At 41.0% G+C, this 72,089-nt stretch overlaps 1 long non-coding RNA gene across 1 annotated transcript; it reads right to left on the minus strand.

Moving 5' to 3' along the window:
* Window positions 1-9,407: 9,407 nt before the first annotated feature.
* On the minus strand, window positions 9,408-11,146 carry LOC105507705. Its single transcript, XR_001001141.1, has 2 exons — window positions 11,026-11,146; window positions 9,408-9,851 (listed from the first exon to the last, which is right to left on the minus strand). It is a non-coding gene; the product is annotated as an uncharacterized LOC105507705 (long non-coding RNA).
* Window positions 11,147-72,089: the final 60,943 nt, after the last annotated feature.

A 72,089-nucleotide genomic window follows, 5' to 3' on the forward strand; every position in this document is an offset into this window, starting at 1 on the left:
GGCTTGGTCCACTCCTCATGTTAATAAATGAGATCTTGCTTTATTCATTCCCCCAAGAGCTGGTTTCTAAAAAAGATCCTGGCACCTCTCACGTCTCTCTCTTGCTTCCTTTCTCATCATATGATCTCTGCAGAGCCATCTTCGCTTCCCTTTCCTCCATGATTGAAAGCTCCCTGAAGCCCTCACCAGAAGCAGATGCTGGTGCCATGCTTCTTGTGCAGCCTGAAGAACCATAAGCCAAATAAACCTCTTTTCTTTATAAATTACCCAGCCTTGGGTATTCTTTGACAGCAATGCAAGCAGACTAAGATGGCAAGACAGATCATAGACAAAGGCTACCTAGCTCAGTCCTACCTAGCTCATTTCCAGGAAATGACATCTAAGATAAGGCGTGAAAGATAAGTGAAAATTGACCAGGCATAGAAGAAAAGAATATTGTTTTGTGTAGTAGGAATAGCAGGGAAAGAGAGAAGAAATGGATAGCTTCCATGAGTCAAGAGAATGGTTGAAATACAGGTTTAAGGAGATGGTGGTCAGATAAGAGATAAGAGAAGTAAACCAGAGTGGGTATAAAAGGCCTTGTGAGCTAAGTTTAAAATTCACTTGAGTTTACTATCCCTGAATGTCCATCACCTGATGACAAGGGGAAGCCATGGAAGGTCTACTCTAAACTAACACAGAGAGATACCAAACATAGGGCCAGGGCAGAATAGGGACACAATAAATACCTGTTGATTCTGAATTCAAGTTGGTGATTCGTATAATCAACGTGTGTGAAAAGTGCAATGAGAGCAAGGAGGAGGGATGGGTTAGCTCTACCTGCAAGGTATGGGAAGATTCACATGCAGGCAAAGTTGGCTTGGGCCTTAAAGGGTGAGTACCACAATGGGTGTGTTAAGTGACTTGTTATTTTTCTCTGCAGTCTTTAATGTGATGGACTTTGGAGTCCATCACATTCTCAAAGACCTTCGTGCCTTGAAAATCCTGCAAATTCACACCTCTATTTCTAGTTTTTTTATTTTGTACAAATCATGTGTTGTCATAGTATAATGTTGGACTAGCTTTCCAAAGGTATGTGGTAGAAACTGTCCCCATCCCCAACAACCTTCTTCCTTACCAACAAAACATTATTTTTATTCAAGACAGAAAAGTGCCAGCCCTGGGTTGGTGCAGGTTAAATCATGATTGACCTAAGTCAGTCATGACTATTTCATTAACATTTGCCAGACACTTTTCCAGGCTCCCTTGCATCTAAGGGCAGTCATGGGACCCAGTTCTGGTCAATAATATTCTGGTCATTTAGATATAAGAGTGAATCAGCTGGAAGGGCTTCTGGGATACTTTTGTTTCCTCAATGATAAAATGACATAGTCATTCCAAGAAAAGGATCTTTTCCCACGCCACACTCCCACTCCTTGTCACCTCTCTACTTTTGAATACTGTTGTGATATCTGGAGACATGGCAGCCATCTTGAAACCATGAGACAACAAGAATCAATTACTTACATAAATATGGAGATGAAAAAGTGTCTGTCAACTCAATAATACTGTGGAACTGCTGTTCTCACTTTAGACTACTTACCTCCAGACTTCCTGTTATGTGAGATAATCAAGCTGATATGGTGTGGGCCACTATCAGTCAGGGTTTTATTACTATAGCCAAATACATTTAAAATTATATAGTTGTTTCCAGAAAGAGGACTACCTTTCTTCTCACCAGCATTATGTAGCTCTAAGACTATTAATAAAGTGGCCAACTAGCCATATGAAGATGCAAGATATTGTTTTCCCAATCCAGAAAACAGAAAACTTTCTTCCTTTAATCTTCCCTTCCCAATAATGACTCTTCCTTGGCTAGGAGGAGATGTTTGCACTTCAGATTTCATACTTTCAAATATCACCTATTGCTTCATCGCCCTTTATATTTGGCCAGGCATTTATTCGTGGTGGTCATTCTGGAGACCCCAGCTGGCTAAGAAAATTGAACTTGTCAAAAATCAGAGTGAGATTCTCCTTGGCAACCGCAAAGGTAAGCTGTCACCAGCCCTGTCAACAGTCACAGCAGAAAGAGAGCTATTTATTCATCTAAGACCTTCATGAGTCACAGTCTAAACATTCTGCAAACCCTCCCCAGCAAGTCATACCCTGCCCTAGTCTCTGGGGAGAATGCTTCCCACCCAGAGCCACTTCAACACAACAGACTCTTGGCTTTTGGCTGTCTAATCTTTGGACTGCACAAGTGGTCGTGTTATTAATGACTCTGAGTCATCATATAGGGCATTTCATCTGGAGTGTGTGTAAAGAGGAGGAAGATGGAGGCCTACTGTAGCCCAGACGAGAAGTGAGGCTTCCCTTTGCTATGCCTCTGCCTCACTGTGTGCCCTTCAAAATGCAACCTATTTCCTGCATTATAAGGGTTCAAATCTCTCCACTTCTTTTTTTCTTTTTTTTTTTTTTTTTTGAGATGGGGTTTTGCTCTTGTCACTCAGGCTGGAGTGCAGTGGTGTGATCTTGGTTCACTGCAACCTCTACCTTCCAGGTTCAATTGATTCTCCTGTCTCAGCCTCCCAAGTAGCTGGGATTAAAAGCACCCACCACTAAGCCCGGCTAATTTTTGTATTTTTAGTAGAGACAGGGTTTTGCCATGTTGGTCAGGCTGGTCTTGAACTCCTGACCTCAGGTGATCCACACGCCTTGGCCTCCCAAAGTACTGGGATTACAGGCATCGGCCACAGTGCCCAGCCATGACCTCCCGTTTTAATGCCCTCTTGTTTGTCAGTGTCAATCAGCATTCAAAGAACTGAACAATACTCAAGTGGGTTCGCACAGTGCTGAGGTGAGAGAGATGGTAGACAAGGGCTCTGTTATATATATATATATATATATTTTTTTTTATTTTAAGCCTAGATTTTTAATTATGCTTTTTCATTTTTGTTTTAAATTTCTGCTCCATGCCAGTGTATACAGTGAATATGACCATCCCCTTTGAATCTGAAGCCTTGATGGCACCTTCCATGCAAAGCTTGACTCTGTGTATGTGGTTTAGTTGTTACTTCTTTCAGGAAGTCTCTTCTGATTTATTTAAGTGGTGCTCCATTTATGAGTCCCTATAACACCTTCTACTTCTTTAACAAAAGAGCTTATCATACTGGTAGTTTGGTCACTCTTATAATTGCAAGGTCTGCGAGAGTAGGGTCTATCTCGTCACCTATGTCAAGAACATTTTCTGGCACATAGTGGACACCTCAAGTAACATACAGTGAGTGAATGGGTAGAGGGGCCACCTTCTACAGCCTTCTACAACTGGGCAAATCCCAAAACTGGCCTTCAGGCCCCCAAATTTGCACTAAGCTCGCTGGAGAAGATGTGGAGAGGACTGATCAAAGGGATGTTTCTGACATTCTATCATTCTGTGGTGATGGCAACATCAATACCTTGTAGATATGGACCAAAGCTTATACTTTTTCGTCCAATAAAAGAGAATCTGGCTGGCCACAGTGGCTCAAGCCTGTAATCCCAACACTTTGGGAGGCCCAGGCAGGAGGATCACTTGAGCCCAGGAGCTTGAGATCGGCCCAGGTAACATAGTGAAACCTCATCTCTACTGAAAAGAATTAAAAGTTAGTCAGATATGTTGGCATGCTCCTGTAGTCCCAGATACTCGGGAGGCTGCAGCAGGAGGATCACTTGAGCCTAGGAGTTCGAGGCTATAGTGAGCTATGCTCGCACCACTGCACTCAGCCTGTTCAACAGAGTGAGACCTTGTCTCAAAGGAAAAAATATATGTAAGATGGAAAAAATTAGTCTTAATATCATAGGCTTGCTGCAGAGATTAAAGGAGATTGCATGCTCACAGTCTGTGGCACATAGTAAGTGTTCAATACATGCAACTGCTCTATTATAAGCTAAGAAGGGGCTAAAAATCAAAATCAATTTTTCTTCCTCTTATAACATATCCCTCCCACCTGAATGTCTGCCCCAATGTGGTGTTGCCGGGGAATGCTAGGTTTTATCTGGCTATCTTTCAATGCCTAATATGCCACCTAATTTGAAATCACCTGGCACTCACACACACTTTTCCATATGTATGTACCCTCTTTTCCATAAATTCAGATTGTACCTATTTACCTGGATTTATCAAGAACTTGCACTGTGACCTTTTCCAGATGCACTCCAGCTTTTAAGATTTTATGTGTAATCCCCATCTCTCCTGATCTTACTGGACTTTGTATCTGGACTCTCTGGAGTATGAGTCCAAGTAGCCCTCATAGACAATGGCATAGGTTTGTCTGCTGACTCTCCTGGCTCCCCATTTCCTCACCTGAGACCACAGCCAACTAGCCAGCTGGCTTCCTGGCTGAACAACCAAACCCCCTGGTTCCCACACAGAAATGCTACCCAGGAAAAGTGTATGGAATCCAGTGTCCTTGTGTTTCCTGTCCATTTCCAGCTCATGACTGGGATGGGGCTGAGACCCTGTCCTCAACAAGGCTAAAACCTCCTTGGAAATGGCTATATGTCCCACACCAAAGGACAAGAAAATTGTCCATTAGTAGACACATGTGAGTGTGGGAGTGAACCCCAAGAACCTATCAATTACCCTGACGTGAAAAAACACTATTAACTTAAAATGCAGCCCAGAGAATAAACATATCCCAAACCAGTTTCAAAGTGTGACCAAATACATTCCTTTTTGGGGTGGGGGGGCATGTTAAACAGGAGAAGGGGGAAACTCATTGAGCACCATATGCCTGACATATTCTCACATAATCCACACAACATCCTGTAACCTTGATAGCTCTGTGTTTAAGGTGAGCTGTGAAACTCAGATGGGATTAGTAATTTACCCTAAAAGTTACATATTAAGTGGCCAAACATGGATTCAAGCCCATATCTGTCTCCAAGCCCAAGGTCTAAGCACTCTCATTCTCCCATACTAGACATAAAAAGGTAAAGCTCACCTTCTGGAGATGATTACCAAAGAGACATAACGCCTCCCCTTGGTAGACACTCTACCCTTCTCCTTTCCCCTGCAGACTCTCTGTTGAGATCTTGCCCAGCCAACCAGCCAGCAGGCCTTATTCTTCATAAGGCCTTTAAGAAGGCCCTCTCTACTTAGAAAGGCAGTAGCATAGAGTACAGTCATTAAATCTGGTTCCAGAGCCAGGTAGCCTAGGTTCAAATCCCGGTGCCACTACTTATTAGCTATGTGACGTTGGACAAGGTGTTTAGAGTGTCTGTGCCTCAGTTTTCTCTTCTGTAAAGTAGGGACAATACTAGTAATCTAATCTATCTCATGGGTGGTTGTGAAGATTGACAGAGTTCATATGGGGCTGACACATATTAAGTGTTCAATGAGTTTTAGCTACCAGTATTACAAGTTAATTTTATAAAAATTTGACAAGATGTTTTCAATCTCATTGGGCACATGAGGGAACTGAGGCAGAGAACAGTTAATATCTTGTCCATGGTCACACTGCTTGTCACAGGGAAAGCCAGGATCAGTTAAAAAGAAAAGGGGGGGTCTCCCGATTCCTTACCCAGGGCGCTCTGTCCTCCTGCTCACTTAACCAAGAGGCAGAAAAAGCAATTTACCTGTTAATACAAGACATAATCTCCCCTCCCTGAAGTTCTTCCTGTCACATGAACCACAAAGAAGTCACCACAAACATCCATTTATTTATAAACCTACAACATTAGCCTCTTCACTTAAAAGCCTCTTGGTAACTTGCTGGTTAAAAGCGTTTCAGATTCTGTCAGAGAAACAAGCTCACACTGACATCTTGTCTCCATATGCCTTTGAAAACCTGCTGAGAGTCCCTTAATCCCTCGCCGAGGAACGTTCCTCTGCACTCTGTTCTAAGGTTTCCACCATTGGGTGTGGGTATTTTCTGAAAGCTCTCTCTTCTGAAAAATTCCCATGCTTTGAGTCATGCCAAAATCAGAGGGAAATGAATGCTGCCAAAAGTCCCAACATTTACATAAGCTCTTAATCAGCCCTCTAGTTCATTACAGTGTGACATATCAGTTACACTGCTGTTCAGGCAAAGAAATGGGGTCTCGGAATCTGCAGAGGGCCCTGGAAAATTGTGTTCTCTGAGTGGAAGTAGAGCCAGTTCCAGCTTCTCCCTTTATAAAAGTTCGATCTTGGCTGCATTTGTGTTTACGTATTTAGTAAATATGTATTGGTTTCTTAATGTGGGGACCATAATAGTGGATGGAGAGACAATAATAAGAAAAAAAGATGTGACCCCGACTTCATGGAACTTATAGTCTAGATGGACAACAGACACTAATCAAAGTAAGGAATACTGTGAGCGTGTGTAGCGGGGGACATAAACTTGACCCCATCTGGGGTTCAAGAAAAGCTTCAGCTAGTGAACGATGCTTCACCTGGAATCTGTAGATTTGGACAGCAGGAATGTCTAGGCAGCATAGTACAAAGCTGGGTAGACAAGGTAGAGAGAGCAGAGAAAATGAAGATAGATGAAGCCAGTGAGCTAAATATGTCTTTATTTTAGAGCTATGGGAAACTGCTGAGAGCCTGTAGCCACCGTGTCTAAGGGCGTCACCATCCTGATTATAATAAAATATTCTCACTGTATTATGGTTATTTCCCTGTCATCTCCTACCCTGATTGGCATAATAGCTACTATTTTGCTAGCACTATGTTTATATACACACATATATATATTTACATATGTGTTTTTATATACATAGAGACTATATATACATACACACACATACACAAACACATGGTCTCACCAATCCTCGCCCCAACTCTATAAAGAATATACTATCATTATGCCCATTTTACAGATGAAAAGAAGAAGGCTCAAAGAGGATAAATAATCTGCCTATGACTACACAGATTAGACAGGTTGGAAGGCAGATCTCTCTGATTCCAAGGTCCAAGATTTTAACAAGTCAATACTGCAAGTTCCCTGAAGTCAGGAGCTGGGTTTTTCTGATTCTGCTTGGTTCGCTAATGCCTGGCCCACAGGTATTACAGGTGTATGGAATTAACTTCGTTGCTTGTCCAAGCCTCCTGTCCCCTACTCCTCACCTAATCATAGGTGACACTTCTAAAGCCCTTACTTTCTGCATGCCAGCTATGGTTCTAGTACTTCATGCATATTTTCTCGTTTTCATCTTTGCCACAACCTATGAGGTAGGTACTATTATTTTCATCCTCTCCATTTTTCAGACAAGAGAACTGAGTTACAGAAGCATTAATAGCTTCACTAAGGATACACAGTAATAGGTGGCCCAACAAAGATTCTAACTGAGGCAGACTGGATCCAGAGCTTGAACTGCTAACAACTAGAGATTATTGTTCCTCTCGCAATCCAGCCACATGAATCTCCTCTATGTCTGGTGCAAAAAATGCATTGTTTTTCACCTCCAGCCTTCACAAATGTCAATGTCTCTTCCTATGCATTCTCCTACCCCACCTAACCTCACTTTCCCTTGGGCTCCCTCCTATCCATCCTCCAGGACTCTTGGTCAGTGTCAGGTGCCCCTCCTGTGTGTGCCCCCACATCACCCTGTGCTTCCCCTTCCCAGCACTCAGCACATAACTGGGTACTTCAACTACAGGTTCACTTGTCCACCTCCCATCCTTGGCTTGAAGCTGCACAGGACAGGGTCCCAAGCTGCCCAGGCATTTCTATGTCTACAAAGCCTGCAGCTTGGCAGGGGCTCTAGCATTACTGTGAAATGACCAGATACATTTATAAATAAGTGAGTAAATATTGAATAGTTTTTTGTACCCCAAAGTGGTTAGCACATAGCAGGCCTCATTCAGTGTTGCTGAATGAAGAATCAAGTGTATAATGTTATTTCAGAATTACATTTTTACTTGTGGTTTTCTTTTTCTTCCTCTTTGTTTTCAAAGCCCAAAGAAAGACCACAGAAGAACAAAGACGAAGGATGAGGCCGCTGGTTTACAGGAAGGGTAAAGGAAAACGACCATCCAGATTTTTCTTCCAACTTTAAGAAAAAAAAAAACCTGAGGTCCTCCTAAACCCTAGGCATTTGAGCAGTCTGAGCGGTGGCCTCCTGGACTCCTTGTCTACCTGTGTCTCCTGAAGCTTGGAGCCTGCAACAGCAGGCACAGGACCTCCACTGACAGTGCTGGAGGCTCTGAAATGGAGCGCGGAAGCTGCCGTGAGCTGTGATTGTTCCTGAGCCGCAAGGACAGTGGCTGTTCTGAGCACTTCAGGAAGTACTTGCTCCAAGGGGCCCTTCCAGCTATTGTTGTTAGGACTGAGCATGCTTGGCTGGCACCGGGACAGGCTGCCCTCTCCAGGCCAAGGGTTGGTCCAGGGCACTAGGGGCAGGAAGGTGAAGTGGGGAGGTAGTGGGGGAGGGAGGGATACACAAACTAGCAAGGAGTCTTTGGCCTGGGCTTCTCTTTTCTTCAGGCCATTAATGCCAGGAGCCACCTGCCTCTAGGTTTATTTCTGTCTCCTCTGGCCATATACTGCACAGATTCATGATAAACCAGATGCTGCCAGTGATATCTTGACTGGGTCCATAAGAACTATCGAGTGCCGTGGGACATGGGTTTTAGAGTCCAGCACTCTGGACTTGCATGCTGGCTCTGCCCCCATGTGCGCCCTTGGGCACTTCTGAATCTCCTCTTCCTCTTCCTTTTCCTCTTCCATAAAAAAGAAATGATAACCAGCTTGAGAGGTCATGAGGATGAGATAAGCTAAGATTAATGAACTTGTCAGGTATACAATGGCAGTGGGAAAATGCTAGCTTCCTCTCTTCTCCTGAGCAGCTGGACAAGGAAGGGGTGGGTGTCAGGGGGAGCTTGGGCAGCAGATGTCATATTTTGATGTGTTCCTCCCTAGCTCAGGCTGCAAGGCCTGGGCACTGAGCCCATTCCAGCCTGAATTCTCCCAACAGCTGGTCAGCTTCTCTGCTTGTCCTTGCTCGTGACTCCTGACTGAACCAAGAAAAGCCTCTGCTTTGCTCCAGTGACAAAAAAATAAATAACAAGAATGATGTAACACGTGTCTCTCAAGGCCACCAGCCACAGAGAAAGTCCAGGCATCCGGATCTGTACCCCAAATCCATACCAGGATTCCAAACCAATCCCCTGCTGTCCCTCGATTCTGGTAACTCCTGTGTTAACCCTCTACCTGCGGGCAGCTCTGCCTTCCCATTTTCTCGTGACCAAGGCCGCCAACCCTGTCACTGAGGCACAAAGTTGGCTGGAGGCAGGAAATGAGTCCCTAAGCACTAAGTCTTTGCAACCTGATCTTTAGTAATAATTTATTACTATATTATACTAGTTTAATTAGTAATAGCTAATTATTAATACTAAGTAAATTACTGGTTTATTCAGCTATAAATAAAGATTTACTGAGCACAATATGCCAGACGCTCTTCTAAACTCTTTATGTTAACTTACTTAATCTTCACAAACACATTTTGAAGTAGGTACTGTTCATAACTCCATTTTACAAAAGAAAAAACTGAGTTTTAGGGAGTTTAATTGCTGGACCGAGCAATTCAGAACTGGTAAGTTGCAGGTAAAATTTGAACCCATTTCTTCAGATGCCAAGTTGTGTTTTTTTGTCTTTCCATCATGCTACTGACTCCCAAACCAAATGAAACTGGCAGCCCGGATTCTTTCAGAGAGATGCTGTAAAAGAGTTCCCCCAGCAACCTCATCTGTTAAACCCCCAAACTAAGTCTGAAGAGCAAAGCAGGAGTCTGACTGCTCTTCAAAGGGAGAGATGTCAGGAAGCACGAGGTAGTGAATCCTCTTTCTTCTAGGTGCTAAGAGTGTAATCCTGGACCTGTCAGTGGCCCTCTCTGGTATTCAGGATCCTCATCTGTAAAAGGAGAAGATAAAAGTAATTTGGCTTCAGACAAGATTCCTTCCAACCCTGACATTCCATAATCCTATGAAACAGCTACCATTAATTATTTCCTCTGTGCCAGATACCGTGCCGAGTATTTCACATAATCACAAAATCATTGCAGCCAACAAATAGCTGTGATGGAGCTGCAACTGATGGAGCACTGGTGATGGAGCCAGGCTCTGCTGTATGTACTTCCCCCTGTATTATCTCATTTAATCCTCAGAGCAACACTAAGAGGAAGGTATTATTATCCCCACCGCCTTCAAGGATCTAAGGCTCAGAAGAATGATACAAATCTACTCAAAGTCTCCCAATCATTAACTGCTGCTCTTGGAGTTTGAACTCAGATTTTTCTGACTCCATAACCCGTGCTTTTAATCACTGTACTACTTCAAGTGCCCCCTCAACATCAGGCAAGGACAGACACCAGGAACAGGCTGTGTTAGTTTTGATTGTCCCACTGACTCTCCATCTGCAGTTGTTTTCCTTCCATTCTGATCATCAATCATAGTGTGACTTAAATGGGTCAGAGAAGGAGTCCCCAGCTGCCATGCACAGCCACAGCAGCCACTGCCCACAGTCCTTTCTGTGGGCTTTCTGGGCAGCATTAGTGGAAAGTCCAATCTGTAAAAATAAACTAACAAGGTTGGGGGTGGGGTCCCCTTATTTATTTAGTCATCGCTCCCCAAGGCTAAACTGGTGGCCTGGCAACAGTGAGTATTGTCTCTGAGCTCAAAAGCCAACTCCAAGTGCTCAGGGTGAACAGGTTGGGAAACTTGAGAACCACACAGACTTCAGGAAAAATTCCATGAGTGGTTGTCTGTGGTCAAAGGATGATATGGCCCTTGCTCTCCCCAGGAGAACTTGGAAGCTGTCCCCTTTTCCACCTCCTGCCTCACTTGGAACTAAGTTACCCAAGAAATTCTGGGAAGCAGCCCAACCTGAAAGAGTTGGCTTCTCCAGGAAAGGAGACGGGAGGGTGAAGAGGCCCAGGGTCTGTCCGTCTCAAGGGGATGGTGGGTCACAGAAGTCACTGACCAGCACTCCAGGCCAGATCTTGCTGGTCTGGCCATGGATTTTTCTAATCCTGTGGGCTGAACTGTACCCAGATGACTGCAGATGGGATGAGAGATGGAGGTCTCACCAGTCAGGGGAAAAGTATCCAAGTATCAGGAGAGATGTTGAGGCATAGTTCCAGGAGGAGCCATCTAAAAGCAGGCAGAGTTTGAATTGAAAGAAACTTCCAACTTAAAAAAAAAAAACGCTTTTCTGTGCGGTCACTCCCTATGAGGCAGGAGAGTAGGGTCTGGAGGCAGGGAACATAAGGCCGATTCATGCTGACTTCCTAGAACTAAATCAAATGGAAACACTTCAGCTATGACAGGAAATATCCTCTCCATTTACATAGAACATACACTGAGTAAATGACTTTGTAACTTTTTTGTAACTTTACTTCTTCCTCTTCATTTACATAGGTTGTACACCAAGTAACCAATGGAAACCTCTAGAGCATATTTACACCCCAGAAAATTCTGTAACGGGGGTTTTGAGCCCCTATGCTTGGCCTGCTCCCACCCTGTGACGTGTACTTTCATTTTAAATAAATCTCTGCTTTGGTTGCTTTACTCTTTCCTTGCTTTGTTTGTGTGTTTTGTCCGATTACTTGTCCAAGATGCCAAGAACCTGGACACCCTCCATGGTAACAACTGCAACCAAGGTCACCACATCGCACTACCTTACTTTGCTCCCCAAAAACAGTTGCTAGCATTTATTCAGAATCTTCTCTGCTCTATCAATTAAAAAAAAAAACTAATAATTTCTGGAACAAAATCACAAATATACTCACTTTCACAAACAGTGTAGACATGTCAAGAATTCCATTTCTTATCCACAGGAGGACTAGCCTTGACCCTTTACTCTGTGTTTTTGATTGCACTGGTCACTAAGTTTTTTCTCAGTGAAACAGCACCGTATCAATACATCACTGGTATAGGTTTGTTAGCTTTCAATCAGAGTGGTGTAATTTTATTCCTGGGCCCCAAGGGAATTTGGGGTCACAAGGATCTGATTTCAAACTTCAGCTCAGCCATTTTATTTCTTTAAGATCCTAAACAAATAATCTATGCTTTCTCAGCCTCTGTTTTCCCATCTACAAAAATGGAGCTAGTCCTAGTACTACCTACCTCAAGAAATTATTATAAAGCTCAAAAGAGATAATGCATACGGAAAGCATCTGGAAGCATAGTAGGGGCTCTATACATTTAATTATTTTCCCCCAACTCCTCACACTGGGCACAGGAAATATTGCAGTAATTAAAAAAAACAAAAAACCTTGCATCCCAAACCCCACTCCTCTACCTCTGCTTCCTAATCCCACCACCTATACCCCAAATCCCCACATTCTGGTCCTCTGTGCTAACAAAATATCTGAAAGTCTTCTCCTTGCCAGTGTTCATCAGGGTAGCTCCCTAGGTATATTCAAGCACAAGGCTAGGGGACCCACATTGTCGAGACCCTGTGAATGCATCCGCCCATAGGTCGATGCTTTGCTCCATCCGATGTCTCAGACTCCAGACCCTGCAATGATGCCCCTTCCCCCAGATGCCACAGTAGTCCTTATCAATGACGCCAGAGCAGTCATACCACTTTGGATGACCATTTGATAATCTCTCAAAGAAGATCTTATCTATTTCTGCCCAACTTCACTCCTTACCCCTGGAAAGGCATTAATACCACGAATAATGATATTTTTTAGCAAAAGTGATTAAGAGTTCAGGCTCTGAAATGAAGCAACCTCAGTCTGAATCTTGGCTTTGTCTCTCCCCTGCTTGACCTTGGCAGTGTTACCTAACCACACCAGGAAGAATCATGTCTTCCATGGGATGAGGGTAATACAGTGCATACTCACAAGGCTACCATGAGGATTGGTAAAAATCATTCACTTAAAATATTTAGCACAGTACCTGAAACACAGTAAATTCATAGTATATGTATTAGTCTGTTTTTGTATTGCTGACATCCCAGAGACTGGGAAGAAAAACAGGTTTAATGTACTCACAGTTCCTCGTGGCTGGGAAGGCCTCACAATCATGGCAGAAGGCAAAAGGCACTTCTTACATGACAGTGGCAAGAGAGAAGTGAGAAAGAAGTGAAAGCAGAACCTCTTATAAAACCACCAGATTGGCCAGGCACGGTGGCTCACGCCTGTAATCCCAGCACTTTGGGAGGCCGAGGTGGGCGGATCACGAGGTCAAGAGATTGAGACCATCCTGGCCAACATGGTAAAACCCCGTCTCTACTAAAAAATACAAAAAACTAGCCGGGCGAGGTGGTGGGCGCCTGTAGTCCCAGCTACTCGGGAGGCTGAGGCAGGAGAATGGCGTAAACCCGGAAGTCAGAGGTTGCAGTGAGCCGAGATTGTGCCACTGCACTCCAGCCTGGTGACAGAGCAAGACACTGTCTCAAAAAAAAAAAAAAAAAACCAACCATCGGATCTCGTGAGACTTATTCACTACCAAAAGAACAGTATGGGGCAAACTGCCCCCATGATTCAATTATCTCTCACCGGGTCCCTCCCACAACATAGGAGAATCATGGGAGTACAATTCAAGATGAGATTTGGGTGGGGACACAGAGTCAAACCGTATCAGTATACAATTGTGTTATTGTGACCTGACCATTGAAAATGTGTAGACTATTAGCATTTGAAAACCCTATCTCAAAAAAAAAAAAAAAAAGGGACAAGGATGATAAAATTTAGAAAGAAAGAAAAATATTTTGAACAATTTTTTTAAAGAAAAGTGAAGCACATAAATTGGTTAGGTTCTGCTGTACATACGACACATAAATTCTCATTCAACCTTTATTATACCCTTCAGAGGAAATACTTCCCTCAACAGAGGGCCAAATAGAGGCATGGTTGGTAACATACCACCTGAGCGTGAATGTCAGTTGTGTTACCTGGGGTAAGTGGCTTAATCTCTCTGGGCCAATTTCTTTGTCAAGTAAACTGAGAATAATGATACCTATAAGGTAGTAGTGAGGATTAAATAAGTTAATATATATAAAGCAGTAAGAAGAGTATTATGCACATAGTAAACACTCAACACATAATGTGTGCTCTTATCTTTTACAGAAGCTGAAACTGTGGTTCAATGAGGTAAATTGATTCATCCAAGCTCACAGGCTCGTAAGCAGCAAGAGTAGAATTTAAATACAAGTCAGTTTGACTCCAAAGTCAATGGAAAGTTTCTTCCACTACTCTTTATTACCTCGTAAGAAAATATCCAGACCTTTTTCAAGGCAGAAAAGATGGGACCAGAGAATGTGGATCCTGGGCATTAGAGAGAATGATGGGGTTTCTGGCAAAAGAAGGAAAGATCAGGAAAAGAGAACTAGTTTGGGGAGAAAGGTGATCGATGACATTATGGCATCAGAAACTAACTCTGCAAATCAAACAACAAAATTTTAGGTGATATTGCTGCCTGTGAGTACAGCTGGCATCCACACCAATTTGAAACACTTTTTGGGGGAGAGTTCAAGTCACAATGTTTAAATTTTAATGAGGGGAGGGGCAGGGGGAGTCATGGTGGCTGTATGTTTCTGTGGAGCTGGTTTTCCTGTGCACAGATCCTCCCTGGGGTCCAGCCCTTGGGGAGACATCTTTCCAAAGCACTAAAGCAAATATACTGGTGCCTCTCTGCCGGGCCCATTGCCTTCAGTTCACGGAACGTGAAATCCTGGAGCATGGGAACGACAAAAACACGAGGAAAGGCAGTAAGCTGGGAGGCCATAGCGGGGTGGGGTATTTATTCAAAGACTTCATGTGACTATCATTGGCTGTAGGATTCGCTGTGATTAATTTTTCCTCTTCAGTGTTTACTTGAGCATTGGGCCTATATTGCTTTGGTGATTAGAAAAGAAGTTGTTGAAATAAAACAATTAAAAAACGACAAGTGGTCATCTCTCGGTTGTGAACTTACAGGATGATTTGTGTTGCTTTGTGTGTGTGTTTTTTGTTTTTCTTTTTTGCTTTACTATATTTTCTTATAGTAAAGCTATAGGCTTATGCTTTGAACACATAATGCATTCGGGTTTAAAAGAAAAAAGAACAAGCGTTATTGAAACCCAAACAAGAATGATTTCACATGAATGTGGTAACTACCTAGGCCTCGCTGGCTCCTGTCACAACACGTTGAAGGCGAAGTTAGGTAATATCCTCCCTCCCTCAGTGAAAAGGAAAACCTGCCAAGACGTGGTGGCTGCTGTCCCTGGAGTGCCGGACACAGGTAATTTATTCCACCAGCACCACTAAATTAAGGCACCAGCACAGTTTTTAAATTGTTGTTGCAGTTTAACTGACTAGCCTGATTATTTTTTAGCAAATGAAAAAAAAATGTGTTTCCACCTGACACAAAGCTATGTTGTGTCAATTAGCTCCATTCTTCAAACTGGGAAGGAAACGTTCACATTCCCTAGAGAAACCTTTGAGGGCTGTTGATTCAAATGCAAACATATATGAGATCTTCAGGAGTATAATTTCTGCCAGGAAAGAATAGACTGGCCCAAAGTCAATGCTGTCATTTTTTGTGTGTGTTTATTTTCTGGAAAGAGAGTGAGAGAAACAGGCAAGGAACAAGCTATGAAAATCAAGAAAAGTAGTGTCAACAATTAAAATGCAATGATAATACCTAGGACAAAGGGGCCTAAAAATGGCTTTTTCCACCCCCTTCATTTTCCAAATGAGAAAGTCAGGCACAGAGAAATTAGGTAATTTGCCCATTTCAAATAGATATATGATGATAGAAGAAGGAATAGAAGCCAAATTTCCCAATTCCGGGACTGGCCCACTTTCAACTCTATACACTCTGCCTTCAGGTGCAGGGAGGTGTGTGTAACCTACCCCACTCATTACAAAAGCCTTGACATTTAAAGGATTAAACATTTGGATGAGGCCTTGGGAATATTTCTTCAAAGACAATTCTCTCAAAAGAGATGGATCAAAGAAGGCTGGTAACAAGAGGGGTCTGTATCATTTAGGGTGCTTTCACGTACCAGCAACAGGGAATCCAATTCAAACTGGTTTAAGTCATAAAGGAAATTTTGTTGAAAATGCACCAGTATGATCACCTTCAGGGGATGCTTGTTCCCTTGGCTAAATCAATGATGATCCAGTTTGTCTCCATCTCCTTGCCGTGCCTTGGGCAGTGGGATCTTCCTACAGATACTTTGTGGCCTTAACTCAATAACTCTTGGGACAAATTACTTCCCTTCCCTGGACCTCAATTCCTTAATCTGTAAAATGCAGGGGTTGGTCACTAAAGGAGTCTAAGAGCCCTTCCACCTGTAATAGCATTTCTTAAAAGGTAGACTACAGACCACTTGCATGAGAACAGTTACTTAGAATGTTTGTTCAAACATGCATTCCTACACCCTAGCCCAACCCCATGAAATCACAATCTTCTGAGAGCACAGGAATCTGGGGTTTAAGATCCTTGTGCTTCTTGAAGTTTCATAAACATTTGTTTCCAAGGCAAGAGAGCCTAGAATGGGAGCAAATCACAGCTGGTAAGCCAAATCTTGCATGAGCATTAAGAATGGCTTTTACATTTTTAGTTGTCTAAAAAAAAAACTCATACACAGAATATGGAACAGAGGCCCTACATGGCTCATAACGCCTAAAATATTTACTATCTGGCTCTTCACAGAAAAAAGTTTGCCAACTTCTTGTCTAGAATAATGAGGTCATTGGATGGTGGAAAGAAAGGCAGGGGGTGGATCTGAAGAAGTTATAGGGCTGATGAGGCCAAGAATTCCTGGGAGCAGGAGTTTTCAATGTTCCATCAGCTCCATGGAGAATCAAGCAAATAAAAAAAAAAACATGCTCAAGTTCTGGCATTTAGCTTAGAAAAATCCTTCCCAGGGTATCTCCTGGGGTCTCTGGCTGGTCCATCCAATGTTTAATATTGACATAAAGGGCACCAGGAACACAGTAAAGGCTAAGGAAGAAGTGAGTCAACCTGCACTCTCTTTGCCCTGAAAGCCACCAGTCAGCTGTCATTCATATAATGGGGAACATTTTGAGGGCAGTCTGCTGTGGCTTTTTTCTATGCCTTCCCTCCAACCATACTGATCAGCTAAGGAAGAGGGTTCTCAGAGAGCCATTCTGATTCTATGAAGTAATTTCATAGGGACTTGGCCAGAAAGGGATCCCAGCTCTTTTCAGACAATGGACAAGAATGGCTCTACATTAGGAGTAATAGTAGAAAAGACCATAGCTCATGAGTCAGACAGACCTAAGGTGAAGTCCTGCCCTTGAACCTACTTGTTCTATGAATTTAGACTTGCCCTGCACATGGCTATTTATACTTAAATTCATTAAAATTAAATAAAATTTAATATTCAGCTCCTCCATCACACTAGCCAGACTAGTCAACTCACTATCTGCATACGGCTAGTGGCCGTCACATCAGACTATACAGATACAGGACATTTCCACCATTATAGAAAGTTCTACCAGGCAGGGTGCCATGGCTCATGCCTGTAATCCCAGCACTTGGGGAGGCTGAGGTGGGCAGATCACTTGAGCTCAGGAGTTTGAGACCAGTCTGGGCAACATGGCAAGATCTCGTCTCTACCAGAAATACAAAAATTAGCCAGGCATGGTGGTACATCCCTGTGGTCCCAGTTACTTGGAGGGCTGTGGTGGCAGGATCGCTTGAGCCCAGGAGGCAAAGAAGGCAGTGAGCCGAGGTCATGTCACTGCACTCCAGCCTGGGTGACAGAGCAACACTGTGTCTCAAAGAAATAAAAAAAAGAAAGTTCTACCAGACAAAGCTGCTGTAGACAATATTCCAACAGTCTGTTCCAGTCTGTCCTCTGCCTTTCTTTCTACCACCTAATTGTCTCATTACTCTAGGCTCCATTGCCTTGGGAACAAATGGTTATTAAAGTTCAACATAAGCCTCAATTTTCTCAGTTGTAAAATGGGCATAATAATGTATCTCTCAGGATTGTTGTGAGGATTACAGAAGCTAGGTCAGGTAAAATAATAAGCACAATTGCCGGTGCATAGAAAGTGCTCAGTAAACGTCTCTTACGGTTACTGGGCACAAAATCTCAAGCTCAGTTCCTGTTGATACTCTCCCAACCTTCTCTAGGCCGTGGTTCTCAAACTCTGACATGCGTTAGAATCACATGGGGGCTTATCAAATTCCAGATTGCTGGAATCTTCCTCCAGAGTCTCTGATTAAGTCAGTCTGGGGATAAAGCCTGACAATTTGCATTTCTAACAGGTTGCCAGGTCTTGATGAGGTAGCTCTCTGAACCACCCTTGGAGAACCGCTTCTCTAGGCAGCTCTTCATAAGCCATTACTGTCTCTTTGTTGGGGCGAGTTATTTCTTTGTGAATGTTGCTCTTTCTTAACCTTACCATTGTTAACTCATCCCGCTCACCGTCAGCTATTTCCTCTAATCCCCAAGAACCCCCTTTGTCTGCCAATTTTCCAGCCCTAACTCAGACTCTGATCAACCTGGCCAACAGCCAACAGCTTCCTCCTCACTCTCCACCCCCGAGTTTGTTGCTGGTTTTTTCTCTGTGCGGCCTCTTCCACCTTGCTTATTGTTTGTTTGCTGTAGTGTAACCATTGTTTCCCTGCATTTCTCAAAAGGACGTGCTCCCCTGTTGGACCCGAGGCAAGTTTTTGTGGAATATCAATAATTTTGGATGATAACAGAGAAACAAATGACACCAAAGCACGTGGTAAGGAAGTTATTATTTTCAGTTCTCTCCAGACTCTACTGATTACACTAGGAGAAAGCCTCAGTCTGGAGCTGATGTGTCTTTCTCCTCTAGCTAATAACACTCCAGCTCAGAGCCTGAGTCAGATAATTCCATCATCACCATCATCATCATGATCATAAAAAAATAATGTTACTTGGCTGGGTGCAGTGGCTCACACCTGTAATCCCAGCACTTGGGAGGCCAAGGTGGGCAGATTGCCTGGGGTCGGGAGTTTGAGACCAGACTGGCCAACATGGTGAAACCCCATCTCTGCTAAAAATACAAAAATTAGCCTGGTGTGATAGCTCACACCTGTAATCCCAGCTACTCGGGAGGCTGAGGCAGGAGAATCGCTTGAACTCGGGAGGCAGAGGTTGCAGTGAGTTGAGATCATGCCACTGCACTCCAACCTGGGTGACGGAGTAAGACTCTGTCTCAAAAAAAAAAAAAAAAAGGGTACTTGAATTCACACAGTGCTTTCTGTGTGCCTGGCAGTGTTATCAGCACTTTACATATATTTACACATATTAATTCACTTAGCCTCACAACTCTACGAAGTAGACAGACTCATTCCTAGTTTAAACATAAAGACCCTGAGGCACAGAAGAGTTATGTGACTTGCTTGTGGTCACTTGGCTGGAAAGCGGGAGAACCCAGGATTCAAACCTTGCCAGTGTATACAGAGCAGGTGCTCTTTAACCACAATGATGCTGTGCTGGGGTTTAGCAATACTGTTTTGTTTTCATGTGATTTGTTGTTACCCTCTTCTTATATTTTTGGCAAATGTCTTAGTCTGTTTGGGCTACTATCACAAAATATCATAAATTAGGTAGTTTATAGACAACAGAAATATATTTCCCACCATTCTGGAGGCTGAGGTATCCGAGATCAAGACACTGGCAGATTCACTGTCTGGGGAGGCCCCATCTCCTGTTTCATGAGTGGCACCTTCTCACTGCATCCTCATAGGGTGGAAGAGACAACCTAACTCTTGAGGTGTGTTTTATGAAGGCACTCATCCCACTCATTAGGGCTCCACTCTGATGACCTAATAACCTCCCTAAAGGCCTTACCTGCTGGGATTTCAACATACAAATTTTGGTAGGACATAAACATTCAGACCATGGCAGCAAGTATATTTATTTCCTGCTTAGTTGGTAAAAAAAGTCCTCTCTCTCTCTCTCCCTCCCTCTTTTTTTTTTTTTTTTTTTTTGAGATGGAGTTTTGCTCTTGTTGCCCAGGCTGGAGTGCAATGGCGCTATCTTGACTCACCGCAACCTCCGCCTCCCGGGTTCAAGTGATTTTCCTGTCTCAGCCTCCTGAGTAGCTGGGATTACAGGCGAATGCTACCACACCCAGCTAATTTTTGTACTTTTAGTAGAGATGAGGTTTCATCACATTGGTCAGGCTGGTCTCAAACTCCTGACCTCAGGTGATCCGCCTGCCTCCGCCTCCCAAAGTGATGGGATTACAGGCATGAGCTACCGTACCCAGCCCCTTCCTTTTTTAATCCGAATTAAATAGTGTATGGTTAAAAAGTTAACCAAGTTAAGCAGAAGTGTTAAGTGCATAATAATAGTAGAGCTGGTTCTTGGCTTTAACAGCTGTGAAGATGGTATGCATCTGACTAGTGCTTGGGATAACTAGTCTAAGTAGACCATAAATTTCCCAAGGCAGCTTTTTGTCTGTGTCAGTAGGGTCTGGCCAGGAAACAGATGGCACACTCAAAGGGTTAACTGGAAAGGATGTAACAAAGGCCATATTTATAGCGGTGTGGGCAGGCAGCACAAGGGAACAGCAGGGGTAGCAGCTTGCCAGGGACTAGCCACAGAGGGAGGCTCTCACCACCTTGAAAGGGACAAAGGGAGAAAATGTTATTACCAGATTGTGACAAGAGCTATAGCCTGCTGTAACAGTGGAAGAGGGGTCTCCCAACAGAAGTTTTAGCCAGAGCAGACCAGTTATACAATTAGTCAGGTGGCACCAACTTGTTTCTCCTATGACCCTCCAATCTCTTTCTTGCCAGTACTCGCCAGAGATGGACTCCAACTGGAGGCCAGAAAGCAGAAGAGCCTGGAAATGCCATCCATGAAGGTCAGCCTTTGAGTAGCCCAGAGAAAAGCAGAAATGAGACTGGGACAGCCAAGAGTGAATAACCAGCACAGTAGCTGACACAGTGTGGTACACAAAGAGCACGCTTTCAGGAAGACCTCGAGGCCCATGTGCTGCTTTGAATTCAACTGAACCAAATGGAGAAACTGGTTGCAAGTTAGGGGTGCTATGTGGTAAAGGCAACTGGACCCTGGACCGCTAGGGTTTCACTCCCAGCTTATCTAGACAAGTGAATCATCAGATTTCACTGCCCTCTTGGGGCTTGAATCACACATGTGCGGGAGGAGCTGCATTGCTGGTGCATGTGAAGTGTTTCAAGCTGTAATTATATCCTTCACCTCCTTAGAGTGTCTAGACTAGATTACGAAGGCTGGGGGAAAAAAATGACTGCAGCTTTCTGTGGTTCTCAAACAAGTGGGAATTCCTGGCTGGGGCCGTTTTCCCAGAGTACACAGGAGCAAATCCCCAGAAGCAGCAGCAGCAGCAGCTTTGGCTTGAAGGATGAAGATAAAAAGGGAAAAGAGGTAGCACCGCCTTTCAAAGTCTCTATAGGAAAGAGACTCCAGTCAAGCACTAGCAGTAGAAATATGAAGCAACCCTGTTGGTGCTCTGCAGGAAAAGTTTTTAAATAACTTTTTATTAGTAATATTAATATTAATGATAATACTGAATCTTCATAGCACATTTATTATCTACTGAACATTATGGTAAGCATTTTACATACTTTGCTGCATTTAATCTCCACAATCGCCCTGTGAAGTAACATTAGCCCTGTTTTTAAAAACAGAAAAATGATGCCTAGAAAAGCAAACAGAATATGGTCTTAGCTGCAGTTGATTGAACATTTATTATGTGCTTACTGTAGGGCTGGGTATCCCAGCAGTTCTCAAAGTGCAGTTTGTGGACCTCTCTGGGTTCCCAGCACCCTTACAGGAGATCTACAAGGTCAAAACAATATTCATAGAAACAATAAAACAGTGTTCGCCTTTTCCATTCTATTTACATTTGCACTGCTGATGGGAAAGCCGCCAGCACCATAGAACAAATCAAGGCAGTGCACCAAACTGCACTAGTAGTCATTGAATTCTTCAATGCCACCCACTTGCAGTAGAAAAATGTGGCCATTTATATAAGCATGTCTTTGATGAAGCAGAATCACTTTTAATTTTATTAAATTTTAACCCTTGAGCACGCAAACATCTTTTTAAGATTCTGCACAAGGAAACAGGAAGAACTAATAAGGCATGTCCAAGTACCATGGTTGTCTCAAAGAAAAGGCACCTGCACAGTTGTTGAGTTGCAATCTGAACTAAGCTCAGTCTTCACAGATCACCATTTCTACTTGAAAGAACAAAAGAGAAACTATGGGTGTTCAGACTCTGGTAGTTGGCAGACATGTTCTCAAAACTTAACTAAGTGAGCCTCTTACTTCCAAGAAAACAGCTTAGCCAGGTGCAGTGGCTCACGCCTGTAATCCCAGCACTTTTGGAGGCCGAGGCGGGTGGATCACGAGGTCAGGAGCTCAAGACCAGCCTGGCCAACATGATGAAACCCCGTCTCTACTAAAAATACAAAAATTAGTCGGGTGTGATGGTGCATCCTGTAGTCCCAGCTACTCGGGAGGCAGAGGCAGGAGAATCACTTGATTCTGGGAGGCGGAGGTTGCAGTGAGCTGAGATCACGCCATTGCCATCCAGCCTGGGTGACAGAGCGAAACTCTGTCGAGAGAGAGAGAGAAAGAAAGAAAAGAAAGAGAGAGAGAAAGAGAGGAAGGAAGGAAAGAAGGAAGGGAGGAAGGAAGGAAGGAAGGAAGGAAGGAAGGAAGGAAGGAAGGAGCTGACCATGTTTGTTGCCAATGGTAACACCCGAACTTTCATGTGAAAATTAGAATTTTAGAAAATATATATGTCACTGTTAACTCTCCAGCTTCCTAATATATTAAGACTTTTCTGATTAGATCTGTGTTGGCATTCAAGAATGTGATCCTTTGATAGTATACAAGGATCTGTATAATTCAGTGAACCAATACTTTTTAAATGTTCACTGTATCATATTGCAAAATCACACACAGGTAAACATTGATTCAAAGCATAACATGGCCAGTGGATTTTAAGGTAACATAGTATAAAAATTTCATTTGCAAAAAAAAAATTTCATTTGCATAGTTTCAGATTCTATATTACAACTAACTACCTTTAAGAAAACTGGCAGTCAAGTTTTGATGTAGTATAAAAAAAAAGGCTATTAAAACCCACCTCTTTTTTCCAAATACATATCTGCATGAAGCTAAATTTTTTTCCTATATTGCAACCAAAACAATCTATGGCAACGCATTGAATGCCAAAGAGATTATGAGAATCTATCTTCTGTTAAGTCACACATTAAAGAGATTTATAAAAATGTTGCTGTTCTCACTACAGTTTTGGGAGGAAAATACAGTTATTTATCATTAAAAAGTTAATTATGTAACATGCAGTCAGCTCACTAGTAAATAAGTGATTTTAAAATTTCTCAGTTATAATTTCTACTACAATAAATGCAGACAGATGTAACCCACATTTAAAAAAATTTTTTAATTAATCTTTGAAGTCCACAATAATTTTAAAATCTTCAGAATCCTCAATAATTTTAAAAGGGTCCTGAAGCCAAAATCTTTGAGAAGCACTGTTTCATCAAAATTTCATCAGTGCAATGTGATCCCAGAGCTAAGAGCTTTTCAGGGGCTTAGAAAATATATAAGCCTCAGGTAGAAAAGCAGTTGTTGGCTCCAGAACTACAAAAGAAAACAATAAAAATTAAAATGAATAAATGTTTAATTAAATGTCTACAAAAATGCACCAATAAGCCAACTTCATTAACTGTTAAAATTTAATATTCATAAAGATTTCATTATATCTAATAGAATTTATAGATTCAATTTTCTCACTTCACACATTCCGGTAAGTATACACAGTGATTGTTGGGAACTCATAGCCAATCATAAATTAAATGAAAGTTACATAGAGCCAAGTAATTTCTAAAGCACAAATATAAAGGCCCTTACAAAAAGAATTCGAAGCCAAAAAGTATATTTAATGTGGGATATGGGTGTCGTTAGCATGTTTGATATGTTGTATGGTAAGGCCTCCAAAAGTCAGAATATGTAGGGCTCATGGAGGCCCTGCTCTAAACACAGCATCTTATTGCCTTTAAATTACACCCCTCCTGAGAAAGATTCTGGTGAAAGCAGATATCTTCACTAGGCTAAGGAGATATCTTCACCAGGCAAAACACTTCACCCTCACCTTTGGCAGGCCTAGGGAAGAGAAACACATGAGGTAAATACCATAAACCCATCAGAAGAGCAACAACATCATGAAGGACAGGCAGGCCAGATGCTGTTCTTTTGGACCCAACAATGGCACGGCCAGCCAGGTTTCTGTCCCCTAGGCAGAAGGGGTTACCACAGCATCTCACACCCAGACTGTCATCCTTGAGCAAAGCAGGACTGATAGCTTAGCAGAGCCCAAGACATCTCACTAGGGAAACAGAATGTTGGACAAAAAAGTCTGGGGGTGCTTTCTAAAGGCCAGCCAGCTTAAAGCAAAAAGTCCCCCAGTGATCCTCCTCATCTCTATTCTGGGTCCCTTGCCCTTGCTGGTACCTCAGGACTAGTTTCCCTTGCTGACCAGCAGTGCCCAGGATCACCAAGACCTCTCTCAACTTCATTCCCTTGCAAAGTGTCTTCTCACCTTCCCCTCATTCTCTCAGCCCCATTGACCAGAGCGAAGCAGTGTTGTCGCCACTCAACTGTGAGGTGTCAAGACTCTGAGACAATGTGGTTGCCTTTTAGAAGGGCTCCAGGAATGGGATATCCCACGGTATTGCAGGTTGCTTATTTTCTTTCTCATCTGATTTTTCTGTAGTTTCCACTATAAATGCATTTGCTTTCTTGTAAACATTTTTTAAAAGATATGAGTAAAGTAACTGGCTCATTATAGGTCTTTGATAAATAGTAATCACTATTATTTGGCAATTCATCACACAGTGCTCTAACTTCTCCTGCATGGAAATCAGGAGATCTTCCCTGTCAAGAGTGAATAGATTCACTTTCATTTCCTGTAGCTGCCTAGTTTAGTAAAAAAATAAAAATAAAAATAGAAAAATGGAAAAACAGAGTTATAAAATATGCAATGTATTTGAAATGTTTCATTTAACAAGCCAATGCTTTAATTATGCATACACATGCGAAACCAAAATACAATCGAATTGTGCAATCGACAATATAATTTCAAGATTTATGGAAAGCAAATAATGGATTGTGAACACATCGTGTTGGCAAGATGGCCTAGTAAGGAGAAAAAACTGTAGAGCTCTCCGATGTACACCTTCTTTGAATCCTTTCCGTGAAGCTCTGTGACTCAGTGGCATCATTTGGAGATTAAAAACAAGTCTAAAATTGAGATTTGTTGCCAAATTGCTTCCCTTAAACACCTCCTCCTTTTATCACCACCAATAGGTTCTGATTGCACCATTAGCCTTTATTCCTTGTATTATTACTGACATTTTTCCATGCAAATGTCTGGGCTTCCCAACCAGACTAAAAGGGTCATACACTCTGCTGTAACTTCTCATGCTTGTAACAGACATACAACATATTAATTGAATTGCTGATACTTGTTTTTTTTAAAAAAAAAAAAAAAAGAAAACTAGCTAACAAAAAATTTATCTCTTTCCAACATAAATTCATACTTTTTCTTTACCATCCCAACTCATATACATCCTCCTCGTCATGCCTGCTCTATGATATGGAAAAAGAACTCTCAAATCAATGCTTTCTCTTTGTTTTCTGTCCAGACCCTTTTGAGTAAGGACACTGCCCCTTCCCGTTACCCTCTCCCCAGAAGGCAAACACGAATCTTCTGGCAGCTGCTCCGTTTATCCCCCCTGAGGCAGACACCGCCTTTCATTGTTATTTCAGTTGATCCAGTTGTGAATAGGGCATCAGATGCACTTTCTCTGAACATTCAACCTCTGATCGCTGAATAGCAAGAGGTTTGGATGATGTCTCTGGCAAGAATCCTCTCCCATCTGCTTCTAGTTTGGGGCCCACTTTTGACAGCCCTCCATCCATGACTCTAAGTGGTGTGGAAACTGCTCTGGTCTCTGGCAAGTTGATTTGGTCCAGGAGAGCTGTTTATTTTTCCTAGCAAGACAGAGGAGGGATTTTGTGTCTCAGTATCATGTAGACTAAAGCTTATCGCCAATTTCTCCAGAACAGGTGTGTCTCATTTTGATAAAGGGAAGTTCTGTTATCAGACGCAAAAGGCCTTTTAAATTACGATTTTGCTCTAAGGAAACAACAGTAGTTTTTAAAGATAGAAGCAACCAGCATCTCCAGATCTCCCTGGAGGACATCATGAAAAGATGTATCCCATCCTCACCATTTCCTCATCCCACTCCCTTTGGTGGAAGCCAGTACTTATTGTCTAGAAAACAAAAATCACTTCCTAATTGTTCTACCTGCCTCCTTTGTTGCACTTACCATCCATCTTCTACTTGCTACCAGACTGGTCCTTTTGAAGTCTGAGCATGACTACTACCCTTGCTCAAATACCTGTAATAGTTCTGCATTGTTTATAGGAGAAAGTACATGTTTCTTAGCGAGCATACAAGGCTCTCCATAATTCCCCACTACCTATTCAGCCTCAAGCCCTTCTCCCTTACCTTCTCATACCCTCTCTACCACTGTAACCACAAGTGATGCTCTCTGGCCTTAGTTAAGAGTGGCAAACTCAGGTACCTACAAGGACAAGCCAATGATAGCAAGTGTGAGAACTGGAGGAGATAAAACAGTAGGAACTACTAGTAGAGTCTGTGAATTGAGTTATCTCATTTTTTTTTTTTTTTTTTAGAGAAGTTAGGCCAAACCAGGCATAAACATGGTTTATACTTGGCCCATGGTGACAGATGAAGACTCTCCCTCCAGGTTTTCACTCATGCTAAAATCCGAGTGCCTAAAAAGGCCTCCTGTGTCCCTCACCACTGCTACTCCTTCACCTAGCTCATTATTTATCTCACAGAGCGCGATTCCAATGCCATCTCCCCAGAAATCATCCTGGTATTCATTCTGGGTTAGTTGTCCTCCTCCAGCTCTCAAAACTATCTCTGGCCCCTTTGTGACAGCAGTAACCACACTGTTACTTGCCTGACACCATTGCTTACCTGACTCCTTAAAAGACCAGGACTTTCCTTGCCGAAAGTGAATGTCTTACTCTCCTTGAGTAAGTACACAGAGTAAATGCTTATAGCAGACATATGTTTTGTCTATACAGGACCTCTTCTTCCCTATTCATGGAAATAGCAGCTGCTACTATCCTTTAAGGAACTGCCCTTTCTCTGCTCCTTGTGGTTTAGGCAAAGCTACTAAACCAGAGGACTGCATCCCTATCCTAAGGGAGGGCATATGACCCAAGAGAGACCAATCAATTTTTTTTGTACCCAGGAATGAAAAGGATTCAAAAAGAATAAAAGGCAACTGGAGCTATGTTACCTGGTGGCAGCACTCTAGAAGAGCTACAAGTGCCCTGGTTCCTAGATTCTATTCGTCTCAAGGTTTTGTACCAGTGAATGTTTGCTGTGTAACAAATAATCTCAAAACTTAGTAGTATAAGATTATATCTGTTTGTCTCAAAATTTTAGAGACCAGCAATTTGAACTTGGTTAGGCTGGGCATTTCTCTTGTCTTGGAGGGATTCATACATGCAACTACAACTGACTGTTGGTGAACAGGAAACTTGCTGGTCTAGGGTGGCTTCAGCTGAGTCTTGCTGTTTTCCAGCATTCTAGTCTGAGCTTATTCACATGCAGCTGGGCAGATTTCCAAGAAAGGGAATAGAAATACACAAGACCTGTTGAGGCCTAGGCTCAGACTGGGTATATCACCATTTCCACTGCATTCTTTTGGCCAAAGTAAGTCATAGGACCAGCCTAGATTGAAGAGGGTGAAAACTAGGTTCTCCTTCTTGATAGGAGGAGTTGCAAAGTCATGTTCCAAAGGGTGTGGATGCAGAGAGGGTGGAAAAATATGGTCACATCTGCAAACTCTCACAGTTTTGTTATTCAGTTCCCTGTTAATTTTCTACCACATCCCTTTTTAATTTTAAGTTAATCAAAGTCAGCTTCTGTTGTTTGCCATTTAAAAATCATAATTTATAACTGCTTGAGAATGAATGAATAAATGAATGGATGGGTGAATATATTAATGGATGGATCAAACAACCCAAGAGAGAGTGTTGAACAGGGCAATGTAAAAGGGTCACAGACCTTATCATGGGATGAGGGAGATGTGGAATATGCTACAGGTTGATTGCCTATAAGCGTCTCAGAAGTTAGGACACCACTTTCCCCCTCCTACTTTTTGACTCACTCTATAGTCACAGTTACCAATAGCTTGAAATCCCCTTAGGAGCCACACACTAAACAATAAACCATTCACTTGGAACTGCTCTCTTACCACTGCTTAAATTTAATTCCAGAGCCTGACTGGGTGTTTGTTTTAAGTGACTATACTCCTGTGTGTATTAATGTAACCACATATTATACTCTAGACTGGCTTACATACAGGACATACATTTTTAAGTAAAGGATATTTTGAACAAGAGAAAAGTCCAAAGACTGCGAGGATCCTATGATATGGTCCAGTATTTCCCAATCCAAGTCCTTCCCACCCCAAATCCCCACCTCACTCCTTTCTGATAAAAGTTTCCAATCCCCTAGGGGCCAATTCTCAGAAGGATGATAGGAAAAAAAAAAGCAGGTTATATAATTAAACAAGACTGAAGCATGAATGATTTATGTCTCATGGGTTTCAATTTAGAGGACAACTTATAATTTTGGAGAGATTTCTTAATTTAGAAAAATATTCTGTAAGTAGAATCTTGAGAAATACGAAGGAGACATTTTTATGCAGCTATAGGCAGTTTTGCTGTTGTTTTCTGTGCTGGCAGTGGTGGTGGTGTAAATAATAAAAAAAAAATAGTATCAATAGTATCTAGGTATAGATATGACACTGCATTTTTGTGATATGTAGAATATTCATGCTTTTGGTCCCTAGAATTTTCCAGATGCTAATCATTATGGTAATTTATAACAAAGCAATACTGATGAAAATGGAAAATTCCTCAAAGTTTTTGCAGCCTTAAAGCTGACATTTGTGTTTTATGAAGCGCCCTCGAATAAAACAATGCTCATTTGCTGCCATAAGCACTTCTCACCATGTGTAAACCACAAAACCATCACTCAAAGTGCTGAGATTCACATCTTTGTGGGTGAGACAAGGAGGAGCCATATCTGCTCTCACCATGTCTCAGACTTGGGACATGTGCCAGGGCAGCCAGATAGGATCTCCAGGGCCGAGCAAGTTGGTGTGATGTTCCCCCATGTGGGAGGCCTCCCACAGAGGCAAGTGGTGACCTCACTGGGAAAATGAAAATGGTTCAATAGAGAACACTTGTCTTGGAAGTGATCTGCCTGAATTTGAGACCAGTGAAGGGATTCGGTTTCCAACACCCTTTCAAACAAACAAACAAACAAAGCTGTTTTCTATTAATAGTATTAATATATGGGGGAAATATCCTACAGCCTGCTTCTTGACTGAGATCATGATTCAGGTATAAAGGATCTCAACTCCAGCTCTACGTAAAGACACAGTCAGGGAATCACCCCTTAAAAGAACCAATTACAAAGTTTTCCTTCTAAAACCATGGCAGAGATGTGTTCCTAGGAAGTACAGTTCTTGGGAGGACCCAGCCACGTAAGTAACCACAACTTTTGGCCTCTAATATGTTCCTCCCTTCTAGGATTTCTTTCATGATAATTCCAGTGCCACCCATGGAGATTTAACGTGTCCTTGTCTCTGCTGCTGCAATGCAGATGAAGGAACAAAGGTTGCACATTTCAAAAGGACCTCTACCTAAAATGCAAAAACATGATAGGGAGATTAACCAAAAAAAAGTCAAAGTAAGCTAGAAGTAGGAGTAAGCTTCTGACTTTTCCATGGTTGACTTTCTAATTCTGTTCTGCTCTGAGCCCTGTTCTAGCCTAAAGATATCTCTTTGCGATTCTTAGTCCCCCAGCTCTTGAATGTGTGTGTTCCAAAAGAATGGGAATACCAGCTCTAGTGACAGGCAGTTTGGTGGGAATTTGTTATTCTATCACCATTAACACAAACTTATCACATTTTCAAGTGATATATATATAGAAAATGAACCTAGCCAGACACACTACAGTGGGGAACATCAGAGAGCTATCTTTCCTCTGGTTCGTAGCAGGTAGACCCATGACCTTGGTTTAATTAGAAAGGGGCTCTGGCTAGCCCTTTCCTCTCTTAATGTTATCTCTTTGCCGATTTTTGTCCTATTCCCAATTATGTACTTTTGTTAGACACCCACACTTCATTTTTTTTTTATCAACTCAGTATCAGAAAGTATCTGAAACTTGAAAAGCAATTATGGAATATTCTCCCAGTACAGTACTGGTCTTTATTATATAAGCTATTTTAAAGCTCTCCTGGAACATTTTTATCCAGTAGAGATGGAAATAATTTCCTTCCCATGGAACAGATAATCTTTTTTGTTTTGTGTTTTGGAAACAGAACCTCACTCTGTTGCCCAGGCTGGAGTGCAGTGGTGCAATCTTGGCTCATTGCAACCTCTACCTCCCAGGTTCAAGCAATCCTCCTGCCTCAGCCTCCTGAGTAGCTGGGATTACAGATGCATGCCACCATGCCCTGATAGTTTTCGTATTTTTAGTAAGGACTTGTTTAACCACGTTGGCCAGGCTTGTCTCCAACTCCTGACCTGAAGTGATCCACGCACCTTGGCCTCCCAAAGTGCTGGGATTATAGGCATGAGCCACTGCACCTGGCCTGGAACAGATAATCTTATAATTTATGGTTTATGGTTCTGTTGGACAATAACCAGTTATGTATCTGATCTAGAACTCCTACCCTAACATTAGATACTTAGCATCTCAAATGCTCTTTGGGCTGGTTTTAATATCTTTCAGTTCCCTTCAATACTTCATGAGTTAAATAAAATCTTTGGCACATCTTATATTTGTATGGCAGAGATTTTTTAAATATTCTTGAAAAGTATTGCTGAATAACAGGATAAGTGGACAACACCATATATTTGTCAAAAAATTATAGAACTTTTCAACACAAAGAGCAAACCATAATGAGTCCAAATTAAAAATAAATAATTTAGGAAATCATGGGAATCCCAGATGAATTACAAATAGTGACAAAAGAATATAATTGTACTGCAAAAGCATGAAGCAAACCTCACTGAAGGGTATACTGGGGAAAAGTGCCAACCTAGTAACTAGAAATGAGTATAGTCTGTAAGACTAAGGGAAAAAGGAACTGTATATAACACTGTACTATAATTGATAAAGTTGCTTTCCATGGGTGTATGAATTAATTCTGCAACCACTCTATATATGTACTAGAATTCACAATTAAGTAAATGGATGGAAGATAGTAGGATCCAGGTTTCTTACTTTTGGAGGAAGATTTTACCAATAAGCAAGGATGGGAAGCTGGATTAGAACCAGAGAAACTGGGACAAATTCATGTTTGACATAATATAGATACAGACATTAACAATAGGAATATTAATTGATACGTAGGTTAGTATACACACATATATTTCCTTGCTCACTCAGCTGAGAGGGCTAGAAAAATAACACCCCAATAGCAATGAGCACTCCTAGCACCCAAATCTTGGTTTCTAATACCAGTGTCTAATAAAAAAGAGCCAGAGCTTCATAAAGAAATGACTGATTTCAGAATTTGGGCAGGAATTACACAAGATGAGTTTGAATCATCTTGCAGTACCAGAAAATAAGGAGTGAAAAAAATCAATACAAAATGATGGACCTACAGGAGCCAAGTGACAGAGCTCCCAGTGACCAAAGTTAGAACAATTTGAGCAACAGAATAAAGTAGTCTTGAGTTATAAACCAAAGTATAAAATTAATATCAATGAGTCTACTTAGATATAAATAAATGATCAATCAGTAAATAAGCAGGAGAGATAATACAAATATTACGTGTGAAATTTTCCAGATAGTATATTTAGATACTCTGCCCTCAAGGAGGTAGAACATTACTCCTCACTCCTTAAATGATATTTTTATAAAGATTACAGGATAAGAAAAATGAGAGAGGGAGGAGTGACTTTACAGTGGAGAAATCTGATGAATAATTACTTCAGCCAGGGTACACGGTCAACATCAACAGTGATAAATAATGATAATATGTACCCTTCATATGATGTAGTAAGAATGGCACTTTACCTCTGTAGTCTTCCTACCAAACAACCATAACCCCAGTCTTATCATGAGAAAAACATAAGATGAATCTCAATTAAGGGACATTCTACTAGATACCTGTCTAGTTCTCCTCAAAACTGTCAAGGTCATCAAAAATAAGGAAAGTTTAAGAAACTGTCACAGACAACAGGAGTCTAAGGAGATATGACAACTAAATGTACATTACATCTGGAACACAAAAAGTGTTTTAGGTAAATATATATATATATAAGAAAATATAAACTACAGAGTTTAGTTAATACTAATGTATCAATATTGGTTTACTAATTGTGATAAATATGCCATAATAATGTAAGATAATGTTAAGAATAAGGAAAATGGATGTGGGGTGTATGGAACTCTCTGTTCTATTTTTGCAATTTTTGTAAATCAAAAACTACTAAAAAATTGATTTAAATAAATAAGTGCATTTTAAAAAACCCAAATAGAGACACTTTCTGCAAAGTATCTTGCCAGTGCCATGAAAAACTAAGAAAAACTCAGAAACTGTGATATTCTGGATTGGACCACAGAACAAAACAGATACTAGTGGAAAAACTAATGAAATTCAAATAAAGCACATAGTTTAGTTAGTGGTATTGTACCAAAACCAATTTCTTAGTTTTGACAAATGTACCATGGTTGTGTGAGATGTTAGGGAAAGCCCGTGAAAGTATATAGAAACTGTCAGCACTCTCTTTCCAACTTTTCTGTAAATCTACAATTGTTTGGAAATTAAAAGTTTCAAAAAAAATTTTGTCTACATACTATATGATTCTAACTGTATAACATTCTAGAAAGGGCAAAACTATGGTGACAGTAAAAAGACAGAGGCTGGGAGGGAAGAGAAATAAACAGGCCAAGCAGAGAGGGTACATGTCGTCATATACATATACAGAAATAATAGGATGGATATATATATATAAAGAGGAGTTTATTAAGGAGCATTCACTCACACAATCACAAGGTCCCATAATAAGCCATCTGAAAGCTGAGATGCAAGGAAGCCAGTCCAAGTCCCAAAGCTGAAGAACTTGGAGTCTGATGTTCAAGGGCAGGAAGCATCCAGCATGGGAGAAAGATGTAGGCTGGGAGGCTAAGCCAGTCTAGCCTTTTTACATTTTTCTGCCTGCTTTATATTCTAGCTACACTGGCAGCTGATTAGATGGTGCCCACCCAGATTAAGGGTGGGTCTGCCTTTCCTAGCCCACTGACTCAAATGTTAATCTCCTTTGGCAACACCCTCACAGACACACCCAGGAACAATACTTTGCATCATTCAATCCAATCAAGTTGACACTCAGTGTTAACCATCACAATACATTTGTCCACATCCATGAAATGTACAACACCAAGAATGGACCCTAAGTAAACTTTACCCTAAGTAAACTGTGGTTGATTATGTTATGTCTTTTTAAGTTCGTTAATTGTAACAGTTGTATCACTCTGGAGGGGGATGTTGATAATGAAGGAGGTGATGCATATGTGGGGGCAGATCTCTGTACCTCACTCTCAAATTTGCTGTGAACCTAAAACTACTATAAAAATGTAATCTAGAAAAAAGTTGTTTTAAAAAAATATATATATGTGTGAACCATGAGGAATAACAGATGTGTGCAGACTGGAAGCAAGGAATACCACTGTCATTTGCCCACTGGAAATATAAAGTTGGCATCACTGAAATTGACATGTTTTTAAGACGGAAATGATCACTCAGAGCTTAAGGAAGACTGCCTGAATCATAGTGATCCCCTAATGGGGATAGGGAAGTATAAGAATCCAGATAATACATCCTATATTATCATTTGTCGGGGCACAGTTCAAGCTAAAGCTCAAGGAATGCTGCTTTTCTTAGAACTCTTGGTGACAAAATACACCTCTCTTAACAATCTCAAAATGAGTTGTCTATCCCAGACATTGGCTGTTAAAGATAGGGACACAACAGTTAATGAGATCTCCTTCAAGTTTTATTCACTGACTCTTCAGAAGGCCAACCGCTACAGAACAGTCACAGAAAGCAGGGATTCTGTTGGGAGTGGGAAGAGCTTCTGATCCTTGCTTGGCTAAGCTTCTTCTCCAGGGTTTTCCCTAGGTAGCCAGAAAGAGATTTCCTGGAATTATTTATGAGGATATCAGAAGGTCAGCCAGAGTACGCAGTCCTGACAGTCATTCATTCCGCTTCTCTTACTGGAGTAATAATACCATATGTTGCTTCAAAAGAGCTACTCACATACTGAACACCTGGTATGTGCCAACTACGGTGCTAGATGATAGGGAAGAGGGAGTGAACTCAGATAAAAACAATAATGCTGCTGATGATGATAAATATGAGATAGCACTATTCTACAAGCAATGATGCCTTTAATCCTTACAATAACTCAGTGAAATTGATCTTATTATTTCTATTTTACTGGTGAGGAAACGATTTCTCCCTCCAGGAAGCTAAAAATCATAGTAGCTTATTTAAGGTCAAACAGGAAGCATCAAGGTGTTTAAGAGCATGGTCTTTGAAATTCAGCAGACAGAATCAAAGCTTAAATCTGTCTCATTAACTCTGTGACCTTGGACAACAAATTTCACCCCTTTCTCAAGTAGTCAATAAGTAGAGGATAAAATCAGCCCAACTCTATTAAATGCTTTGTCCATTAATATTGTCTGCCACAAGTTTGAGGAAGGGGCCTCACACATGCACAGAATTTGCCAAAATGTGCCAAGTACCTTATAGATATGAATTTGCTTTATCCTTAAAACACAACAAAAGATAAGATTTTATTATTTTCTCCATTTCACTGATTAGGAAGCATATGTTCAAAGGAGTTTAATTAACTTCCTGAAGGTCATCCAGCAAGGAAGCGGTCCAGCTGCAATTTAGGTCCAGCTGTATCAGGTCCTAGTACCTTGAATCTAAATCACTCTGCTCTGTTCACTCAACATTACAGAAATGCCATCATGGGCTCAATTCCTTCTAGGTAACATATTTTTCATTTTAACTGAGGGTCTAACCTGAAAGTTTGTCTGTAAGTGGTATAACTTTTGGGCTGGGGGGGTCTCAGTTGGACTGGGTGAACCCTTTCATCACTAATACTGGGATTCTCAGTAGCAGGCATCTTAGAAAGCAGAGAGCCTCCCCTCAGAAGCTATAATGATACATTTTGAAGAAGAAGAGTGGAGGCAGATGGGAGAGAGAAGAAGGAAGGCACAAGAAGCCTGAAGACATAGAAAGGAGGTTCTTTTGGATTTGGAAACAAACCTACAAGAGACCCAATTAACCGTGGCCCAGCCCCTCCTAAGAAGGCAATGCCTTCTGAGTTTTAGAGCAATTTAGGGCAAGGGCAAGGATGCTAAATAGATTCCAACCCCTGCACCAACATTGCTTCCTGGTGGTAGCTGCTGAGAGAGTTCTAGTAAGAAGAAATATGAGGTTTTGCCCAGGCTTAGCTGGAAACGCTAAAAAAAAAAACAAAAAAAACCCTCTGCCCGTTAATAAGATCTGCCACAAGTTTGGGAACCACTCGCCTGCCCAGAATTTGCCGTTCCTGCTTAGGGGATGTCACAACCTGGACATAGTCTGCGGGAGGAGTTAACTGGTTCAGGTCCAGTCAGGGAGCCCCAATATCCCAACAGAACTCTGCTTCCGCCAACCTCACAAACAAAGGCAAAACGGCACTGACAATGAGAAAGGCTCTCATTTGAATTTCTTTGGTTTTAATTATTTTGAAAAGAGAGGCAGGCCACCAATGCCAAGACCCTTTAGGAATAACTAAAAACCAAAAAGATTCAGGCCAGCTGGAGGCGGCAGAGGAGGGAGTTCCAGCCAATTAGCCTTCCTTTGTGACATGACGGCCCTTCATTCCACCCTCCGGAAGCCTTCATAACACTCATGTGTCAACAGGACCTGAGGAGAGGGGAAATAGCAGTGAGCCAAACCTCAAGAGTGAGGGGGGAAAAAAAGTAAAATCTGGAATTACAGCTCCAAACTGGACCCTTGAACGTTTAGCTGCTATCATTATTTTTCATAGAGCCTTCCCTGGGCTTTCCTGACCACCGAGGACCAGGCCTCAGGGCTCCAGAGGCCTGGTCTTCCCTCTGTAGCCTTGCTATCGCCTTGCCAAACGGACTCATCCCACCCTCTCAAACTCTGCAGTCTTCCACCTCCGACCTCCCCAAATGGATCAAGCTTTCCGTAGCTGGCTATTAAAGGGAAAGCAGTCCTACTGTTTCCTTTAATGAGCAGCTTTTACAAGGTGCCAAATGCCCTTTAAGGAGCCTAGAAACCCAAAGCAGTCTCTTGGGTTCTAGAAACCCCAGCCTAACCCAGAGTCAGTGGGAGGTAGAGACACAGACCCAGACTCCAGTCAAATTAGTCTCCAGGGAATCTGCTTAATCCAAGCTGTCAGGAGACGTGTGAGATGCCGGAGTTACCATTAATGCTAATCTTAGGTTCTGCTAGGTCCTTGCAGGAATAGATCCAATCTCTCCAGGGCACTGGCTCCAGAGAAGGTAGTACAGGAAATCTCTAATGTCTTCTAAGGAAGGTGGAATCTGTTAAATGGACACCTCTGTTGCTCTGTTGGGCACTTTGATGGATTCAGGTGCACAAAGGTGAGCATGAAGCAGAGTATGAAATGAGAGAACACTGAATGATCCTATTTAATAGAACAAGGAAAATTTAGAGTTTGAATAACCATCCAGGACAGAAGGGAAAGGTGACCAGGAGAGGAGATGGCCTGAGGCTAGGGCCAAGCCCCCAATACAAAGTCCTGGGGATAGGGGAACCTGAGGTTCAACTTATAGTTCATTGTTTTGGGGCAATATACACTGTTCTTTTACCCCCTAACCACATCTCAACATTTCAGTAAAATCTAATAAATACATACATGGCTTTGTGTGAATACAGCCTCATGCAAACCCCAAAAAAGGCCTGAGTTTCACTTCTAGGTCAGTATGGAAAAGAGATAGTTGTGTGTGTTGCTAAACTCAGGTTGTAGGGGTTAGGGACCATAATGATACTGGGTTCAACCCCTAAGAATTGGCTAAATTTTCTAGTGGTTTCTCACTTTTATTCTAAGTGGAAAGTGAATTGAATTGATAATTTACCTTCTACCTTTTTCAATTTTTTTCCATGTTTGAGACATATTAGGACATTATGGAAAAGTGGTAATGAATATACATTTAGGATTTCAACAAATATGGGTCTGTGTTCCAGGTCTATGTGATTCTAAGCCTCAGTTTCCTAATTTATTAAGTAGGAACCAATGACATATTCCTTTTAATGATCATTCATTATAAAGGATCAATGAAACAATCTATGTGAAATGTTTGCCATGGTAACTGACACAAAGTAATGTAGCAGGACAAGCTGCAGACAAAACTCCTCAGACACCAAATTAAAGAAGGAAGGAGTTTATTCAGCCAGGGCCATCAGCAAGACTCCTGTCTCAAGAGCTGAGCTCCCCAAGTGAGCAATTCCTGTCCCTTTTATGGGCTCACAACTTTAAGGGGATGGGCGTGAGAGGGTCGTGATCGATTGAGCAAGCAGCGGGTATGTGACTGGGGGCTGCTGCATGGGTAATTAGATCGGGAAAAAACAGGATAAGGATTTTCACAGTGCTTTTCTGTACAATGTCTGTATTCTATAGATAACAGAACTGATTAAGTCAGGGGTCGATATTTAACTACCAGGCCCAGGGTGTGGTGCCGGGCTGTCTGCTTGTGGGTTTCATTTCTGCCTTTTAGTTTTTATTTTTTGTTTCTTTGGAGGCAGAAATTGGGCATAAGACAATATGAGGAGTGGTCTCCTCCCTTAGTGACACTCAATAAATGGTGGTTGCTCTCATCCACCTGTTAGTGATGATGCTGATAATGATGACAGGCATACTGACAAGGACAGTTCCTGATCATAGAGCTCCTATCATTGGGGAGAGGGAAAAAAAGGATGGCTTAAAAATTTTTAAGATAAAAGGAAACAAATTTGGCAAATCTGTTCTACTGATCTGTATTGGTCTATAAGTGAGCCACAAAATAAGCTTTACTGTGCTTGTCTTGAGATGTAAAGATTGTTTCTTATCACAATTAGCCTATGTGTGCTAATGCGGGCACCACTACACACTGGCCAGGTTTGGCGGGGATATGAAAAGAAAGGAGGGCTGGGCGCGTTGGCTCACACCTGTAATCGCAACACTTTGGGATACCTAGGTGGGCAGATCACTTGAGCCTAGGAGTTTGAGACCAGCCAGGGCAGCATGGTGAAACCTTGTCTCTACAAAAGATACAAAAATTTAGCTAGGTATAGTAGTGCACACCTGTAGTCCCAGCTACTCAGAGGCTGAGGTGGGAGGATCACCTAAGCCCAGGAAGTCTAGGCTATAGTGAGCCATGATTGCGCCACCACACTCCAGCCTGGGCAACAGAGTGAGACCCCATTAAAAAAAAAGAAAAGAAAAAGGAAAAGGAAAAAGAAAGCAAGTTGTTGAATTGGATATGTTTTATACAGAGTCAAGTGAATGATGACCTCTGTCCAAAACCTCATAAAATCAAATGTGTTAGGCTTGGCTTTTCTCCCATGCCACCAAATCTTTCCTCTATTTATTTTCAAGTGAATTACTTTTCTTCCTGAGAAAATCTTCATGTAATCTCCCAGGAAGAAAAATAATACATATATTCATAATACATATGAATTTATATATAAATAATATATATTCACAGACTCAATTTGAATGTGATTGATTACTAATTTCTACCCTCAATGTGCCTTCTTGTAGAGAAACATTGTTCCTGACAGCTCCGGCCAATCTCCTTTCTAACACAGCTGCTTTACACTTCCTCTTTCTGGTCCAGCTGCCTTAGGGGAGACTGTTGGACAGAACTTGGCATGCACAGATTCCCGAGTTGTCTTTGTCTGGAGCCCATCATTTTGTTTTCAGTCTGAAAAATAATGCCTCCTTCATGCTGTAGAAGCCAAGAAGAATTTGTTTCCTTCCAAAGAGGTTTCAGGAGATCCCGTATTACTGACTTAGACAAATCCAACTTGATTACATGCATTGTTTCTTTGTCTTCCCTTGCACAACACAAAACCTTCTAAAGGAAGGTTTAATGTGAAACTGAGACTTTCCAGTTTCACTTTTTCCATTCTACCTTCAGTACAAAAGCCCTACCTTGGAAAATGAGAGTGAGAATTATTTGGTTAATCACAGGATTTCAGATTTTTCCAGTGGGCAATAGGGAAGATGAAAATAGTCCTTTTCTAGAATCCATGTTTGAGGACACGAAAGCATACTAAAAGGGAAAGGACCCTGAGGCCAAAGAAAAAACCAATTGGCTTAAAAAATAAATAAAAACATAAGTGAAAAGCTCTTTTTGAGGAGGGAAAAAGCCATTTTTCATGGCATGATTGGCATGACATTGATCAACGTTCTTTTTACTGTCCAAAGTCTTTTTGAGAGATTGGTTTCTCTAAAAACAAATCTACTCCATACTCTGTCATCACTAGAGTATTTCAGTAGGCTTTTTTTCTTTTTTTGGCTAGCTATTAATCTTACCATTTGTTCTCTGCCCCTTAACTAAAGAAGAAATCTCATTTAATGCAATGAGATGAAAAATAACTTTAAAATCAGATTTCGTTTTTGAATCACAACTCTGTCATCTAAATTTTATTATGTCTTAGTTGCCCCATATATAAAATAAGAAAATGCCTACATTCTTTCTAAAGATTAAATAAGAAACTGGATTTATAATAGTAGCTAACACTTATTGCACGCAAAGTATCTTATATGTGTTATTTAATCCTACAACAATCAATACCATATGGTATACACTATTATCAACTTCATTTTGCAGATGAGAATGCAGAGGCACAAAACAGTTAAGTAACTTGCTCAAGATCACTCACTGCAACAGTCAGGGCGTACAATGGACTGAAAGTGTATGCTCCTCCAAAATTTATATATCAAAATCCTAACTCCCAAGGCAACGGTATTAGGAAGTGGAGCCCTTGGGAGGTGATTAGGTCATGTGGATGAAGTCCTCATGAATGGAACTGGTGCCCTTATAAAAGAAACCAAAACCAAAGCAAGACCACTTGCCCACTCTACCATGCGAGGACACAGCGAGACGGTACTCTCTACAAAGCAGCAGGCTCTCATGAGAAACAACTCTGCCAGCGCCTTGACCTTGGACTTGACAGCCTCCATACCTGTAAGAAATACATTTCTGTTTTTGCTTTTTTTTTTTTTACAAGCCACCCAGTTTAAGGTATATTTGTTTTAGCACTTTGAACAGACTAAGACAGGGAGGCAGACGTGTTCAAAGGGTGAACTGAGAATGTTTGATAGTGACTGATATGGTCTGGCTCTGGGTCCCCACCCAAATCTCATCTTGAATTGTAATCCCCATAATCCCCATGTGTCTAGGGAGGGACCTGATAGGAAATGATTGGATCATGGGGGCAGCTTCCCCCATACTGTTCTCCTAATAGTGAGTGAGTTCTCACGAGATCTGATGGTTTTATAAGGGTTTGACAGTTCCTCCTACACATGCGCTCCCTCTCCTGCCACCTTGTGAAGAAGGTGACTGCTTCCTCTTCCAACATGATTGTAAGTTTCCTGAGGCCTCCCCAGTCATGCAGAACTGTGAGTCAATTAAATCTCCTTTTCTTATAAATTACTCAGTCTCAGGTAGAATCTTTATAGCAATATGAAAACCGACTAATAAGATGGCAGATCCAGGGACTACCAAACAGAGTCATTCTCACCTCTCAGCCAGAAGGGACAAGAAGAGAGACCAGTATAGCTGAAACCAGGTGAGAACTGTACACATGGGAGAGATGGTCATAGAGAAACCCAGCCACTGCCAAAACCACAGCTTGGCAAGAGAGAAGAAAGGGGATTAATATCCTGACCTCTCTTTTCTCTCCACCTCTAATCTTCTATCAGTACTTCTCACAGATCAAACTCAACTGGAAGTCATAGGTCAAGGGATCCCAGGTGACATTGGACATAGAGGTCAGCATCCCAGGACACAGAATAGGGCCCAGAATGGACCAGGAATTGCAAGTGGAGAAAAACTAAAACATAGTAGAGGTAGGATTCAAATCCACACTATTAACCACTCACTCCATTGCTTTTTGAGAGTAAACCAGTTAGTTTCTCTCCTCCATATCTGCAAAGCCCTTGGTGCCTCAGTTCCATGTCCACCTTGAGAGCAGACAGCACTTTCGCTTAAAGGCATGACTTTCACCAGGAGGATTCACTAAACAAGGAGCAAAAATGATTTACTTAAAAGAGTCCCCATTAGGCCAGGTGCAGTGGCTCAGGCCTGTAATCCTAGCACTTTGGGAGGCAGACGCAGGCAGATCACCAGAGGTCGGGAGTTCGAGACCAGCCCGACCAACATGAAGAAACCCTGTCTCTACTAAAAATACAAAATTAGCTGTGCATGGTGGCACATGCCTGTAATCCCAGCTACTTGGGAGGCTAAAGCAGGAGAATCGCTTGAACCTGGGAGGCAGAGGTTGCAGTGAGCCGAGATCATGCCATTGCACTCCAGCCTGGGCAACAAGAGCAAAACTCCTTCTCAAGAAAAAAAAAAAGTCCCCATTAGACAAGTCTTATTCCCAAGTCGCTTCTCCTGGTTCTTGCCATGTGGTGCCAGTTCTTTCCTCAGCCTTCGTGTATAGCAGGCTAGTATCCTCTGTCAGCTCCTTTTGCCCCACTTTCTATGACACAGAACCCTATTTTAAACCTGCCCCGCCCAAGCCCCGGAGGTTTCCTTCTATACCTCAGTGGGTTGAAGAAACTAACTTTTCAGTAAAAAAAAAAAAAAATCTCTCTCCACAAAGAATTCTCACATCATCTACTAAGAAAACATTTTTTCTTTATCAATGCATATGTATGCGTAGGGATTTGCACAGTGCTTGCACAAAAGAGGACTCATTAATGGAAATTATTATTATTACTATTAGCATTATTATTGTCACTTTCCCTAAGTGAGCTAAACAGAAAGCTTACAGTGACTGTAGAGAATGACAAAAATGCAGAAGGGCCAGGTTCTAGGCGAGAGACAATGCTTCTGTGAAAACACCCTGAAATAGTCCCAGGAGGTGCACAGCTACCTCTGACACTGAGTGCATTTCTCCCCAACCTCTTTACTGAGGGTTTTGGCAGCATTCTTTGAATTGCTGTTCTCCAGAATCACTCTCCTAGGCACCTTCATCAACAAGAAAATATTTTTTTGACAAGTCACAGATGTTCTTTTCCTGAGAAACACCCTAACACATAGTGTTTTTCAAAATGTTGAGTTTCATGCTGTGAAACTTGTGTTCCTGGCCTTGGGTTAGCATGATATAAGAAACTTGAATAACCATGACCAATGCAGGGATAATCTTTTGTTTTCTGACTTTTAAACAGACATTTTTGACATTTCCCATAAGTCTTCTACCCTTTCAGACATTTATCTAAACCAAAATGCATTTTCCTGTCCAAATATATAGCAAGTTCAAGCTTGTTCCCATTACTTCACCTTCCTTTGCCTCTATAATCTGTCAAATATATTATACACAGAAGACGTCTAAGGCTACAGAGACTTGTTTGTGGGTTCTTGAATCTTTTTTCAATTAATTAATTTATTTTTGCTGTATATATTTAATGTATACATGATGTTTTGATATTCATATACATAGTGCAATGATTAGAGTCAAGCAAATTACATATCTATCACCTTTCATAGTTACCTTATTTTTCCTTGTGGTTTTTACTCTTCATTCATCACTGTAAATGTTAAGTTTTGATGTTCATAAAATGGGTAATTGTGTGTGTATGAATGAGAACACAGCTATGGAATGAAGACAACATCTGATATGGTTTGGCTCTATCCCCAACCAGATCTCATCTTGAATTTCCACGTGTTGTGGGAGGGACTAGGTGGGAGGTAATTGAATCATGGGGCAAGTGTTTCCCATGCTGTTCTCGTGACAGTGAATAAGTTTCATGAGATATGATGGTTTTAAAAAGAGGAGGAGTTCCCCTGCACAAGCTCTCCCTCTTTGCCTGCTGTCATCCATGTGAGATGTGACTTGCTCTTCTTTGCCTTCTGCCATGATTGGGAGGCTTCCCCAGTCACGTGGAACTGTAAGTCCAATTAAACCTCTTTCTTTTGTAAATTGCCCCGTCTCAGGTATCTCCTTATCAGCAGCATGAAAACGGACTAATACGACATCATAGAGGCAAGTAATTATGAAATTAGTGGCCTGCCCTCACTGTAGAAATATAGATATTTCTATTCCAGTGCAAATTTTCACTGAGTAATTTGAATGTAATCTGATGTATCAGTCCATTCTCACATTGCTATAAAAAACTACCTGAGGCTGGGTAGTCAATAAAGAAAAGAAGTTTAATTGACTCACAGTTCTGCAGTCTGTACAGGAAGCACAACTGGGGAAGTCGTGGGAAGCTTACAACCATGGCAGAGGGGAAAGAGGAAGGAGGTAAGTCTTACATGGCTGGAGCAGGAGAAAGAGAGAGAAGTGGGAGGCACTACACACTTTTAAACAACCACATCTCATGAGAACTCCTCACTATCAGAAGAAGAGCAAGGGGGAAATCTGCCCCCACCTCCCACCAGACCTTTCCTCCAACACTGGGTATTGCAATTTGACATGAGATTTATGCAGGGACATAAATCCAAACCATGTTACCTGGGCATCTGTCCAGTCCTTATCACCTTCCCTCTGCCATCCAACTCCAACCTCGCATCATCTTGCATGCCACCAGCTTATCTATATTGGATACCTCTTGCATGTAACTGGCCTTCACTGAGTCTCAGATGCTTCACAGAACTCCTGCTTCTGTCACTGCTGTTTGAAGTGTGGGATGCCTATGGGGATTGCTCAGTCATTCTACTTCAGTCTGCCTCATCCCTCAGTGCAAGGGAGTTATCCCCATGGGCAGCCTGGACCAATGTGGGGCAGGAGCTGAGCACATCAGAGCTGTATTCCCACCCTACTCCTTAGAGGATCTCCAGTGGCTCAGAGTCCTACAGAGTTTATTAGCATCTTCCACCCCACCAGATTGACTTTGCCTCCTTTCTTGTCTAACACTTCCTTTTCATCCACTTCTATTCCTTCAATAACTTCCTAAAATAAACTGCTACACACAAGCTCTTGTCTCAAGCTTGGTTTTGTAGAGCAACTCAGGCTACAACAGCCTCCTAATTTTCCCCAGCAATTCCTTTTAATCTTCTAGAGTCTGTTCTACAGCAGCCAGAGTAGGTTTTCTAGAATGTAAATCATAACATGCCATTCTCCTGATCAAAAACTTCTAATTGTTTCCATCACACACAGAATAAAATCCAAAGTACTTTCAATGACTCCTGAGGCTCACCATGATGTGGCTACTGGCCATTCCCTGATCCTATCATGGTTAACTCCATAACACTTACCATCAGGTGACATGATATTGTATGTTTGTTTATCTGTTTATGGACCATCTCGTCTACTGAAATGGAAGCTCCATGACAGCAGGAACTTGTTTATCTTATTTACCAGTATATCCCCATTGCCTAACTCAATGCCTATCACTAGGTAGGCATCAAAAAATAGTTGTCAAATAAAGGCTGGGACATGTGATTTTCATTATGCACATGATTATAATGCTAGAACTAACATTATATCAGACAAGGAGGAAAAAACTTGCTCTCAGCTTCTTTGAGTGGCTTTGTGATATGTTTATCCAACAATGGGTAATAAATGTGATAAAAATGACTAAAAAGCTTTGTGCCAATGATAGTCTTGGGAGGATAGAAAAACAAAGGCCATTCCTCTTGATCAAAAGCCAGATGTAATCATGGCTGGATTTGCCCGAGGATATTTAGCTTTATATCTATAGACTTAAAGCTATAAAAACACCAGTATTATTAAAATGGCTGCAGGCAAAATTATTATTGTGAGTTGAAATAGTCCATCCCCAAATCCCCTATTTACTCTTTGAAATAATTATTTTTAAAGTGATTTATATAAAAAGACTTCTCAGGAATGCAAGTATAACACTATAGCACAGATTATACTCTGCCTCAATGAAAGAGAGAGACAAGCTGAATCTAATCTATAAGAAAATTTTTCTTGACATACAAAGGAGAGTATTAGAAATAGTAAATTATGGCAAAGCCTCAGACATCACAACTCTAATCCTAAAAAGAGATAGAGGCCCAAGGAAAATATCCCCTGTTGAGATCACAGTTACTAAATTTAAGAGTATGCGACAATTCCAGTGTGCCATCAGGCATATGTTTGGCAGCCACTAAGGAGACAAGACCATCCCTTGTGTATAGCCCCAGATCTATCACTAACTGACTATATGACCCTGAATGATTTGCTTAAACTTTATGTTAAATTCTCTTGGCAAGGACTGTCTTGTTCACAGTATATCCCTAACATCCACCACAGCACCTGGCACAAAGGCAGTGCCCAATGAATAGGTGCTGAATGAGTGGGTTTGCAGAAATAAGTGAGGCATAATTTGAACTTATAAAAGGTTGTGTAACTTTTAGCAAGAATCAGTAGGAATTTCATCTATATTCATTTTATGATATCCATTTGTATTTTTGCTAGCATCTTATTTGCATTCCCTGGGCTAAGTTAGTTTTTAACTTCCATGGCCAACATGACTCTCCTTAGGATATTTTGATTACTAGTTCATATTATAAAAGAATCCCATCCTATAAACAAGCATTGTTGTGTGAGTAGATAGAAACTTCTATGTGTACATTGGATGTTATGACATGATTTTGATCTCAAATTCTCTCTGAAACTGAAGATAATTTCATGGCTCTTCATAGAAAAGGCATTGGATGCTGAATCCAAAGATCTAAACAAGTAATTTTGGAAAAGTTACTTACTCTCTCTGAGCCTCAATATTTACATTTTTAAAGCAAAGGCATTTGAAGAGATGAATGATATTTTCCCAGGATAAATAAGAACTGTGACTATTCTGAACACCAATATATTTTTGGTGATACATCATGAGATGCTTCCGTTTGGTCTGTCCATGAGTGCTGGAGGAAGGGAGAAAAGAGGTTATGTAGCCATTGTATATTGCTACATAAACAAAACACCCCAAAATTTAATGTCTTAAATTCCACAAGTCTGTGGTTGCCTGGGATTAGCTAGGTGGTTCATCTGTTTCATATGGTTTGGCTGAGGTCACTCAGGTAATGCATTCAACTCTGAGTTCAGCTGAAGTAGGAATGTCCAAGTTGGCTCTTATCCTTCAGTCTCTTTTCGCATGGTCTCTCATCATTTAGTGGCCTGTCCTAAGCTTATTTACAGCATGAAGCCTGGAGTCCAGGAGAAAACTTTCCAAGAGGACATGCTCCCATGTGCACGTGTTTATCAAGTCTCTGCTTGCATCACAATTATTAATATTCCATTGGCCAATGCAAGTCACTTGGTCAAGCCTACAATCAAAGTAGGAGGGTGAAGACTACACAAAGGCATGAATACCAGGAGGTGTGGTTCATTATAAAAGCAAGAAATGTAAAATGAAGACAGGACTTTAAAGATTAAGAAGTTTCTGCAGAACCTGGTAGTATTAGCCCATTCTCCCACTACTATAAAGAAATACCTGAGACTGGCTAATCTATAAAGAAAAGCGGTTTCATTGGCCCACAGTTTCACAGGCTGTAAAGGAAGCACGGCTGGGGAGGCCTTAGGAAACTTTCAATCATAGCAGAAGGCAAAGAGGGGAGCAGGCACAACTTACATGGCCAGAGCAGGAGGAAGTCTGGTGGGAAGGTGCTACACGCTTTTAAACAACCAGGTCTTGGCCGGGCGTGGTGGCTCAAGCCTGTAATCCCAGCACTTTGGGAGGCCGAGACGGGCGGATCACGAGGTCAGGAGATCGAGACCATCCTGGCTAACACGGTGAAACCCCGTCTCTACTAAAAAAATACAAAAAACTAGCTGGGTGCGGTGGTGGGGGCCTGTAGCCCCAGCTACTCAGGAGGCTGAGGCAGGAGAACGGCGTAAACCCGGGAGGCGGAGCTTGCAGTGAGCTGAGATCCGGCCACTGCACTCCAGCCCGGGCAACAGAGCGAAACTCCGTCTCAAAAAAAAAAAAAACAACAACCAGGTCTTATAAGAACTCTATCACAAGAACAGCTCTACAAGTATGGTACTAAACCACTGGAAACCACCTCCATGATCCAATCACCTCCCACCAGGCCCCACCTCTAACACTGGGGATTACAATTTGACATGAGATTTGGGTGAGGACGCGGATCCAAACCATCACTGGTTTTCTTCTCCCAAAGAACCTATTTGCTTGATCCACAAATTCTACTAGACACTAAAAGGTCATTACTTCTGACTGGGCAGATCAACATCTTAAAATAATTAAGCATTTTTCCCCCAAAACACGCGTATGACATAAGTGGCAATTTCATCATCAAAGAAGTTATCTGACATTTTTTATACATGAAATATTTTTGCCACCAATAATTAAGTTCTTTGCAATAATCTAGTGAATAATGAGGAAGGGTGCATGGTCTAAGAGGGTAGAGAAAGAATCAAAGGAATAGATTTCAATTCTGCCCCTAGAACAAAAATACAGCAACAGCATTTATTAAGGCCCTACAGTCTTCTCAAACCTATACTGGGCAACTAGACTGCTACAATATAAAAGTATAATACAAATTTCAACACATCGAAATATAACTAAAAGTAGTCTTAATTTACTGGCATTACATACTAAAAATAACAATAATAGCAGTTATTACTGGGCTTACTTCTACTATTGCTACCATTTTACTTTATAAAAACCACTGTACTCTGGTACAGAAACAGACACATAGATCAATGGAACAGAATAGAGACCCCAGAAATAAAGTTGCACACCTACAACCGTCTGATCAAAAAAGTCGACAAAAGCAAGCAATGGGGAAAGGACTCCCTATTCACTAAATGGTGCTGGGATAACTGCCTAGCCATATGCAAAAGATTGAAACTGGACCCCTTCTTTACGCCATATACAAAAATCAACTCAAGATGAATTAAAAACTTACATATAAAACATAAAATATAAAAACTTCTGGAAGATAACCTAGGAAAAACCATTCTGGACACAGGACCTGGCAAAGACTCCATGATGAAGATGCCAATAGCAATTGCGACAAAAATAAAACTCGATAAATGGGACCTAAACTAAAGAGCTTCTGCATAGTAAAGGAAAATATCAACAGAGCAAATAGGCAAACTACAGAATGGGAGAAAATATTTATAAACCGTGTATCCAACAAAGGTCTAATATCCAGGATCTATAAGGAACTTAAATTTACAAGCAAAAAAACAAAAATAAAATTAAATTAAAAAGTGGGCAAAGGTCATGAACAGACACTTTCAAAAGAAAACATACATGTGACCAACAAACATGAAAAATGGTCAGCATCACTAATCTTTAGAGAAATGTGAATAGAAACCACAATGAATAGATACCATCTCATATCAGTCGGAATGGCTGTTATTAAAAAGTCAAACAAGAGAAGCTGGAGAGGTTGTGGAGAAAAGGGAGCACTTATATACTGCTGGTGAGAATTTAAAATAGTTCAGCCATTGTGGAAAGCAACCATTGTGGAAAATTCCTCAAAGAACTTAAAACAGAATAACCATTCAACCAAGCAATCCCATTATTGGGTATATACCCAAAGAAATACAAATCATTTAGACACACGCCCATGTTTGTTCACTTTAGGACAATTCACAACAGCAAAGACATGGAATCAACCTAAATGCCTATCAACAGTCGACTGAATAAAGAAAATATGGTACATATCCACCATGGAATACAACACAGGGAGGCCATTATCCTAAGTGAATTAACACAGAAACAGAAAATCAAATACTGCATGTTCTCACTTATAAGTGGGAGCTAAACATCAAGTACATATGATCACAAAGAAGAGAACAACAGACACCAGAACCTACCTGAGGGTGGAGGACGGGAAGAGGGTGAAGAGCAAAGAACTACCTATCGGATGCTACGCTTATTACCTGGGTGAGGAAATAATCTGCATACCAAATTCTCACAACATGCAATTTACTTCCATAACAAACCTGCACAAGTGCCCCTGAACCTAAAATAAAAATTTGTTTAATGTTAAAAGGAAAAAAAAAGAAAACACAACTAAAAGTATGGAAGACACACATACAAAACCCCACTGTACTCTATATTTTACATGCATTAGTGTATTAGTCCTTTCTCGCATTGCTATAAAGAAATACCTGAGACTGGGTAATTTATTAAACAAACAAGCTTTAATTGGCTCACAGTTCCACAGGTTGTACAGGAAGCATGATTCTGGCAACTGCTGGCTTCTGGGGAGGCCTCAGGAATTTACAATCATGGTGGAAGGTGAAGGGGGAGCAGGCACTTCACATGGCTAAAGCAGGAGCAAGAAGAGACAGAGTAGGAGATGCTACACACTTTTAAGCAATCAGATCTCACAAGAACTCACTCACTCTCTATCGTGGGGACTGTACAAAGGAGATGGTACTACACCATTCATGAGAAATCTGTCCCCATGATTCAATCACCTCCCACTAGGCCTCACCTTTAACACTGGGGATTACAATTTAACATGAGATTTGGTGAGGACACAGAGCCAAACTATATCAATTAGCCCATTTAATCATCACAGAAATCCTATAAGGAAGGTACTAGCACCCCATTTTACAAATGAGAATACTAAGGCTCAGTGAGGTTAAGCAACTTCCCAGGGTCCCTCCGGAAATTAGAGGCAAAGGCAGAATTCAAATCTGTGTACTTATTCATCCAGCCATCAGAAATTTATTGAATGCTTTCTATGTTTCAGACTCTGAATCTTTATTTTATATTTTCACCCATTAAATGTTCAACAGTATCATCTCAATCACATACTCAGAGGAGTTCCAAAGAGAAAAGATGACTAGATGCTGGGGAGGGGAAAGAAAAATTATAGTAAAATGTGTTTTTATCTCTAGTCAAAAGTTGAATCTCTGGGATCCAGCAACACAAACAACCACCCTTTGCCCTATGAAAAATTGTACAGGACTGACACTCCTTCAGGGAAACTTAATGCATTGACTGCCCTAATCTGGGCTCCTGGTGCCCTGCTATCTTTCCTCATCACATGAGTAGCCCTGGCCATAACTTTGAGTTTCTTTTGTCTTACCAACACCATCTTTCATCCTCTCTTTCAACATCACTTCTATTGACTTGGACACCTCAAGTGATGATGACTGAAGGTTGTCTTGGGAATAAAGACTGAAAGAGATTATGAAACCTTGAATCTTATATTCTTGCTTTAAGAGTAAGATTTTTGGAAATGAGAACCTTTGCCCAGAATACTGATCTGTAAGTTCTTTAAAAATTATGGAAAATTTCATGATATTCTCCAAACTTTATTATGGAGACATAAAAGAAGAATCAGTTATCTTGCATATATTTTGAAGAAAAAAACAAAACTCAGATTAGTTTTTTGGTTACTCACATTTACTCACATTTATAGTAAAGTTCACCAGCCCTAAGCCCCTTGAATCACTCTGATTAAATGAGATTTTCCTACATACGGCCCAGAGCTGGCCCTTTGAATCATGTCTGGGTGAAAGGCTGACCTTCTTTCTAAGAAACAACTAAGGAGAAATACAAGGCTGGAAAGAATCAAGCAGAATAGACAATGAAATATAATAGGAATTTAGAGAAGACATGGACTAGCTGGGTGGACTGTCCCCAATAAACAGCACTGGAAGCTGGAGAACTGCCTAGGAGTGGGAAGTGAGGACTGAGATAAATTATTGAATGAAAAAATAAGGGAAGAGTATTACATTGCATTTTCTCCACATGGGAGCTTGAAGAGAGGATGCATTTCTAAGAAGATGGAGTAAGTGGCTGCTTACTGGTCTCATTTGAAGAAGGTGAATAGGCCTTCTTCCTGGTCTTCCTAAGAAAATTCTCCTGCAACCTCATTACGGGGAATAAAATGTCCGACAATAAGCCACTCCTTCTAGTTCAGGAGTTTAAAGACCACTATTCATTTACAGTAAAAAAGGCACAGGAGAGACTAAGGCATTACCATCCATAAACATTTTAGGCCAAATTGAATTCTTATATGTATTTTTTAAATAGAGAGACCTTTCCTGATCTATACTACTTTTGGAGTAGGAAGAAGTAGGAATCAGAATAGGTAAACTTTGATGAAGGTCAGGAGAATTAAAGAAAGAATTCTGGGATTAAGGTGGGTGCTATAGTGGGGATAGCATGAAATCAAGGTACCTGAGGACTGAAAAAAGGTAAAGGAAAAAGGGAAATTAAAAAAAAAATTGTCTTCATTTCACAATTTTTCCTAATAAGTTTCATAGAAAAAAAAGTGTCATTCTAAAGAAAGGAGCCACAAACTTACAAAATGGTATGTAGGTACAATTTTAAGCTCTCTAAGTGGTTAAGATACAAGGGGATTGGTTCTCCCAGTCCCTAAAAGTTCGTATGCCTTCTATTTCCTAAAAAAAGTCCTGATTCCTATTTTTATGAGAAAGCAAGACTCTTTAGTAGAAAGTACTGATTTTTACAAGAGGAATAGAAGTAGTTTTCCTATAAATGTATGTTTTTCATTATAAATGTGAAAAACACATATTTCAAAATAGAGAAGAAAATTCGCTCATAATTTGGCATTGTACTTTTTCCATTTACCATGTATCACATAGCAGAATCATTATTCTATGTTGCTACATAGTCTTTATAACTACCATTTAAGTGGCCACTTACTATTATGTATCTTAATTTGTTTCTTTTCAAACATGTTAAGTATGCAGCAGGCAAGAGATCCAATTGGAAATGTCATCTAGACAGCTCCACAAATAATTTATTTCTTGGTTGAAGCATTCAATTCTTTGCTTTCTATTTAATGCAATGGTCTCTGTAATTTTTTCCATGGTCATATTAAGTTATCATTGCTTGAAGAAAGGACTCTAGGGGCATTCAACATATTTGCTTGTGAATTGAATGAGGCCTTAGCCAGCATATTTATCAAATTTGTAAGTGGCCCAGGAGTTGAGAGTCATAACCATTATAGTAGATGACAGATTCTGAATCCAAAGAGAATTTGATAGGCTGAAAATACAATACAATGAATCACACAAGATGGCATTTCACAGGGTAAGAGTTGAAAGAACTGAGGATGTTTTGACTAGAGAAAAGATGTCTTAGAATGGACAAGATAATGGTCTTCAAATATCTAAGGGATTTTTATTATGAAAAGGGAATTCTAAAGAGAACCGTAACAAAAGGTAACCATGACTATCAGATTCAAATTAAGAAATTACTTGGTAACAAATGGAGCTGTTAAACAAAAAGCCAGCCACTGTCATTTGTCCATTTATTCCATAAATATTTATTGAGCACACCTGCTATGTGCCAAGTACTATGTGCTAGCAGGGAATGAGGCAATCATGCTCAGCTCCCCTCTCAGGATGCCCACATTTTAGCCAGAGACACAACTGAAACAAAACAATCAAATACACCAATTAAAACTTGCAAGCCAGGCACAGTGGCTAACATCTAATCCCAGCACTATGGGAGGCCGAGGCAGATGGATCCCTTGAGGTCAGGAGTTCGACACCAGACTGGCCAACATGACAAAACCCCGTCTCTACTAAAAATACAAAAAAATTAGCTGGATATGGTGTCGCACGTCTGTACTCCCAGCTACTCGGGAGGCTGAGGAAGGAGAATCACTTGAACCCAGGAGGTGGAGGTTGCAGTGAGCAAGATAGTGCCGCTGTACTCCAACCTGGGCAACAGAGACTCTGTCTTAAAAAAAAAAAAAATCACAAATTGTGTGTTATAAACAAGAAAAGGGCCTGAAATAGAGTAGTGAGAGGGACCACTGCAAACAAATAGTTGAGAAAAACTTTTCCATGTAGGTGACAATTCAGTGGAGATCTAAAGAATGAGAAGGAGCCAGTCATATAAACAGCAACAAAATATTCCAGGGTATAGCTTGGAGGCAAAAAAAAAGAGCTTGTGTGTTTGAAACAGTGAAAGAAGGCTAATGGTGCTGGAGCATAGTGTGAGAAGAGGAGAATGGAGAGAGAGAGAAGGTTGGGGAAATAAGCAGAAAACAGCACCCTATGGACATAGTAAGGAGTTTGAATCCTAATCCAAAGGCCACAAGAAGTTGAAACTGTTGAAGAAGTTTAAGCGGTCAAGTTCAATACTTGACTGATTCTTATTTTAAAAATGATCACTGACTTTGCTATGGATAATGGATTCGAGAGAGGCTATAGTGGAAGCAAGGAGGCCTGTTAGGAGGCTACTGCAGTGATCCAGGTGAGAGATGGCAGCTTGGACCAAGGGGTTGGCAATGGAGACAGAGAGAAGAGAGCAGATCCGGGATAGAGTCCTGGGAGGTAGTGTGGTCCAGGTCCCTGGAAGAACTTGGATGACCCCTTCTCAATAGGCCATCCCTCAAAAGAACTGGGATGACCACTTCTCAACAGGCCATCCCTCAATATCCCTCAAAGGAAGGGTTTCAGATCTTTTGAAGCCCCTTCTGAGTCAATGACTCTATGGGAAGCAGAGAAGAGATTCTGGAAGAGACATAGACCCCTTGTGGGTTTGAGGCACTGTTCCCACTGATTTACATGCACAGGCCCTGTTTTCTTGCATATTGAGCAACGAAAGACACTAGGTCGGAGTAGATTTCCCCAAAGAGTTCATTACTGGCCTGGCCTCAGGAGGACTGGAATAAACCAGGAGCATGTGGAAGGCATCAAGCTTACATGAGCAGCACTAATGCGAGCAGTCCACTGCCAGACACCATCTCCATAGTGTTACAAATTACCAGAGCCTCTGGAATCCAATTCTGCAGCTGCTGCACAGATGTGTGTGGAGCACGGGCCTGGGAGCAGAGAAGGGAAAGTGGCACATAAAGAAGATCCCAAGCCAGGTCTCTTGGCATATAAGGAAATAACTACTACCCCTATTTCCACAGCATAACCAGAAAGATCTATTCAAAATGCAAATGTGATCATGTCTTCATTCATTCTCATCCCCAATCTTGAACCTTGCAGTAGCTTAGCATTGCTTTTAGGATGAAGACCAAAATCCCTAGCATGTTCTATAGGTAAGGTGCGCATATGTCCTGGTGTCCCCAGGTAATTGGAGTTTATGCCTGTTTGGGTTTGCCTCTTTATTTTACTCTCATGAGTGTTTCAGTTTATATGGTAAATTATGTGGTCCCTCCTCTTTTTAATGTCCCATGAGGTCTTTTCATCACAGATATCTCCATCCTCATCTCCTACTGTGTTCTGAGCAGTAGCCCCCCTAGGCTTCTTTCTGTTCCTCCAACTCCCTATTATCCTCCTATTAGAGACTTTACATAAGGTATCCTCTCTGGCTGGAAACCTTTTCCACTTCCTTCCCTTTCACCAAACCACTCCTTCTCCTCCTCCACTCTGGCCGGGGAGCTCTGCCTTAGACTGCTCCTTAGCTCCAAAGATGCTCCTCCCCTCCGCAATCCTCATCACAGTGGATTTTGGTTATTTGCCTGATTCTTTGATCAATGTTCAACTATCTCTCCCATTTGAATGTGGGCAGGAACCATCTATTCTACCATTGAAAGCTGAACAGTAGGCAGATTTCGACAGAATAAATGAATAAACAAATCAATGATGGATGAATACATAACTGGTTACCTACTGTCTTCTGCCAAAAAAAAAAAGAAAAAATATATATGTATTAATACATTTAGAAAATGGTAGGAGGTATGTAAAATGGTAGGAGGGCACCTATAACATAGTTATAAATATATATAATATGTCTATATATATGCATATATATATAGGTTTTTGAAATATTGACTTTCATACTGTTTTCCTCTTAAAGCTGGATGCTTTTCCCAAAGATACAACAATTCAGTGTACTTCTTATTAAATAGATTGACCTATTTTTGGACACTTCATATAAATGAAATCATACCGGCTGGGCACGGCGGTTCATGCCTGTAATCCAGGAACTTTGGGAGGCCAAGACAAGTGGATCACGAGATCAGGAGTTCAAGACCAGCCTGGCCAAGATGGTAAAACCCCATCTCTACTAAAAAAAAAAAAAAAAAAAAGTACAAAACTTAGCTGAGCGTGCTGGCAGGTGCCTGCAATCCCAGCTACTCAGGAGGCTGAGATGGAGAATTGCTTGAATCCGGGCAGTGGAGGTTGCAGTGAGCCGAGATCACGCTACTGCTCTCCAGCCGGGGCGACAGAGTGAGATTCCATCTCAAAAAAAAAGGAGTCATACAATATATGGTCTTTCATGATTGGCTTTTTTCACTTAGCATAATGTTTTCTTTCTTTTTTTTTTTTTTTGGTATACTTTAAGTTATGGGATCCATGTGCAGAACGTGCGGGTTTGTTACATATGTACACACGTGCCATGGTGGTTTCCTGCACACTTCAACCCGTCATTTACATTAGGCATTTCTCCTAACGCTATTCCTCACCTAGCCCCCACTCTGCGAAAGGCCCCAGTGTGTGATGTTCCCCTCCCTGTGTCCATGTGTTCTCATTGTTCAACTCCCACTTACGAGTGAGAACGTGCAGTGTTTGGTTTTCTGTTCCTGTGCTGGTTTGCTGAAAATGATGGTTTCCAGCTTCATCCATGTCCCTGCAAAGGACATGAACTCATCCTTTACTATGGCTGCATAGTATTCCATGGTGGACATGTACCACATTTTCTTTATCCAGTCTATCATTGATGGACATTTGGGTTGATTCCAAGTGTTTGCTATTGTGAACAGTGCTGCAATAAACATATGCATGCATGTGTCTTTATAGCAGAATGATTTCTAATCCTTTGGGTATATGCCCAGTAATGGGAATGCTGGGTCAAATGGTATTTCTGGTTCTAGATCCTTGAGGAATTGCCACGCTGTCTTCCACAATGGTTGGACTAATTTATACTCCCACCAACAGTGTAAAAGCATTCCTACTTCTTCATATCCTCTCCACCATCTATTGTTTGCTAACTTTTTAATGATTGCCATTCTAACTGGCATGAGATGGTATCTCATTGTGGTTTTGATTTGCATTTCTCTAATGACCAGTGATGACGAGCTTTATTTCATATATTTGTTGGCCGCATAAATGTCTTCTTTTGAGAAGTGCCGGTTCATATCCCTAACCCACTTTTTGATGGGGTCATCTGTTTTTTTCTTGTAAATTTGTTTAAGTTCTTTGCAGATTCTGGATATTGGCCCTTTGCCAGATGGATAGGTTGCAAATATTTTCCCTCATTCTGTTGGTTGTCTGTTCATGCTGGTGATAATTTATTTTGCTGTGCAGAAGCTCTTTAGTTTAATTAGATCCCATTTGTCAATTTTGGCTTCCATTGCCATTGCCTTTGGTGTTTTAGTCATGAAGTCTTTGCACATGCCTATGTCTTAAATGATATTGCCTAGGTTTTCTTCTAGAGTTTTTATAGTTTTAGGTCTTATATTAAGTCTTTAATCCATCTTGAGGTAATTTTTGTATAAGGTGTAAAGAAGGGGTCCAGTTTCAGTTTTCTGTGTATGGCTAGCCAGATTTCCCAATACCATTTATTAAATAGTAAATCCTTTCCCCATTTCTTGTTTTGTTTGTCAAAGATCAGATGGTTGTGGATGTGTGGTGTTATTTCTGAGGTCTCTTTTCTGTTCCATTGGTCTATATATCTGTTTTGGTACCAGTACCATGTTGTTTTGGTTACTGTAGCCCTGTAGTATAGTTTGAAGTCAGGTGGTATGATGCCTCCAGGTTTGTTCTTTTTGCTTAGGATTGTCTTGGCTATACGGGTTCTTTTTTGGGTTCTATATGAAATTTAAAATAGTCTTTTCTAATTCTGTAAGAAAGTCAATGGTAGCTTGATGGGGATAGCATTGAATCTATAAATTACTTTGGGCAGTATGGCCATTTTCACGATATAGATTCTTCCTATCCATGAGCATGGAATGTTTTTCCATTTGTTTGTATCCTTTCTTATTTGCTTGAGCAGCAGTTTGTAGTTCTCCTTGAAGAAGCCTTTCACATCCCTTGTAAGTTGGATTCCTAGGTATTTTATTCTCTTTGTACCAATTTTGAGTGGGAGGTCACTCATAATTTGGCTCTCTCATTGCCTGTTATTGATGTATAGGAATGCTTGTGATTTTTGCACACGATTTTGTATCCTGAGACTTTCCTGAAGTTGCTTATCAGCTTAAGGAAATTTGGGGCTGAGATGGGATTTTCTAAATATACAGTCATGTCATCTGCAAACAGAGACAATTTGAATTCCTCTCTTCCTATTTGAATACCCTTTATTTCTTTCTCTTGCCTGATTGCCCTGGCCGGAACTTCCAATACTATATTGAATAGGAGTGGTGAGAGAGGGTATCCTTGTCTTGTGCTGGTTTTCAGAGGGAATGCTTCCAGCTTTTGCCCATTCAGTATGATATTGGCTGTGAGTTTGTCATAAATAGCTCTTATTATTTTGAGATATGTTCCATCAATACCTAATTTATTGAGAGTTTTTAGCATGAAGCGGTGTTGAATTTTATTGGAGGCCTTTTCTGCATCTATTGAGATAATCATGTGGTTTTTGTCACTAGTTCTGTTTATGTGCTGGATTACGTTTGCCAATTTGCATATGTTGAGCCAGTCTTGCAACCCAGGGATGAAGCTGACGTGATTATGGTGGATAAGCTTTTTGAAGTGCTGCTGGATTTGGTGTGCCAGTATTTTATTGAGAATTTTCACATCGATGTTCATCAGGAATATTGGCCTGAAATTTTCTTTTTTTGTTGTGTCTCTGCCAGGTTTTAGTATCAGGATGATGCCGGCCTCATAAAATGAGTTAGGGAGGATTCCCTCTTTTTCTATTGTTTGGAATCGTTTCAGAAGGAATAGTACCAGCTTCTCTTTGTACCTCTGGTAGAATTTGGCTATGAATCTGTCTGGTCCTGGGCTTTTTTTGGTTAGTAGGCTATTAATTACTCACTCAAATTTAGAACTCGTAATTGGTCTATTCAGTGATTTGACTTCTTCCTGGTTTAGACTTGGGAGGGTGTAAGTGTCCAGGAATTTATCCATTTCTTCTAGATTTTCTAGTTTATTTGCATAGAAGTGTTTATAGTATTCTCTGATGGTAGCTTGTATTTCTGTGGGATTGGTGGTGATATCCCCTTTATCATTTTTTATTGTGTCTATTTGATTCTTCTCTCTTTTCTTCTTTATTAGTCTGGCTAGTGGTCTATTTTGCTAAGCCTTTCAAAAAATCAGCTCCTGGATTCATTGATTTTTTGAAGGGTTTTTCGTGTCTCTATCAACTTCAGTTCTGCTCTGATCTTAGTTATTTCTTGTCTCTGCTAGCTTTTGAATTTGTTTGCGCCATTCTGCTCTGATCTTAATTATTTCTTGTCTCTGCTAGCTTTTGAATTTGTTTGCTCTTGCCTCTCCAGTTCTCTTAATTGTGATGTTAGGGTGTCAGTTTTAGATCTTTCTTGCTTTCTGCTTTCTCCTGTGGGCATTTAGTGCTATAAATGTCCCTGTAAACACTGCTTTAGCTGTGTCCCAGAGATTCTGGTATGTTGTGTCTTTGTTCTTAATGGTTTCAAATAACTAATTTATTTCTGACTTCATTTTGTTATATACCCAGTAGTCTTTCAGGAGCAAGTTGTTCAGTTTCCACGTAGTTGTGAGGTTCTAAGTGAATTTCTTAATCCTGAGTTCTAATTTGATTGCACTTTGGTCCGAGAGACTGTTTATTAAGATTTCTGTTCTTTTGCATTTGCTGAGGAGTGTTTTCCTTCCAATTATGTGGTCAATTTTAGAATAAGTGTGATGTGGTGCTTAGAAGAACATATATTCTGTTAATTTGGAGTGGGGAGTTCTGTAGATGTCTATTAGGTCCACTTAGTTCAGAGCTGAGTTCAAGTCCTGAATATCCTTGTTAATTTTCTGTCTCGTTGATCTCTCTAATATTAACAGTGGGGTGTTAAAGTCTCCCACTATTATTGTGTGGGAGTCTAAGTCTCTTTGTAAGTCTCTAAGAACTTGCTTTATGAGTCTGGGTGCTTCTGTATTGGGTGCATATATATTTAGGATAGTTAGCTCTTCTTGTCACATTGATCCCTTTATCATTTTGTAATGCCCTTCTTTGACTTTTTTGATCTTTGTTGGCTTAAAGTCTGTTTTATTAGAGACTAGGATTGCAACCCCTGCTTTTTTTTTTTGCTTTCCATTTGCTTTCCATTCGCTTGGTAAATATTCCTCCATCCCTTTATTTTGAGCCTATGTGTGTCTTTACACGTGAGATGGGTCTCCTGAATGCAGCACACCAATGGGTCTTTACTCTTTATTCAATTTGCCAGTCTGTGTCTTTTAATTGGGGCATTCAGCCTGTTTACATTTAAGGTTAATATTGTTATGTGTGAATTTGATCCTGTCACTATGATGCTAGCTGGTTATTTTGCCCGTTAGTTGATGCAGTTTCTTCATAGTGTCAATGGTCTTTACAATTTGGTATATTTTTCCAGAGGCTGGTACTGGTTCTTGATTTCCATATTTAATGCTTCCTTCAGGAGCTCTTGTAAGGTAGGCCTGGCAGTGACAAAATCTCTCAGCATTTGCTTGTCTGTAAAGGATTTTATTTCTCTTTTGCTTATGAAGCTTAGTTTGGCTGGATATAAAATTCTGGGTTGAAAATTCTTTAAGAATGTTGAATATTGGTCCCCATTCTCCTCTGGCTTGTAGGGTTTATGCAGAGAGATCCACTATTAGTCTGATGGGCTTCCCTTTGTTAGTAACCCAACCTTTCTCTTTGGCTGCCCTTAACATTTTTTCCTTCATTTTAACCTTGGTGAATCTGATGATTGTGTGTCTTGGGGTGCTCTTCTCAAGGAGTATCTTTGTGGTGTTCTCTGTATTTCCTGAATTTGAATGTTGGCCTATCTTGCTAGGTTGGAGTAATTTTCCTGGATAATATCCTGAAGAGTGTTTTCCAACTTGGTTTCATTCTCCCCGTCTCTTTCAGGTACACCAATCAAACGTAAGTTTGCTCTGTTCACATAGTCCCATATTTCTTGGAAGCTCTGTTTGTTCCTTTTCATTCTTTTTTCTCTAATCTTGCCTTCATGCTTTATTTCATTAAGTTGATTTTCAGTCTCTGATATCCTTTCTTCTGCTTGATCGATTTGGCTATTGATACTTGTGTATGCTTCATGAAATTCTCATGCTGTGTTTTTCAGCTCCATCAGGTCATCTGTGTTCTTCTCTGAACTTGTTATACTAGTTAGCAATTCATCTAACCTTTTTTTCAAGGTTCTTAGATTCCTTGCATTGGGTTAGAACATGCTTCTTTAGCTCATAAGATTTCGTTATTACCCACCTTCTGAAGTCTACTTCTGTCAGTTCATCAAACTAATTCCCTGTCCACTTTTGTTCCCTTGCTGGTGAAGAGTTGTAATCCTTTGGAGGAAAAGAGGCATTCTGGCTTTTTGAGTTTTCAGCCTTTTTGAACTGGTTTTTCCTCATCTTCTTGGATTTATGTACCTTTGATCTTTAATGCTGGTGACTTTCAGATGGGGTTTTTATGTGGATGTCCTTTTTGTTGATATTGAAGCTATTCCTTTCTCTTTGTTGGTTTTCCTTCTAACAGTCAGGACCCTCTGCTTCAGGTCTGCTGGAGCTTGCCGGAGGTCCACTCCAGATGCTGTTTGCCTGGGTATCACCAGTGGAGGCTGCAGAACGGCAAAGATTGCTGCCTGTTCCTTCCTCTGGAAGCTTTGTCCCAGAGGGGCAACCACTAGATGCCAGCCAGAGCTCTCCTGTATGAGATGTCTGTTGACCCCTGCTGGGAGGTGTCTCCCAGTCAGGAGGCACAGGGGTCAGGGACCCAACTGAGGAGGTAGTCTGTCCCTTAGCAGAGCTTGAGCACTGTTCTGGGAGATCTGCTGCTCTCTTCAGAGCTAGCAGGCAGGAATATTTAAGTCTGCTGAAGCTGCGCCCACAGCTGCCCCGTCCCCCAGGTGCTCTGTCCCAGGGAGGTGGGAGTTTTACCTATAAGCCCCTGACTGGGACTACTGCCTTTCTTTCAAATATGCCCTGCCCAGAGAGGAGAAATCTGGAAAGCAATTTAGTGTACTTCTAAAACACCCCTTTGGAACTTGCCTGGAAAGTCTCAATATATTCTTTTTGATTTCCTCAATAATGGCAAGATTACGACCTTCAGAAGGAGGGTTTTTGTTGTTGTTGTTGTTTTGAGACAGGGTCTGCTCTGTTGCCCAGGCTGGAGTGCAGTGGCATGATCTTGGCTCACTGCAACCTTCTCCCAGTTTCAAGAGATCCTCCCACCTCAGCCTCCCAAGTAGCTGGGACTACAGGGGCATGCCACCATGCTTGGCTAATTTTGCATGTGTTTTTGTAAAGATGGGGTTTCACCACGGAGGCTGGTCTCAAACTTCTGGGCTCAAGAGATCCATTTACCTCGGCCTTCCAAAATGTGAGGACTACAGGTGGGAGCCACTGCACATAACCCAGAAAGAGGTTTTCATTTCTGGAAAAGCCATCTGGTATTCAGTGCCAAAGCTAGTGAACAATCCTGGAGATCAAGCCAGAGATGGTTGTTCAGGTCAAAGCTAAGGTGAAATTTTACAGATACCAAATCTATCACATGTCTTCTAACTGGCTCTGGATACCATTGCAAACCCTCTCTGAGCCCTGGCACAAATGTGGAAGAAGGAAATAAGCCTACAATGTGATCATTTTGAAAGATAAGCCTTGTTTGGTCATTTGAAAACATGTGTGAAAAATCAACCTCCAGAAACAAATACCCCACCTCCCAGATGTATAGTCATTTTGACCTTGTAAAATGCTTTCCCAAAACTGATCAGGGATATCCTTTCCAACAAGTGTCCACTGTAACAGACTTTGCTCTTTTTATTTTGGAGAGCAAAGCTAATAAGTTTCAGGAGGTAGGAAAATGGAACCTGAGCTTACCTAGGGTCATGAGTTGTGAAGGCTTTGGAGAAATATAACAGCTCCCAGGAGTATGCATGGTTGGAAAAAATAAATCCCAGCTCCCCAAGACACATCACAACGGGTTCCACTTAAGGGTACACATCCTGTGGAGCCCACCTCATTGTGCTCTTTCACCCCAAATCTGCCAGGGCCTGACCTAGGATTGACAAACAAAACTCAGTTCTGAAATTTCATTAGCACCACCAGAATGTTTGCCTCACAGCTTCCAGGTGGGACAGGAGGAGAAAACGTATTTTCTGAGCCCCACCTTAAATATGCAAGTGCCAAGTTCAAGAAGGAGCTATAGAGCCTAGAACTCTAAATCATGTGACTTTCTCCACAGTCCTTGAAATACATCAGGAAGTAAAAGGATAAATATACTAGGGGATCCTGGTAAACCTGTGCCTTGAGGGCTTTCCATTTTCCCACTCTTAACCATCTGGTGTCAAATTCAGTTTCAATTGCAGAATGTCAGTGCAAAAATAATAAAAAAAAAAAAGGTCTAAAAATGTTTTGCCTCCTTGCTAGCACTTGTAAATTAGTCTTCTACTTCCAACCTAGAGTGCAGACATTTCAGCTATTTAGAGCACCATCTCCTCTGTCCTAAATATGAATCAGGAGACACAAAGAACAAAGAAGCCATTAAGTGTCACAGAAATGCACACTTCACTGTGTCACAGTGGCAACAGAAGTTCAAAGACATTGCAAACACAGTCTGGTCCAGGATGCAGGCAGCATAACCAGAAAGACAACCAAGACTGAAGGAGTCAGAAGTTAAACCAAGATGATAGAGCATGATCTTAGGACTGGCATCAATCTGGGAATTGCTCAAAACATGCTAGGTGACCAAATGACCCCAAATATCTAGTACCAGGGCCATTGATTGAAAAGTGATCTTTTTCCTGGCCCTGGACCTCAGCAACAAATAAAATCAGGGAAGAAGCAGCTCCATCCCCACTGCTTATACCGCAAGAGAGTTCTTTCTATCCCAATGGTCTGTTGCACTGAGAATCTCAAGTTCCTTCATTTTCAAAATCTTTGGCCAATCACTTAAACCCATAGCAAAGAGTCCTCTAGTCCATCAGCTTTCAAACTTTTTGGCCATGGCTCACCTGAGAAATACATTTTATACTATGATCCACTAAACTCTCTCTCTCTCTCTCTCTCTCTCTCTCTCTCTCTCTCTCTTTCTCTCAATCCAAATGGAGAGAGAGCTCTAGGCTCTACAGCTCCTCCTTGAACTTGGCACTTGCATATTTATGGTGGGGCTCAGAAAATACCTTTTCTCCTCCTGTGCCACCTGGAAGCTGTGAGGCAAACATTCTGGTGGGTGCTAAAGAAATTTCAGAGCTGAGTTTTGTTTGTCAGTTAAAAGTACAGATAGTACTTTCAATGTGTGCAAAATATTTCCTATTCAATTCAATGTCATTCTCTAAGCAACTCATTTTTCAGTTAATCAAACTGCAATCCTGCTAAGGGAAGGCACTTGCTTAAGGTGTCTTGCACCTTGGTTAGCCTTGCATCAGGCTAGCTGTGAGCAGGATGGAGACTGATACCCAAGGCTTCAACCTCACTCTCCATCTATTTCACATCCATTGTGCCTTGACTGCGTTCACTGACAATGCAAATTCCAGAAATGAACTTAAAGGCAAGAGCTACCTAGCCAAGATTGGGGATTAGAGCCCTTATAGGGAGAGCTCACAAGACAGATAATCTCTCTCTCCACCACATGAAGGCACAACAAGAGGGCAACCATCTACAAACCAGGAAGAGAGCCCTCATCAGAACTCAACCACGCTGGCACCGTGATCTTTGGACTTCCAGCCTCCAGAACTATAAGAAAATAAATGTTTGCTATTGAAGCCACTCAGTGTATGGTATTTTTGTTATAGCATCCAGAACTAAGACACCATGATATTTATTATGTATTAGTTTTCCAGTTTAAGATATTGGTTGGCTCCAACACTGACTATTCCTGTCTCTGATCTCCTGTCATAGCAAGTCTACACTACACAAAGGAGCGCCCAGGTTCCCTCATCGCTGCAGGGAACACATGCTTCTCCAGCTGGACTGTAATGATGCTGAAGACCAACGCCCCCACAACCTTCCTGGTAGCACTCACAACACTAAGCACAGGACAGGCACATGGTAGGCACTCAGTAGCAACTTGTTATGGGCTTTTTGGTCATAGTATTTATGTATATATTTGTAAAACTATTTGATTAATGATTGTCTCACCCACTGAACAGGAGGAAATTAATGACTTTTGCTTACCATTGGATCTCTGACACCTCAGGAGCTGATATATGGTAGGTGCTCAATAAGTATTTCTTGATTTAAAAATACATGATTGAGTGAACAGACCAAAGGACAATCAAGGATTCATATTATTTCCATAAATTCTCCAGGTTCACCTTACCTTTCCCATTTAGACGGAATAGACAATTATCCAGTAAATTTTGTTTCTGCACACACTGAAGCATGGCCTCGTCTGCCCCTTTCTCATAGGCCAGCAATTCCATCACAGAGAAGATGTTTAGAATTTCCTTGAAAATTTAACTCTTTTTTCCCCCAAACAAATAATTTCCAACATTTATGTCATTTTTTTAATTTAAAGTTTTATGCAGGGAATAAAAAGAGTTGCAACAGTAAGTTAACATTAGATTTTTTGGTCCAAGATCTTGAGTTAACTAAATCCTCTCCAAAAGCATTGCCAAGTTGGTAAGCTTTAATATAGTTTGGGGAAAACTGCCTCTGAAATTTTGTAAAAAACAAAGAACAAACAAACACTGAAGAGGACTATAATAAATAGCAAGAATGGTTAGCTGTATGTAGTAGGATTACAAGGGATTTTTATTTCCTTTTCTTCACTTTTTGTGCATATTACCAATTTTCTAAAATTGGTATATATTATTAAGATAATTATGGAAAAGATTTAAGTTATTTCTTCTTGCCCTCCCATCCCCAAACTGCTCCTCCTCCTGGGTTACCTAGTTCAGTGAATGGCACCATGATCTTCACATTTTTCCAGGCCCAAAACCTGGGATCATGTTAGTATCCTCACTATGTTTTATCTTTCAGAGTCAATGTGATCTACATACTGATATGATTATTGCTACTTGCCTTAGTCAACTCAGACTGCTATAACAGAATACCATAGACTGAATGGTTTAAATAACAGACATTTATTTCTCACAGTTCTAGAGGCTAGGAAGTCCGTGATCAAGGTGGCAGCAGCAGATTCAGTTCCTGGTAGGAGTTCACCTCCTTGTCTGCACACAGCTACCTTCTGTTTGTGTCTTCACATGTCAGAGAGAGACAGAGAGAACACAAACATTCAGTCCGTACTACCATTACCTCCCAAAATGTAGTGCCTCAAAACATGTATTATTTACCCTCTTTGTTCTGTGGGTTGACTGGGATTCACTGGGTGGTTCTTATTTGGGGTCTCTCATGCAGTTGCAGTCATGTGTCAGCTGGACATCCAAATGGCTCATTCATACAGTGACAGCTGATGGTGACTGTCAGCTGGAAGCTCAGCTGGAGCTGTCAACCGAATTGCCTATGCATAGCTTCTTCATGTGACTTGGGCTTCTCAGGGCATGGCAGTTGGATTCCAAGATAAAGCGACCCAAGAGCAAGCATTCCAAAAGGCTCAGGTGACAGTTAAGTGACTTCCATATTTCCTGTACTTTGATAATTAGATATAGAATATTGATGATCCAGATTCTATCTTTTGGTAAGAATATTTCCTATGGTGGTATTGTGTGCTTCCATTGGGAGGCACATAACACATGATGTTTGTCTTTTTATGATATTAACAGCCACTGAAGATCAAATGTCTAGATAAAATAATTCATCAGAAGTTTAAATTTTCAAAGATCATTCCAACTATAGGACAAGTTATCTTAAAAAGGAATAACTGTAATAGCTCTTTAATTAGGTGCAACCTCATGAGAATGACAATCAAAATCAAGTTCTAACGATATGAAAATTTACTGGGTACCTCCTGCTGGTTTGATAATTTTAATAGTCTGTAAAAATAAGTAAGTTGAAAGGGAAAGAAAACAGGAATAAGTTGTTTTGGCATTCTCTTTCACTGATGCTGTTCAACGATTTCAGAAAGATTTTTATTTTTGAAAAAACTTTTGAAATAAAACAACAGCCCTTAAAGATTAACAGTAAATTCATTTGCCCCATAACCAGGATAAATAACTGGAGTATGAAAGTAAACTTTTGGTCTGCTCAAATGATTGCTTTTGCTTTTCCTTCTCCTCTGCTCTCTTTTCTTTCTCTACTCCCTCTTTCCCTGCCTCTCTCTTTTTTCCCTCAGGTAAGAAAATAACTTGAGTTTTTCAAAAATAAAGGCAAAAAATCAAAATGTAACAAAATTACAAACACTGTGGTTAAAACTGTTTTTAATTCAGAAGTTCCCTGAGCTGAGGAGTTTGCAACCCACCGTAGGAGCAATGCTCAGGCTTCTTACAAACAGATCAGACTGCATTTCAGCAAAAACTCATACCCTACCCGCATCCACCAATAGATGAGGCAGAGCAGCAAACAGGACAGAAGATGGTACACGTCAAGTGAGTTTCTAGCTCCACCACTTTCTGTATCATCTTGGTTATGGCTCCAAGTGGAGTGGTGCATCTCAAGCTTTAATGGGTGTGCCACACACCTGTGGATGTTGTTGGACTGCACCGTCTGATTCAATGGGACTGGAATGGAACCTGAGATTCTCCACCTCTGATAAGCTCCCAGGTGATATCTATGCTGAACTGTGCACCATACCTGGAGAGGTGAGGCTCTAGAATCCACAGGAGCCACTATCTCTGCCCGGAAAGACAGTCAATCCTTTTTAAGTTTTTCCTATATGGAGTAATATTTTCCCTATTAGACCATGAGCATATCAAGTGACATTGCTACTGCCTTAATGATCCCTATTAGTTGAAAATATTTCCCAGCTAGCTTTATAATAAATGGTATCACTTACTCCTTGACCACAGGGTATTTATGGTAACTCACTCCAAGTAATGTTGCATGTGAAAAAAGACACCAAGAACTGCCCTATGCAAAGAACAGACAGTAAGAGGGTTTGGAAGCCCACCAAGAGGCAATACTCTTGCCTTTGTCCCAGAGATGCCAAGATTTTACCACAGGGCTGAAGTCTGGGTGGCCCTTTGGGTTTCCAGTCTACATCCGAGGCAAAAAAAAAAAAAAAAAAAAAAATCATGACTTTATGATAATTAGCCTCCACAACATGCTTTCAAGGGAGGCATTATCAGACTTGTGTTGTAGGTGGAGAAACTATAGCCATGGGGATATTATTTTGCCCACCCAAGGCCACCCAAAGTGTCAGGGATAAAAACAAGGTTAAGAACCAAAAATATGGGTAATCAGTCCTCAACATGAGCCATGAGACATTTTCTGTGAGGAATGTTTATAATGCTAGTGAAAATGTCCATGTTAAAAGTAAAAAGTAGGAAAGCACAGAGAGCTCTAGGTAAAGTATTTTGATATTGATTGTAATTTGTTACAATTTGAACTTATTTATTTGACACAAGTACTTTTCACAAAAATCATTGCTTAAATGTCTTTTATTATTATACCCGGACACATTATTTAACCTCTCTGTGCCTCAGTTAATCACCTACGAAAAACTAGGATAATGATAAGACTTTGTGGCCGGGCGCGGTGGCTCAAGCCTGTAATCCCAGCACTTTGGGAGGCCGAGACGGGCGGATCACGAGGTCAGGAGATCGAGACCATCCTGGCTAACACGGTGAAACCCCGTCTCTACTAAAAAATACAAAAAACTAGCCGGGCCAGGTGGCGGGCGCCTGTAGTCCCAGCTACTTGGGAGGCTGAGGCAGGAGAATGGCATAAACCCGGGAGGCGGAGCCTGCAGTGAGCTGAGATCCGGCCCCTGCACTCCAGGCCGGGCGACAGAGCAAGACTCCGTCTCAAAAAAAAAAAGACTTTGTGAGGATGAAATGAAATAATACATGTAGGAAACTTTAGCAGGGTCTGGCAAGTGGTAAGCATTATGTAAGTATTAGTTATTATTCTCTACACAGATAACGCAATGCATCTTCTCAATCATGACACAAGTTTTTCTTTGGCAGGAGCCACGGGTTTCACTCCCCTTCTGTTCTCCACAATGTTTAGTGGTGCTCAACTCAGAGTAGACTTAAATAATTTCCTGTCTGAATCCCAAAGGCCAAGCTCTGTGTAACTCAATTTCCTTCCCATGTTTCATACTTTACAGATATACCCCTCTTTCCCAGAATATTTACCACTATATACATGACATGCTGTTTCTAAGAAGATTTTTTTCTTTTTTTTTTCTTTTTCTTTTTTTTGTGTGTGTATGAGACAGAGCCTTGTTACCAGACTGGAGTGAGTGCGGTGGCACGATCTTGGCTGACTGCAACCTCTGCCTCCCAGGATCAAGCCATTCTTGTGCCTCAACCTGCTAAGTAGCTGAGATTACAGGTGTGTGCCACCCCACTCAGCTATTTTTTTGTTTCTTTTTTTGTATTTTTAGTAGAGACAGGGTTCATTCATGTTGGCCAGGCTGGTCTCGAACTCCTGACCTCAGGTGATCCACCCACCTTGGCCTCCCAAAGTGTTGGGATTACAGGCATGAGCCACTGTGCCCAGTTCTAAGAAGATTTTTTTCTAAATTATCATGATTTTCTCGTATTTTATAATCCTCAAAGTCATTACACAAACATCAACTCACTTAAATTTTGTAGCAATTGGCCAAAAGAGGCAGAATTTCAATGTGTCCTTTGTATGGTTGGGGAAACTGAGACCCTCTGAAGTAAAGTAATTCCATCAAGGTCATACTGATTAATAATAATAACAGCCATTACTACTAACATTTTTGAAGACTTATGAAGACTTTTCACATTTTTGAGGACTCATGTGAAGAACAAATGAAACTGCTGATATTTTATCATTTAACCTATCAGGACAGGTAATTTTATATTGTTCAACCTAAACGCTAAATGCATTGTGTAAGTTAATCCTCCTATGAAGCCTATAGGGTAAAAATGTGTATTTTGTCAACAAGGAAAATGAAGACTTAAAAGTGAAGACATTTGCCCAAGGTCCAAGAGGGGAGCCAGGATTCCAGCGTAGGCCAATATGATTCCAAAACCCAGACTGGCAACAACCCTACCATATGACCTCTCTAGTGTATGGCTAGAAAGTGGCAGAGTTTGCACTCCTGCTCAGCTCACTGACTGTGGATACAACATTTTTAGTATTTAAAACTTGGCATGTTTATACTTACTTCCATAATAACCACATAAAGAAGAAAGAGCATCCCCATATTAAAGATGAGAAAGTTGAGACTCAGAAAAGTTTAACATCTTGGTCAAAATCACACAGTTATTAAGTGGTGGGATTGGGATTAAAGATGAGAAAGTTGAGACTCAGAAAGGTTTAACATCTTGGTCAAAGTCACAGTTATTAAGTGGTGGGATTGGGATTAAAGATGAGAAAGTTGAGACTCAAAAAGGTTTAACGTCTTGGTCAAAGTCACAGTTATTAAGTGGTGGGACTGGGATTCAAACCAGGGCTGCACAACAACAAAGTCTGGGCTCTTGACCACTGTATCATTGCTTCCCAAATCACCCAGGAATCTTTTAAACCATCCTAACTTCAGGTGGCCAATTAAGTCACAACCTCTTGGGGTGGAACATGGGTATTTGTAGTTTCTAAAACTCCCCAGGTGATCCCATTGTGCAGACAAACTTGGGAATCACTGTACTTCACTCCATTCCTCCCCGCCCAGTCTACCACCTTTCTCCCATATCAAACCAACAGGCTGATAATATCTGGCCTTGAGGTCTCTGCTGTCGGTTTAACCCCACGGTAGTGTTCTTAATCATGCTCTATGCAGAGTGAATGCCTGTTTCCCAGACACATTTTGCAGAGAGCTAACATCAGAAACCAAAACCAGCCCCAGCAATGAGGCAATCACAGTATCTCTCCATTGAGAACAATCAGCTGCAACTGAGGCTGAAATAGAAAATGTTTCATCAAGGGAGGCCCTCAGCCCTCCTAGGTATTTAGCTTTTGGCCTTAGTAAGTACTCTGAACTGAGGTACTCACTAAGCTGAGCTGTGCTGGAGTCTGGATGGAGAGCAAGGACGGAGGCCCTGGCCAGTCTGGCCAAGTGGGACAGCCCTCTGCCCTTGCCATTACTCACATTCATCATGTTGGGGTCAGGGCCGTGCTACTGAACATAAACTGGGAGGCCTGCATTCCCTCCAACTGTGTCCAGTCATGACCAGCTCAGAATACTTCATCTTTACAAACTTTGCTTATTTTAAAAAATGTTTCTTTGATTCCTGCAAGCCAAACCCATGGAAAAATAACGGAAACCAAATGCCAGGGAAATAGAGCCAAAGCAAACACATGTGAGCTCTGAAATAACAGGAGATACTGTGGTCACGTCTGACCTTCTGAACTGTGCTATGGGTTGAAGCAAAAACAGCTCTTGCTGCTGCTTAAGAGGTGCATGGTAATAGTTTATTTGTAATGTGGAAGAGCTTGGGTTTAGAGAGATCACCATTTAAAATGGTAGGGACTTGGCCACAGAGCCAGAAATAATGTCATTTTGAGGAAAGACTTTTTCTTAAAAATGGCCACCCTTCACCTCCAATGACCAACATTAACCCAGGATCATCTGATTTTTATCTGTTGAATGATGAATATCTATTAATAAGACCTCCAGGGCTTCTACAAATGTTTCTCTTCTAATTACGCCAATATTTTGGTGCAGTCTAATATAGAAGCAGGAATGAAGTTCACTTGTTTATTTCAGCAGCCTGCAAAAGACAAATGGAGAAGGGCCCAGATGAAAATGTAAAATGATGACCCAGGGTCAAAAGGGGAAAACAGAAAAGACTGCTGGTTTTCACACTAACCAGTTCAGTCCCCAGCAATATGGCAGCGTCAGACCTGCTGGGGGCCTGCCAACAGTTACATTCCTGTGAAAAGCCAGTGGTTGCATTTTTGGGCACACAAAACAAGTCACCAGGAGAAATTTGCTCCATGTTAACATTACCAAGAAAAGACCACAAGCTACAGAGTTTATGCAAATGACAACTGGTTCCCATGGAAGAAATGCTTGTATTAAAATTGGCAAGTTTGCCTAAGAGTAAAATACTCATTTTCATTAACATGAAAATGTGTTTTTCAGATAATAGTCTTTTCCTTTAGTTACATCATTAGATGGAGAGCTAGAAGGTACATTTTTTCTCCCTGAAGAAGAAAGGAAATACATTGTAAAAATAGCTTTATTGTAATTATTGTGGGGGAAAATAACTTATACATGAAGTAATAGCAAATACCTAATAGTCTTTACTATGTGTTCAGTCACAATGAAGCTTCACTGTTCTCCATGTATTGATATATTTAGTCCTCACAAACAATGATTGCTATTTTTGTCCAGAAGTTTTATTTTTATTTTAATGGAGTCATATTTATCAATCATTTCGACTGCTCCTTCTCGTTTAAGAATTTTTTAAACCCCAAAAATCAAAATAATTCCTCTGCAGTTTCTTCTACAAGGTTTAAATATTCAATTTTTATATTTAGGTATATAAATTATCTGGAACTTATTTTGGATTAAATAATGAGATAGCAATCTAATTTACTTTTTCCCACTAGAGAATAAATTTTCCCAGTCTCACTTATTCCCACTACCTCCATTCTTTCCACACTGGTAATGCCACATTTTTTGTATGTCAAGTTTACATGTCTGTGTGGGTTATCTGCTGAGCTCTGTTCTTTCTATTCCTTTTATGATAACCACAATCTTAATTACTACAGCTTTGTAATGTGTTTATATTTGGTAGGACAACTCCAATACCCTTCCCCCTCCATTTTATCTATCGTG

Source organism: Colobus angolensis, unplaced genomic scaffold (genome assembly GCF_000951035.1).
Source record: "Colobus angolensis palliatus isolate OR3802 unplaced genomic scaffold, Cang.pa_1.0 Scaffold152, whole genome shotgun sequence".
Taxonomy (NCBI): domain Eukaryota; kingdom Metazoa; phylum Chordata; class Mammalia; order Primates; family Cercopithecidae; genus Colobus; species Colobus angolensis.